This window comes from Dendrobium catenatum, unplaced genomic scaffold (genome assembly GCF_001605985.2).
Source record: "Dendrobium catenatum unplaced genomic scaffold, ASM160598v2 fragScaff_scaffold_1639, whole genome shotgun sequence".
Taxonomy (NCBI): Eukaryota; Viridiplantae; Streptophyta; class Magnoliopsida; order Asparagales; family Orchidaceae; genus Dendrobium; species Dendrobium catenatum.
The window spans coordinates 526820-587767 of NW_021320101.1; the positions used below are offsets into that span (position 1 = coordinate 526820).

General features: G+C 33.2%; 2 protein-coding genes and 1 pseudogene across 2 annotated transcripts; 2 read left to right on the forward strand and 1 right to left on the reverse strand.

The window, feature by feature from the left end:
* The first annotated feature begins 6665 nt into the window (after positions 1 to 6665).
* LOC110110579 (GATA transcription factor 7-like) lies at positions 6666 to 8065 on the forward strand. The gene is made up of 2 exons (XM_020842127.2): positions 6666 to 7182; positions 7272 to 8065. Exons 1-2 carry the CDS (start codon positions 6985 to 6987, stop codon positions 7887 to 7889), a joined length of 816 nt encoding a protein of 271 aa, XP_020697786.1. The 5' UTR covers positions 6666 to 6984; the 3' UTR covers positions 7890 to 8065.
* A 4684-nt stretch (positions 8066 to 12749) lies between these two features.
* On the reverse strand, positions 12750 to 28527 carry LOC110110657 (annotated as a pseudogene).
* A 13269-nt stretch (positions 28528 to 41796) lies between these two features.
* Positions 41797 to 43071, forward strand: LOC110110639 (B-box zinc finger protein 20). The gene is made up of 3 exons (XM_020842219.2): positions 41797 to 42098; positions 42211 to 42588; positions 42686 to 43071. The coding sequence occupies exons 1-3, from the start codon at positions 41913 to 41915 to the stop codon at positions 42917 to 42919; spliced, it is 798 nt and encodes a 265-aa protein (XP_020697878.1). The 5' UTR covers positions 41797 to 41912; the 3' UTR covers positions 42920 to 43071.
* The last annotated feature ends 17877 nt before the right edge of the window (positions 43072 to 60948 follow it).

Here is a 60948-nt window from a genome sequence, read left to right on the forward strand (position 1 = left end):
ATGTTGTCTCTTATGACTCTTTCACCTCCTTTTTTATCTGCGTGTGTGCTTGATCTTCATACAAAACTAGGATGCAAAACTCTATATCTCTCTATCACCATGAATATTCTTGCACGCAACATTAATCTTTAAGTTTAAGAGCCATTTGATAGCATTACTTATTTTTTTATTTTTTTATTATATATTTTAGTTTATTTTGTTTATATTTTAATGTGAAATAAAATATTTTAATATTTTAAATTAGTGTTATTTTTATTTTTATACAACAATGCATAAAGCATTAATGGTTAGCAACACAGGTGGTTGAGGAGCAAGGTGATTTTAATTTAAAATTTTGAAAATATTTGAAAATATATAAAAATTATTTTAAATACTTTATAAAAACTAATTTGTTTTTTTTTTCAAAAATAAAAGAAAAAATGACAAAAAAACTCTCAAATATCCCCTTTGTTATTCAATTAGATTTGCACTTGGATTGGACCCCACCAATTGTCATCATAATTAAATCATACGCTTATTCATTATTTTTATTTTAAATAGTCCTATCTACTCCAAAATTTGGCCTACAAATTTATTATATTCATCTTAATGAAATTCTAATGAATATAAAATCCATCATAATTAAAATCAAAATATCTTTCTCTTGATCTAGTGTGTAGTGGGCCCCACCACACAATGAACTCAATTATTTTTTTATTATAAAATATGAGTAATAAATCAATTTTATTTAAACTCATGATTTTAAAAATATGATTATCCTCTTTAATAATTGAGCCATAAATTTTTTCACACATATGAAATCAATTGTTATCATAAAAAGAGGTAAAACCCCAAACCCTAATAATTCAATGTGTTCAATTCAAATGTAGAAATACAATTATCATAAAATAATGTTATAATATTTAAAATAGAGTCATAAAAAATATTGAAATCTTTAGCATAATAAGCCATAAATCATTTATCAATAATTAAAAGAATGAATATTTTTCTCATTTGAATCATAAGAGTTGCCTCCACCTGGAAGCCATCATGTGGTCGTGGGCCTGCCCTGCTTGAAAGTGACTCGACGGTCAAGATAGACATCTACTCGGAAAACCAACACAACCAAAATAAGCCGAACCGGGTCGGCTTTCTTTCCACTACTACCCTCACCAAACAAAACCTGATGCGTCCACTAAGGACTAACTACTAAGCTGTAACTCGTGGGGATATTATGGTAATTTGATCAAGTCGAGCGAGTTAGTCGGCTCCCGCATGGAGAAACTATTTCGTGCAGACACTGGACTGTCCGAAGACGAATGAAAGAGTACCACATCATTCAATATACATCTGTACACAATACCAGTACACAACATGACGCATTCTCATTCGTCTCCAGATGCCGTCCGGAATCCGCACAGATTAATTAATCCGCCGCATGAACAGTCTTTGGCAAGTAATTTTAGAAAAAAAAAATCACTAAACAAATAAATAAATTTTAGGAGATTGTGCAAAAATTAATGACGCATTGTGCCAAAAATTAAAGTTTGAGGGATTTGGTGAACAACTGTTGAACTTTATTTTAGGTCAGAGTGAGATAATTTCGGTTAGAATTAGGCGTTGTCCCAATTAAATGTTGAAAGATTATGGATTTGTTCGGGTTGAATATGCCAAATAATGATAATTTAGGCTTTATTTAGGGCATCTTTTGCTCTGCTTCTTAAAATAGATTTTTAGTACAAAAAATTTTAATTGTGTATTAGGAATCTTATATAAAAAGCAGAAAGAAATTCTTCCCAAACGAACCCTTAATCTAATTTGAAAAAAAAACTAACAAGTCTTTCTCTTTATGATCAGTCGACTTTTTTTTATATGGAGTCGGCTATATGAATTCTTTTTCTCCAGTGTGTTTTCTTAAGAGTCAAACTCTCATTTAAATCTAATAAAAATCATTTTTAATACTATCTAATCATTTTTTAGGCCTAATATTTATTATCAGAATTTGGATATAATACATCTACTCTCCTAATAAGATCATCGGAAGGCTCATGCTTTAATTGACCAAACAATAACCCCTCTAATCTTATTTGGCATTGGAATTACTCTAACCTACTAATCTAATTTGATCTGACAATTATAAATCATCAACTAATAAAATCTATAAACTATTAGATTTTATTATTTTAATGTTAAATAAAGATATTTTTCATACAATCAAATTATTATTACACAATTATATGAATAACGTATTTATTATTATTATGAGAAAATATAGTTTTGTTTTGTAATTGTTGCGTCCTGGAATATTCGCGGCAGTAGAGAAATATAAAGTTTAGCGTCTTAGCATTATACGAAGATCCAGCACACAAGCAAAGGAGAGAGATGGTGTATCATTCATAAGAGGCACCAGAGCTTTTACGTGGAAATCCCTGAAAGGGGGGAAAGCCACGGGGCATGGCCCAGTTTGAATGAATCGACTAATATTTGCAGTCGATTATAAATGAGGCCCTTCTTAGGGAGAAGGCATTGGCTTGATGTTACAAATGTACGTCATATAGAGCGCATTACATGGTGGGAGTTACAATAATCAACATAGATATGTTTGTTTGGTTGGAAAGGTCATAGTCAACACGAGACAGGGGTTCAAAAAGATCATAGTTGGCAGGAGACCGGGGTCAGAAAGATCGTAGTCTGGTGATGGAGGTCAGAAGGATCATAATCGGCAGGAAACAGGGGTCCGAAAGAACGTAGTAGGCAGGAGACCGGAGTCAGAAAGACTGTTGTCTGGTGATGGAGGTCGGAATGACCATAGTCGGCATGTGACATGAGTCCAAAAGACCGTAGTAGAAGGGAGGTACTCCGGGAGAACTCTTGGCGTCAAGTGGTGGCCTGGTAGAAGTCCGAGTCTCAGGTTGTGGTCCGGTAGAATTCTGGGCCTCAAATGGTGGTCTGGTAGAAGTTCGGGACTCAGGTGGTGGTCTGGTAGAACTCCGTGCATCAAGTGGTATCCTGGTGGAGCTTGGGGCCTCAAGTGGTGGTCCGACGGAAGTCCAGGCCTCGCGTGGTGGCTTGGTGGAGCACAAGGCTTCAAGTGGTGGTTCGATGGAAGTCTGAACCTCAAGTGGTGGTCCGGCAGAAGTCTGGATCTCAGTTAGTGGTATGGTATAAGTTTGGACCTCAAGTGGTGGCCTGGTGGAGCATAGAGCTTCAAGTGGTGGTATGGCAAAAGTCCGGACCTCAAGCAGTGGTACGACAGAAGTCCGAACCTCAGGTGGTTGCCTGGTGGAGCACATAGCTTCAAGTGGTGGTCTGGCCGAAGTCCGGACCTCAAGTGTTGGTCCGGTAGAAGTTTGGACCTCAGGTAGTAATCCGACATAAGTTCGGGCCGCAGGTGGTGGCCTGGTGGAGCATAGAGCCTCAAGTGGAGGTCTGGCGGAGCAACGACGTCAGGTGGTGGTCCGGCGGAGGTGAGGGTTTCAAGTGGTGGTTAGACGGAGCAACGACATCAAGTGGTGGTCTGACAGAGGTGAGGGATTCAAGCGGTGGTCCGGCAGAGGTGAGAGCCTCAAGTGGTGGTCCGACAGAGCAACAACGTCAGGCGGTGGTCCGGCGAAGGTGAGGGCCTCAAGTGGTGGTCTGGCAGAGCAACGACGTCAAGCGGTGGTCCGGCGGAGGTGAGGGCCTCAAGTGGTGGTCCAGCATAGCAACTACGTCAGGCGGTGGTCCGAAGAATGTGAGGGCTTCAAGTGGTGGTGCGGCGTAGCAACGACGTTAGGTGGTGGTCCGGCGGAAGTCCGGCTATGGTCAAGGAGGAGCGAGGAGGCAATAGTGATCTCCGATCTCTCTCTTGCTCTCTTTCTTGGAGCATCTCTTTCAAGAGAAAGGAGGGGTCTATTTTTAGATTTCTGGAGTGACATGGCCTGTAAATAGGAGATAAATCAAGGGTAAATAGGGAGTGGTTGGATGGATGGCCGATATTGAATCCCTTGATCATGGACCCTTCGTCAGACATTTGAAGGTCTTAATGATGTCGGAATTCAGCGATCTTGGGCTCGTTGGATTTGTCTGGTCGAGCCGCTTGATTCGATTATAAGCACATCATGTTTAGAAACCGTTTGGTAACCCAAATTGTGGTTCGAACCTTCCAACAACGCTTCAGGTCCTTGATTTAGACTCATTAGGACTCAGATTGAGTCAAATTTGGTGTCGTTGGGTTCGTATTTTTTAGGCGTTCAGTTCGATTATAAGTTTGTGGAAATCGAAGTTCGGATGGTCTCAATTTTAATTTTGTAAGTTTCCAATTTGATTTTGCATCGAGATTCATGCTCGATCATGATATTTTTTTGATGACGTATCAGTAATATATTTTTTTCATCACTCTATTAAGGGAAAGACTATAACTTTTGTAATTTATTTTCCCCCTCCCTCTCTATATTTATATAAAGTTAGGGCTGAAAACGAACCAAGTCGAGCCGAGTATGTGAGTGTTCATGTTTGAGTTCATTTATTATTAGCTTGTTGAAGTTTGGTTTATGTTTGATTCGAGCTTTATTGTTTATGTTCATGTTTATTTAATTTAAATTAATGAGTGTTCATGTTTTGTTCATGTTCGATTCATTTAGTGCTTATTGAGCTTTAAACAAACAAACCTTAATAAGATATAAACGAGCTATGTAATATCAGTTTTTGCTCCAGGTTCGTCCGGACGAAGTAGGATCGTCCGGGACGATCGGTACAGGTTGTGCAGAGAAAATCATGTTTGGCTGTATGGATTTATCAAGCCTCATAACAAATAATTACATCGAGCATGTTCGTAAACATATTTAGCGAATTTTTTTAGTTAGCATCTATTATAATATTTTAATTACTCTAAATTTTATTATTTAATGATAATTATATCATTATGTTATAATATTTATATTATGTATATTTATCAATTTTATAATCAAATATTAATTGAGTTTTATCGAGCTTATTCAAGAGGCTTGAATCGAACAAAAATCGAGCTTAATGCCGAGCTTGTTCACGAGCTTTAAATGATGTTGTCCATGAACATAAATGAGCCGAACACATTAGTGTTCAAGCTTGTTTATTTAATGATCGAGTATTTAAAATATTGGTCATGTTTGTTTGTTTAGTTAATTAAACGATAACAAACAAGCTTTAATCGAATCGAGCAACGAGTAGCTCGTCAAACGTTTGGTTCGCTTGCAGCTCTATATAAAGTGAGTTATTACCTCATGATTCGATATACATATTAAATTTTTTGCTCTTCATTATGCAAAAAAAAGCTATAAATTTTTATTTTATGTAATAATATACTTTTCATAGATAAAGTAATCCTATTTATATATTTAACACATAAAATTTCTTATTTATTAAATTATGATTCTTATAACTTCCATCCCATATTCTAAATCACCAAACCCTTGAAGAGAAAAAAGATGTGAGTAGAGATGTCAAAATCGGTCAATGGTTCTGGTTCTACGGTTTTGGTTATACTTGAAATTGATTAGACCCGAATCTAGTTAACCTGAATCCAACTCATTTAATAAAAGGGGTTAAAAATGCAGACCCGAACCCTACCTACTAGCAACTCAAATAATCAGAACCTGACCCAATAATTCATTTTGATTTAATTTTTTAATTAAATTGTATCAATAGATTTTAGATTAATGAATAAAAACTAAGGCAATTGTACGAAAAAAAATAAATAAATAAACAAGTCATTTTGGTTCAAAATCAGGTTGGCGAGTCAACCCGAGCTCAACTTGTTTAATAAATGGGTTGGAATTATGAATCCGAATCTGACCAGTTTATTAAACAGGTGAATGCAAACCCCAATTTTTGGTTCAAGTTGCCGTATGAAGTTATTTTTTTAAAATCCTTAAATGTGCGGAAATCATGATAGAGTTTTTATTGGGTGACATGCATCAATGGATTTAATGGCGTGTAAAAGATCCTCGATGATCAAAAAGAGGCGCGAGATTCACGATGGAATCTCTCTGGGGTTGAGCATCGATGGAACCTATGTTCGAAGGAGAAAAGAAGTTCATTGTAACCATTATGATATGAAGTTTCCATAGAGAGTGAGAAATGTTATATTTTAAATGTTATTTAATAATTGAGTATCTTGTGAGTAAATAATAAAATTTTAATTGACCCTGGTTCCCATCCCGCACTGCACCACATCGCACCGCATCTATGTCTTGCTTTTATCCCCGTGTCTAGCCCTCTCACCCTTTTCGCATTCGCGGGTCGGGTCCGATCAACTTGAAAACCAATTGGGTCGAGTCCGTGTCTAAATTTCTAACCCATTTGCCTAATCGGGTCCAAATCGAGTTGGAACAATTGGAGGTGGATCAAATTTGGGTTTGATCCGAACCCGACCCAAAATCGATCCATCTTTACACTCCTAAGTATCATAAATAAATATTTATATATAATTTAGAAATACATTAAAACATAATTTAAGTGGGCATAAAAAAGTTTTAAAAGTTAAATAAACATCTACACGTGTATGATTCAATCTTTAATGAGAATGAACTAACACATTAACATCATTCTATTGCATTATTCAACAATGATAAAATAGGCGTTGGCCATATCTCATTCGTCATGAGGCCTAAGAGATTTTTGTGTAATATATATATTTTTTCATTTTTTGAATACCAAGTAAATGAAGTAGGAGAAGTGGTGGGAAAAAAAGGACAGAAAACGGAGCATTTGCTGCTTCCACGTCCTCTAACAGCCACTCAATGCTCCGCATAAGGTTGTCTCTCATTTTGCCCCTTTCCTCCTCCTAATTCATCGTCTCGTTTCTCTTTAGTCTCTTCTTCCGCCCTCTCCTCCTCATCCTTATCGCTTCCGGCCGGTCTACTTACTCCTCCACTTAATCCACTCTCCTCTCAGCCGTAACGTTTTTGGGGAAAAAAAGAATGTTAAAATACCGTCTTTAGGTTGAGGGACGCTTGAAGAAGGTTGAGGGTCGCTTAGGAACGGGAAATGAATGGTCTTAATGAAACAATTTCCTCGGTGGAAGAGGCGCCGGTTGTGGAGGAGTTTCAAGTCGATGACCTGCTCGACCTCAGGGGACTACCAGAACCGGAGAAGAACGAAGAGGAAGACGACGGGGACGCCAAAGGAGTTGCCTTTGTTTCTTTCGAGAAAGAGAGTCCTCCGCTCTCGGGAATTAGCCTCCCGGTAAACGCAGCTCAGTTTTACAGAGTAAAAAAAGGTCCGGTTTTTATCCACAGGTCTGTGCGATTTTAAAAAAGGTTAAATTTTTGCAGGAGGAGACCGACGCCGCAGACCTCGAGTGGCTTTCCCGTTTCGTTCACGACTGCCACTCGGAGTACCAGCCGGCGTTTGCTTCTCTGAAGGAGGAAACGGCCTGCTTTCCGACGAAGCTACCTTCTCCGGTGGACGTCTGGAGACTAAAAAAAGAGGCCCTTGTCCCGATCAAAGCCAAGCGAAGCAAGCGCCACCGTCGCACCGGCGCGTTTTGGTTTATTTTCAGCACCTTCTCTGTTTCTTCCAACACCTCCTCGCCATCTTCTTCGTCTTCCTGCTGCTCCTCCTACAAATCTCAAGAGTCCTATCAGAAGAAGCGGGGCCGTAAGCCTAATAACTCCGCGGCCAGCGGCGTTTCCGGCGATAGGCAGTGCACGCACTGTGGTGTTCAGAAGACCCCGCAGTGGCGGGCCGGGCCGCACGGTCCGAAAACTCTGTGTAATGCTTGCGGGGTCCGGTTTAAATCGGGTCGGCTGTTGCCGGAGTACCGGCCGGCGTGTAGCCCGACGTTCGTCGATAACATACACTCGAACAAGCACCGGAAAGTGATGGAGATGCGCCGGAAGAATGAGGGGCAGCTCTTCTCCGCCGCTGCCCAGCCGGTTCAGTCATGCTGACTCGGTGGTCCACACATTCAGTTTTTGCATTTAAGCTTTGGAGGATTGGATTTGTAAATATATTAAATTTCTGTGGTATGTTTGTAAACCTCATTCAGATTTGTAGAAGAGGATTGTAATTTTTGGTAGTCTTGGGGCCAGTTGAATATTTAATTGTCATATCATATTAAAAAAAATCTTCTCTGGAATTTAGTCCTTATATATATATATATATATATTTAAAATTTGAATTAAAATATTGAAAAGGAATTTTAAATTTAACGGTTTATTTAAAATATATATTTTATAGTTGCGTGTGAGAGAGGAAGAGAGGGAATTATAACTTTATAGATATATGCAAAATAATTTATCTCATTTTTTAAAGAAGAATCATAAATTTTGATACATAACGCCCATTGTTTTGAAACCATTGCATATAAGCTGTCTTTTAAAATTATTGTATTGCTATTAAAAATTTTTATGCAATTATTGTCTTGCACTATTAGTATTTGAGTTCTTTTTAATATATATTTAAATTCTAATAGGAATATCATACTTTTGAGAAACATATTATTAGGTGTGATTGAAAGGAGAAATTATTTCGAGCGGACATTAGATGATCCAAAAACTAATCAAAATGCGCCAAGTTACTCGGCACACAGCGGTACCGAGCTAAAAAGTGACGTGGTGCATTCTGGTTGGTCTCAAGACGTCGTCCGATGTCCGCACAAAATGATTTTTTGATTGAATGACGATTAAAATTGAATCAAATTTAATTTATGTAAGATCAAACTCAAAATCTTAAGTATCCTAATAATTGTACTCTCATATGAGAATATTTCATAACAATTTTTATTCTCTCAAATGAAGACGTACAAATATTATGCAACATAGGCTTCGTTTGAGACATCTTTTTTACAGTCTCTTAAAATTTTTCTTTTGGTGAATTGTAAAGTACCTTTTATAAAAAATAGTGATAAAAACCAACATATAATACAACAAAATTACATATGCAAAGTAAATAATAGCCATAATCATAGTGATGTGGAGCCTACCCAATTAATCTCTTCTATTAAATATTAGTATTAATTGATGCTCGCCATATCAACATAGATCTAACCCATTGAAGCCTTATGATGCTACTTGTTTACCTAGTAGTGGTTGGTGCTTCTCTGTTGCTTCTCCTACTCTGTTAGTCCTTGGAAGGTGAACCTTCTTTGAGCATTTTCTTGCGTGTGTTTGTATCTATATCCTATATTGATCTTCGTTTTACTGCTTCTATGACAAATATTTTATAATTTGTTTCATAAATGATACAGTAACATGCAACAACACTGTGTGTTTATTAGAAAGTAGTAAGAAAGTCGTCTCAAACGGAGCTTAAATCTAATAAAGAAAAGTTATTTCTAATACTTTTTAAGTCCGCCTCTATCTTTCTTAACATAAGTCAAATCTAATAAATCTACTCTCTCCAAATCGGGTCATCGGAAGGCCAGCATTTAATGTGATTAAACCATCTAAGGCGACTCTCTCTAATCTTACCTGACACTGGTGCTACTCAAACCTTTTCACATTCTATCTCTAAGTGTAGAGCCACTCATCCACTTGAACATCCTGATCTCTACAACACTTAGCCTAATTTTATACTTGTTGCGTCCTGGAATATTCGCGGCGGTAGAGAAATATATGGTTTAACGTCTTAGCGTTGTACGAAGATCCAGCACACAATCAGATAAGTGAGAGGGTGTAGCGTTCGCCTGATCAAGCTAATTTTGTGATGACGTATCAATACTTCTTTTTTAATGGTCAACATTTTGCATCATAAAATATTGCAAATCTCACCACCATCTTATACAGTGAAAAAATAATAATAATTTCAGATATCTCAAAAATCATTTATAAGAAAAAATAAGAAGGCATTCAGAGAAAGTTAAATATCATTAATATTTTTTTATCTTGTCATTACAATCTTACCAAATGATGGGTGAAATTGACATTTTATTTTTGTTTGAAGGTGAAGAATAGAGGATTGAGTACACTGGGCTCTCTTCCAGTTGCCTCCAACATTCTTCTACGTAAATTTTCTTGTGACATTTGCTCTCAATCACTGCAATTTTTCCTCATTTCTTTTTCACTCCACTTTCTCAAAGGATGCAATTCACTAAAAATTTATGGATAATGGTGTAATTAACTAATTTATTTTATTTATGTTTTATAAGTTAATATTTCTATATTGTAGAAAATAATTATTTATAATCATTTTATTGTTATCTTATTAAAATAAAATCTTTAAATTTATTTGAAATGTCTCTTTAAGCTCAACAGGAAATTGCTTGTACCTTTGTTTGTAAGAAAATCAAACATTAAAAGAATGCAAAGCGGTAAGAATTTATTACAGTATCTTCTTTGAATGATTCTGTTTGGTCTGAAAGAGAGGAAAAAAAAAAAAAACCTTAAAAAATTATTATCTCATGTCTTTTAATAAAATTGTGTAGAAAATTGTCAATGGAAAATATTTTTTATTTTATTTTTTAAGTACATTTATTCATTTATTAATTATATTGTGATTGAGTCACAGCTCATCTTAGTCTATTGATTTGGAGCTTTCGTTATCAACCAAAGTCTTGAGTTCTAGTCCTGCGTATGTGATGTGTATGAGTTTATCTTAATTAGCCTAAATATCCCAAAAAAAAAAACCAAAAAGATCACAATTGAGAAGCAACTTTTGAGGTCATGATTGAGACAAGGCCAGATCTCGACAAGTTATAGATGCTAGTGCAATAAGATTGGCAAGACGGCAAGTTTTGTGCGATGAGGTTTAAATCACAGGTTTAAAATTGAGGTTGAAGATTTTGTGTCCAAAGTTCTAAAACTATCCCAAATAAAACCGAAGTAGTGGATGAAAAGTTTGTGCAATGTTTATACACAAGAACTTTTACATTGACGAGGTCATTGGCATCATCGTTAGACTTATGCCAACTATTTCAAAACTACTATAAAAATACTCATTCTTTATTATTGAGTCCCAAATGAAGCCTAAGTCATACTAGCTCGTCCTCTAACTTTGATTGTACATGCTCTAATCACTTAAGTTTCATTACTTAGGAGGGAGGGATGGAGAAAGAGAGAGAGGATTACCCACTTGCTGACCAACTGCTGCTAAACAGTTCGAAAGCAGTCACTTGACAAATTTCCAAGCTGCTTTAGAAGGATTACTTGCACAGGGCAGCTTCGATGCAAGAACCAAGAGGATAATACGTTTCCTTCAACTGTAATCAAGAAAGCCATAACAAACAAGAACTTCACAAGAATGGATCAATTCTCTGCCAAAAAACAAATAATCAATACTTTACTAAAAAAGGCTTGATAATTCGAATACCAGCAAATTAAAAAGCATGAACATCCATGAAAAATGAGTAAAGCAGGCCTACCAATCTTGTTCACAGAACAACCTGGTCATGAGATTCTATACACACCCGAAAATTTACTTAAGGTCTGCTTGGGACGGCCGCATAGCTGCAACTTTTTATAAAGTTAGCTATGAAGTTATTTTGAAAAAAGAACTTAACTATTCTTGTTATAACAAACAACTTTTTACCACATAAATTTTTAAAAACCGGTGAGAATAATAATCAAGCATAATTGTGAATGTTATTTGAAAAACAAAGCTAAAAAAAACTGTCCCAAATAGATTTAGGGGTGTAAAAAAATGACCCGACTCAAAAAATCTAGATTTAGGTTGACCATTTAAAAAACAAATCAAGTTTGGGTCCAAAATTCCGACCTGATTATTAAATGGACCGGATTTGGATTGACCCACAAACTTGATTTTGATCCGTTTACATTATTTTTTTTCTTAAAATTTTTTATTTGTTGATATAATTGTCATATTTTTTATTAACTAATCTAAAATCTATTTTTAAAAATTTATAATTTTATTTTAAAATCAAAACGGGTTATCAAACTAAATTCAGGTCATTCGGGTTGTTAGCGGGTCGGGTTCGAGTATGTATTTTTTACTTGTTTATTAAATAGATCAGTTTCAAGTTGACTGGATTCAAGTCAAGTAAATTTTGGGACGGACCCAAAATTTATCCATTGATCCATTTTGACACCCCTAAATAAATCCTTAGCCTCCACTTTCTTTTAATATTTTAGAGCATGGGCTAATCGGGCTTTGCAGTTATGCAATAAAACCCTAAATTAGCCAAACCGAAGCTGCTCAACACTCCCAAAATAAAAAACAAAGAGAAGCAATATAAGGAAAGGGGAATTTATATATCAATTTTCATGTCCTATCCTCTCCAAATTGCGGTATTTATAAACATACAACATACTAGGCTTATTACTCTCACCAATTAACCTAATTTCACTATGCTACTTACAATTGGGTTCAGGTTAGAAGTACTGAAGCAATGTTCATGGACGAGGCGCATGTGTGTGCATACCTTCGTGTGTGTGTTCGCTCAAATTCACCTTGTTTACACCTCTAAGCACACAAATGATAGATTCATGCATAATAGATCATCACGAAATTCTACAGCTTAAAGCTTCCATTGTGGAATGAGAAAAATTAAAGAGAAAAAAGACGTGAACAAAACAAACAGCCATGGCCGGTTAAGGTTTCGTTTGGTTATTATGTACCATTCCTAAAAGATAGTTTTGAAACTTTTATTTGAAAGAACTGAATTGTCTAACAAAGAAGTTAATATAGAAAGCTTTTGAAAACAGTACAAAAATACAATTCTTTAAAAATTATTTTTGCAAAAGTGACACATACAAACAAAAGCAAAAAAAAAAAAAAAAAAAGCCGTTTTGAAACTTAAAAAGACAAAATTAAGCCGTCTCAAGTTTTCCTGGATCAGTAGGGTGGATGGTAAAACGAATCTCACACAAGCTACAGAACAAGGTTTCATTTCCAACACCAAAAGATACACAACTTCTAAAAAGCTTCAGCAATTTTACTAGCCTTAACATTATCCCTTCTTTCAATATAGCCATAGGGAAACCAAGCCGCTTTTCCTCTGCCCATCCATTTCCGGAAACCTGTAGGATCCCAATATCCCATTGTCACTTCAACAACAGTCCAAAATGCTGAATCATAAAACATTTTAAATGACTTGAAGTGCTGCCAGGAGAAAACCCTAAAATACCCACCGTTGCTTAGCTTGGTTGGTGGGCGAATATTGTTGGAAACCTCCCACAACCCATGCTCGATTTTCCTCGAGCTGCAACACCTCTTAAGTGGATCCCAATCAACTATGGGCCAGAAGATTTTTGGGGTGAGTGCCTCTTCTAGGTCAGCCGAGGATTAGTCATGCCGCCAAGCGCCCTTTCGGAGGTGGCAACGGGTGGATACCTCGTTCCAAAAAATAAAAAAACCCCTAAAATAAGTATAGTGTTTAACATTGCATGCGCAATTATGCAAACCACGTCTCTTGGTAGAAGAATTTAACACGTAACATTTTGCATTAGCATGCTAAATAGACAGCAGGCCATTTCTCAAAAGAAAAAAAAAAGGGCCTTTCTGATGTATTTATTACCATCAAATGTCATAAAAGCAGAATGGTTCCCTGCAGTAGAGAAGCACGGCTTGGACCATTTAAGGGTTAAAAATGGATAGTTTCCTTTTAGCTATTAGGGGTTTACCAATCGATTACGTAATGTTAATATCAACTGTTTGATTTGATGATATTGTTAAATAACAATTTCTTTAAGCATACTCCAGTTCTTTTCATCAAATCTGTTGACATCTTGATATTGGGTTATTAGATGGCCAAATAAATGACAAAATTGAAGGACATAATCACCATTTAGTTTTTTTATGAAACATTGCATTATTTAAGATAACATTCAATCAAATACGTCACTGCACTTAAAAGATAACACTATTATCTCTGTAATAATATTATCAGATGACACTCCTATCAGTATAACATTAAATCAAACAACCCTTTCAAATATATTTCTTGATTAGCTCTAACGAAAACATCCAAAACTCCATTAAGTCACCCTTCCACATGAACATGTTTAAAAAATTCCTTGCTATATGAGAACAGGTCCTTGCTGTAAAATATTACGCCAATAAATGAGTTCAGCTTTGGCAGGATCTAATTAGATCATGAATGTAATCCATCAAAAATCTGAGTTACTTATTGACCACAACTGACCAATCTAATTAGATCATGAATGTAATCCATCAAAAATCATGAATGTAATCCATCAAAAATCTGGACTGGATTCAAATTGAGGTCGTCTGAACCAATTAAAACCAATCTAAATACTGTATCTACACATACAAAATAAATATGACCCATTATATCTATATTATAAAATCTAACTAAATACAACCTACAAAATCTCTCATCCTCCTTTACAATTACCTAGCCACAACTGACCAATCCCAAACCTCCAACAGGAGGAATCCATCCACCATAACGTCCTCTCAGGCTCTCACCCCCCAATCCTTTAAAATATTAGACAACCAATGAATCTATCATAGTTTCCATCTTCGCCTCCCTTCCAATCCACCAAACCCATCGCCAAAAATCATCCATTATGGCTTTGGTCATCTGTCACCTACCACCTTACTATCATTCATCCCGAAAATAATTACAATGGTACCATTCAAACCATGCATTTTCAGATAATTCCCATTGATTTCATAGTCAGCGCCATTAACTTAATCCTTTCCATTATCATCTCAAAAAAATTGTTGATGAGTGTAACATGACGGTCCAAACCATTTGAGATTGCACCTTTCCTTTGGGTTGGAACTCAGTTCTTGAATGAGGAACCATTTTACACTGTTTTTCCACAAAGCCTAGTCGGGATTTACTCATTCCAAATATTTTCTAAGCAAAACTAGCTCGATCCCACACCAATCCCAGAACGACACATTTACAGGCATATCAGAATCAGTGTTTATAAATTGAAAGTTGTAAGTTTTGACTAGAACACTATATTTAATCGACTGGTAAAAATTCCTAGCTTAAAGGCTTAAAAAAAGAATAATAATATAACTTCAACAGAGGGAGAATTCAAGATTCCATTTTGAGGGAAAACTTTGCAGATAAATCAGGATTAAAATGGCACATAAATGACCCTCCATGAGGATATAATACCTTCCGTACTACAACATAGTCACCCACTGACAAGCTGAGTTCAACATCTGTTTCAGCCATATGTGATGTACTATGTTAGACCCGCGAGACACCATATACGCTCTCCACTACCTCCTATACCATTTTCGTTAGCTGCTACACTAGTTTGTTTTAATTCTGCAATTTCTTTTATAGTATTAACCACTTAGTAGAAAGGATGTTATTACATATAGCAAACGACTGGAAAACAGTAAACAGTTTTTCATCTTTATCAATATACAAAATCTGGAGCATATTAGCTCGGTATTTCCCTGTTCCATTGCTTGCGATTTCTTCCTCCAGGCCTCTCACAGATCGATTACAACATCAATATGTGAATCCATAATTTGTACTTTGAAAAAAATTAACAAATAAAATGCTTAAGAAATTATCTTGCGGGACAAATTTGTACAAGAGAATTGCAGAGTCGAAAGTCTAAATAGAATTACTTCTGCTATAAAGTATTCCAAGGAATCAGTGGATCCATTTGGAAAACTTGAGTTAAATAAGTCATTAGCTTGTCGAGTCGGAACTGGAGATGCTTCAATTCGTTGGTTCTCTAATACTATCTGTTATAGTGACAATGATACAATGAGTCTATAGAAAAGCTAGTCCCAAGAAATTGCAGATTGTGAGTCTCTGAAAGAATTCTGCTTAGCGGGATCAGAATGTAAAGTGTACGATCACACTATCACAAAGGGAAAAATGGTTGTAGGCCTTTACACTATACACAAGCAGGCCAATGAGAGGGCATATGAGATTATACATACGATTAACCATGGAGGATAGAGACTTTCGCCTACACACCTCGATGGTTAATAATATGTATAACCCAAGAGTCACGAGATTTCCTCCATTCAATACATTAGCTTGAATGGGGTTTATTTGACGTGGGGATCGGTTTCCCACGGGCGCAAGCCCCTGTAGTTAATTACATCTTAGACATCGGCCTAAGAAAACTCTTGATTAAAGATGCTATATTATCCTCTCAGATGAGTTTGGGCATAGGGCTGGATGGCGTCGGACGTTCTCCAAGCGAGAGAGAGGTTTCGGCTTTTCTTGCTTGTGCGAACAGAGAAGAGACGTAGAGGGGGTGCTCAGGTGCTTGGCATGTGTTGAGTTTTCCAACTTCCTCTTTGTATCACTGCGGGCTTTTGTGTCGGGTGATCGTTGAGTTACCTTTTCCTCCTCTCCCCACCATTGCAAACGTGTGCGTAGGGTGGTGGTTGGGTTCTCTTTTGACTATTGCCTTTGCTTCTTCGGTTCGATTGGATAGGTGTTTGGATCCTTTCTCCATTTGTGTCCCACCATCTTTGTATGGTTGTATGATTATGGAATGATTGTTGCATTGCATGATTATTTGGTTGTTTTATGATAATTAGATGTTTGTTAAGTCTCTTGACTTGTTGTTTGGTTGCATCTCTTTAGAGTTAGGGAGGTCAACGTCAGCACGTGTAGTTCACTTGTTATTCGCCGCACCTATTGGGGTTCCGTTTGTTGACCCCGATTTTAGCATGCTTTCCCTCGAGCGCTCTTGATCGACTTAATGGAGCCTCGTCGAGCCCACTTTGGGTTTGAATCAACTTGATTTGAGTCAAATTAGACTTGTCGAAATTTAATTAAGCTCGATCGAGCCTTTGACCTTCGTCGAGCCTAATTTGAGTCAAACAAATGTCGATTTGGATTCAATTTCATCAAATTAATGTGGTCGAGCCGAATTGAACCTGAATCAACTTGAATTGAATCAAATGGAGTTTGATCTAGACTTGAATGTGATCTAAATCAGCCCTATTAATGTTAAGATATGTCCCATTAGCTTTCTAATGAGTTTAAATCAGTTTCTAAATTAAGATATTTGATCTAACGACTAGAATCGAGCATGCAGTTGACCTGAGCGCTTCGCTGGATATCCGCGATCTTCAACGACGTAGCAGTGAACATGCCTTATTCGAGCATTTTGAAAGCTGAAGCGAGACGATGTGAATAAGCGGGCTTCCTCTTTCGGCAGGGGCATTCATTTTACTCCAACGAAGGCTCCCAGGCGAGGAGAATTCTATTCGGACCTCTCGACTCTAGCTTTGGGATTTGGCACTCTCCAGACTTTTGAACTCCCTCTCCCGCCCTCTCTCTCGTTTTCTCTGGGTTCGCCAGGCACCCGAGCACCCCCCTCTCTCCATCTCCTCTGTTCGAACAAGCAAGAGGAGCTGAAGCCTCTCTCTTTCACGTGGAGAACGTTCGACGCCATCCAGCCCTAGCCGACGACCCCTTCTCATTTGGCAACGAAATTTCTTCTTCTTCTTTTTCACTTTCTCCTTCTTACTTCTCTTCTTTTTCTTCTTCTTCTTTCCTTCACCTCCATTCCCTTTTTTTTTCTTCATGGTATAAGAAGCTATATCATTAATGTTTGTTTCTTCAAGTGGTTGATTCATGTGTAAATGAATACGATATCCTTTGAAGGTATGATGTTCCCTTGCTTGGAATGTGGAGGTTGGCTCATGATATTTGCATAATCTTCATTTTGGATGTCTTGTTCCTTATTATTATTATTATTTGTTTTATATATGATTAGATAATTGTGGCGGAATGTGTATGTGCTCTATAGCAAGATTTGTATTGTTGGAATCATATGATTTATGTACGAAATGTGTAGAAACTTATATTTCTCTGTCATATATATATATATATATATATATTAAAGAAGTATATATATGAAGAAAAAATAAAAATGATGAGAGGAAATAGCTATTCAAATACATATATGCATACCTACGCATATATATTTGGCATTGGGATTTTACATAGATGAGACTAAAAAATTGATCTCCTTAAAGCATTTAATCAAACACTTTACATGCATCTTTTTTTTAAGTAAAGAATGATCATGGATTCCCATAGTTTTCACAACCTATGCATAAAACTTTGAATCTCATAACATGAATCATAGACAAATATAAATATCATATAACAATTATGTCTTCCTAAACAATCTATATCAACACATAAAGTTTACACATGAATCGTCTACTTTGTTTACACATGAATCAACCACTTGAAAAAACAAACATTATTGATATAGCTTTTTATACCATGAAGAAAAAAAAAGGGAATGGAGGTGAAGGAAAGAAGAAGAAGAAAAAGAAGAGAAGTAAGATGGAGAAAGTGAAAAAGAAGAAGAAGAAATTACATTGCCAAAGGAGAAGGGGTCGTCGGCTAGGGCTGGATGGCGTCGGACGTTCTCCACACGAGAGAGAGGCTTCGACTTCTCTTGCTTGTGCGAACAGAGAAGAGACGGAGAGAGGGGGGTGCCTGGCAAACCCAGAGAAAACGAGAGAGAGGGCGAGAGAGGGAGTTCGCAAGTCTGGAGCATGCCAAATCCCCAAGCTGGAGTCGAGAGGTCCGACTAGAATTCTCCTCGCCTGGGAGCCTTCGCTAGAGTAAAATGAATGGCCCTGTCGAACGAGGAAGCCCGCCTATTTGCATCGTCTCGCTTCAACTTTCAAAATGCCCGAATAAGGCATGTTGACTGATCCAGATCTCTGCTACGCCACTGAAGATCGCGGATATCCCGCGAAGGCTCAGGTCAACTGCATGCTCGATTCTAGTTGTTAGATCAAATATCTTGATTTAGAAACTGATTTAAACTCATTTGAAAGCTAATGAGATAGATCCTAACATTAATAGGGCTAATTTGGATCACATTCAAGCCTAGAACAAACTCTATTTGATTCGATTCAAGTCAATTTGGGTTCAATCCGGCTCGACCACATTAATTTGATGAAATTGAATCCAAATCGACATTGGTTCGACTCAAATTGGGCTCGACGAAGGTCAAAGGCTCGATCGAGCTTAATTAAATTTCGACAAGTCTAATTTGACTCAAATCAGATTGATTCGAACCCAAATTGGGCTCGACGAGGCTCCATTAAGTCGATCAAGAGCGCTCGAGAGAAAGCAAGCTAAAATCAGGGTCAACACAGATATATGCATTTTCTAAAAAAATCAATTCAATAAGGCAATGGGCTCATAATTTAACCAAAAATGCAGTTATTTTAGCAAATTCAAATTCAATTTACTAAGCAATGGGATCCTAACATTATCAAAGAAAAAAAAATTACCAAATTACCTCTCAATTCAATTGGTCAAGAATTTGCAAAACTCCTTGGTGGAATGTTCTCTCTGATTCAATCTTTATTATGAAGGTGAATAACAATGGTAAATTTTATCTTCCTTTTTTCCAGATCATACCATTGCGATAAGCCGCTGCAAAGACAATCTTTGTTGTTGCGCTTCAACAGCAGCTTCCTTGCCAAGGATTGACATGTATGATTTCAACTCTTGAAGCTTGAATTCAACGGCTTCAAGCTTTAAGCTACTATCAACATTGCCAGGGGCTTCCCTAACTTTCTGCTGCCGTCTAGAGTCTTCAATAGTCTGAGAATATTCAAACATATTTGACAACTCAAAATTCATGACATTGGATTACACCATAACTGGGCGTGCAAAAATAAGATGACCCGTATAACACCAATATTCCATGAAGGGCACATCAAATACACCATAGGAAAATTCCACATTTCCAAACAAAGCAGAATTTATCACACCAGGCAAGGATTGTCAGCCACTTTAACTCTTATTTAATAATAACAATATATCTACAAAAAAATTGGATATTAATACAACCATATCAGCATATACAAATACATCCATCTACACTTGATAACTAGTACAACAACATTTTTTAGAAAAAATTTATATAGGCACAAATGAGATCACAAACGATATAAACCAGAGTCCAACCTAGATATCAGTTACTGGCATCCAACAAATCTATGCTAACATTAGTGCCTTTCAAATTCAAGAGGGACCCAAAAAAATTTAATCATGTAGACCAAGCAAGTAATAACTAATTGATACATCATCAAAAAATTATCTTGATCGGGCACGAATCTCAATGTAAAATTGAGTTGGAAACTTCTAAAATTAATTCAGAGACCATCTCAATTCCAATTTCAGCAAACTTATAGTCAAACTGAGCGTCTCGGAAATACGAACCCAACGACACCAAGTTCGACCCAATCCGAGCCCAAATGAGTCCAAATCATAGACCCGAAGCGCTGTTGGAAGGTTCAAACCCCAATTTGAGTTACCAAAAGAACTCCAATTTTGACGAGCTTATACTCGAATCGAACGGCTCGACACCGCCGGAGTTTCATTGCACCACCGCCTTAAGGCGTTCAGACCCGACGTCCTGTTGAAGACTCGACGTCCTGCTTAAGGCCCGACGTTCAGACCCGACCTCCTGTTGAAGACCCGACGTTCTGCTCAATGCCCGACGTCCTGCTGAAGGCCCGACGTTCTGCTCAAGGCCATATTATCAACACCCGAACTTCCAAGTGACACCGGGTCTAACACCTGACTCCAATCGAGCAGTTACTAGTTGTAATCTGATCGCCCTTTGAGGTGATTCAGTCCTTTGTAACCGACTAAAATTCTAGTGGAATTATTTTTCAACTGGGCTAGGCCCCGTGGTTTTTTCCCTTTCTAAGGGTTTTCCACGTAAAAAATCTTGCTTTCTCTGTGTGTGAGCTAGTTATCCGTACAACGTTAAGACGCAGAATTAAATCTCTATCGCCGCGTATTTTCTAGCCCGCAACACTAATAATACCTGAGCTTCAGCTTCTTGACGCATTTTATCATAGCGTTGGGCAAGATGTCGAGTATTCTCTAATGTAGCCCATTATCAATTGCCCTTAAAGGCTCAGACACCTGAATAACATTATATTAACAACACATGAATCAAAGTCATACAAAAAATATTACCAGCGAAGAACAAAGAAACGGAAAGAGGAAAAAAAGAAAGTGGCACTTCTCTAACAAACTCAATATTCCTTCCACGAAAACATTCACATTATAGAAATCAGCAGGCTCTGCAACCTGAAGAGTAGTACTCTATGTAATATCATATACAATATTTCTAGAGAAATTTTACCAAGGACGAGAAAGAAAGAAAAAGGGAAAAAAAAAAAAGATGAAGAAAATAATCATATGAATATTTGTGAGAAGTTATACAAAATAAGCTCCAACAAGAATAACAAAGACCACTTGTCAAAAGATATTTGGGAGCTTTAGCTTAAATACCATAAAACATGCACCTACTATAGAAGTTTCAAATAATGCATACAACAACTGAAGTGCTTCATATATGCATCAATGTAGTTTAACTATAGCCTCATTGATGCTAGACACTTAAGGATTAGAGTTTCTTAAAACAATAAAAATAATATAATGCCTATAGATCATGCAAAGGAATTTAAGAGTCACATATCTAAATCACTAAATGCAAAAAAAATTAGTTTCATTAGGTGCAAACTAAAAAAATATGAAAATTAAAATTCAAGCTACAATAAATTGATCGAATTAATCGAAGAAAATCAACAAGCAAATTTATTTTAATGACAACAATTAGAATCTCAATTGTATCATATTTGAACAGAATAAAAAACATTAACAAGCCAATCAAGATAAATGGAAGAAATCAATTCAAGAAATCATTCAAGAAATTCAAATCTCACGTCAATACAACCAGCATTAGGTAAACGTACTTTTACTGTACTTGAAGAAATCATACATCTAACTTGCACACTCAAGATTGATAAGTGGAAAAAAAAAATTATTTAATCAAAACTTGCTCTCAATAATATGGCTCAAATTCTCTATATATAAACTTTTAACTGTTTTGCTATTAGCTAGGATTGGCATAAGATCAGCCAATTTAATTCCTACTAAACGATAAGTTCAATTTTTTATCTTTTCAAAAACTATGGTAATGGGAATTAAATTATCTGCATAAGCTATTCTTTTCATGAACAAAAGCCCGGAAATATATAGCAAGTTAACTATCTCTGAATAATAGTAAAATACCCAACAACCAGCCCGTTGAAGCAGCAATAACACCAGCATGTAACGAAAAAGCTACACTAATACCGATTGGGTGGTGCAATAGTACCCGTAGGAGAAGGAAACCAACAATAAACAGAACCAGAAACACAACTCACCTTGATTTGTTGGTTGGGAGCTTAAGCTACCAATTAAGAGGTCTTGGGTTTGAGTCTTGCGTATGCGATATATGTGTGAGTCTGCCTTAATTGACCTAAATGTCCCAAAAAAAATAAATAAATAAAAACAAATGAATAGCATACACATAAAAGCACTGGACCCAAAAAAAAAAAAAAAACTAAGCTGCAACAAGAACTCAACATACCCGATCTTCTCAAATGCAGTCATACAATATCTATAGCATAACACATGAATTGAAATATAAGTTGTGAACTTTGAACATGAGATTATGCTTGAACCAAACTAATAGATCCTATATTAAACTATATAAACTAGCTTATTGTTAGGAAAAAATCACTACATATTCCAAGCTATAAGATAGAATAAACCAACTAATGAAGTCAAATATATCATTGCTTGGTATAATATTTCCAATGAGAATAAACCAAAAAATTTCCATTTTATTCTTCATTAACAAATTCCCTAAAATATTGACATAACTTAGCTCTCCTATAAGATACATTTTTTCAAATTTTCTACTATTATACTAAGAACCAAAAACAAAATTACTCAATCTAATCATTTATCATAAGAATAATATCAATCGATAATTCATCAAGAGTTGCAACTTTAAAAAAAAAATCAAGAGTTGCAACTTCAGACTGTTCAATTTTGTTTTCAAACACCAATATTAATTCTATTCAAGAATAATATTAATTTTGTTTTCAGGTTTATGAACATCATCTATTATAGGTGATGCACACTCATATTCAACATCTACTACGTCCTCCAAAGAATATTCATGAACACTAATCTCTTCAATGAGATCAAATTCAACCATATATGATTCCAAGTCAATAATCTCCCAAACGAAAGATTATAATATGCTCTAACATTTAAATATCTAGATAAAACTTCTATAATATTTTTAATGAATTGTAGCTTAGTTCATTTTGAAACTCTCGTATAAGACTTTCAATGAAACAAATAGTGTTAACAAAAAGGACCTAGAGACAAATCATATAGGGCTATAAGACTTGGAAAACTCACATATTATTTTATTTATAGCTCTTAACTTGATTATGCAACTAATCAATATATTACTCTTATGTTTATGTCTCATGCTAAGCATGTTAATTTTATTTCAATTGTAACTCAAAAAAATAACCGAGCACATCCTAGAAATTTTGTTTTAGCAACTTCAACTTTTTTAGAATCAAGCAAATAATAACACTCAAAGAAGACCTCTAAATTATTGATTCACTCTAAAGAATTCCCCAAGGCGCTATACCTCCTATTAAATGTAGGAATGCAATTTTGAACCTCATGTTAGTTACATTGTATTTGTCTGAAATAACAAATACCTTATTCCATTTAAATTGTAACATTTATTTATTTGATCAAACCAATTTAAATATTCTATTTTTAGTTGACATGAAATTGCAACTATAAGCTCTGATATTAATTTAATATAGTATGTCTTAGGGTCAAGATTCCTCAGGCAACAAGGTCATGGCATATATGTAATATATAATTCGGGAAGTAATTCACATGCACTAATTAAAGCAATAACTCATCTTATTTTAATATGAACTAAGAATATAAGAAATTCATGCCAAAAAATAAATTACTGAACACAAAAATAAAAAAAAAACATAGGAACAAAATGATAGCATAATAAAATAATTCAAATTGAATTTACACAATAGAAAATTTGGATTTTATAATATTTGATTAAAACCAAGAACACATGTTATAAGAAAAGAGGCTAACGAAACATTCACAAAATTAAGAAATGTCCAAGCCTTACATCGATAGAAGGAGATATTCCTCTTGAAAGTTATTAGTTAATCTTGCATCACACTCCAAGAATTAAAAAACCAACAAGCAATAAATATTGTGTAAGGAAATAATGCATTAATTGTAATCATTTGGTTAGTATCCTAATTTATAAATATTCTCTTTAATTATTTGATATGCATTTAGTTGACTTAGCTTGAATTATGGTAGGATTATTATAACCTGCCTTAATCGAATCATTTAACATTTTATATATTCCAATGACTCAATGGAAAAAGTGATGAGCTAATATTCAAATGCCTTGCTCAATGCACCAATGCCTAGCTCTCAAGGGGTCCTACCCACCTACCTTGCGAGATCCTGTTAAGCAACAACATATTCGACTGGATATAAGCACTATGCAGGAATAATGTACAGATTGGACTAAACGCTTGAAAGAACAAGTTAAAGAAAATGATATGGAAATTAAGGTTTACCATCGAACATAATGCCCCAAGGATGGCACCAATTTCAAGGGATTCTTGGAGTTATGTTTAGCATTATTTAAACCACCTATTTCATTTTAAGCAGCCCAATGTATTAATAAATAGTTCTTTTCTATATTTGTATTTAGTTTTAGACTAATTGGTTCGATAAATGAACCAACCAATTCAGTTTATCTAGAAAAAGTCTATAAATAGTTCTAAATTCCACTATAATTATTTTTTATCGAATGAAATTTCAGTTTTCTTCTTGCCCTCTCTTGTCTTGTTGGAGTTTACACCTACTCAAAAAGTGTTCTTCTGTTCTTGAGCCATCAAGAGCACATCAAATTAGTGGTTTTGTTGATATTTGAGTTCAGGATATGGCAACCAATAGACCTAGATGCGTTCTCAATGTGGTAGACATCAAAAGACTTATATAAACCCTAAGGATTCCCTTAATGTAGTAGAAGAGACAAAAGAGTTCAGAATGATGTGAAATGATAGAAAGATATAGTGGATGGGACTTATAGCTTGATAATGTGAATTCAAGTAAGCTTAGTCATCTTCTCAATGTGGTAGAGAAGATATCAAAAGTGAGAATTACAACTTGATCATGTGTGCTCAAGAAGGCCCAACAAGCTTATCAATAAGGTGGAGAAAACAACAACCTGGACTTACATCCTGTCCGAGTCAGAAATGCAATCAATTCACCTAGTCACATGTGAAAGAGAAGATGGACACATTTTAATCTGACTAAATGAAGAAAATGCCTATGTGCGTGCTGAGCCTATGGCAAGGCTGTATATCATGGGATGTAAATCCCAGACTATAAGTAGAGTTACAAAGAGGGCCTAACATGCTGGGATTTAGCAAAGGCTAGAGGCTAATAAGATATGCGTCTAAGTCACAAGTCTATGTCCAGTGTGATGAGCTCATTATGGTCAGTCACCGCCACCACTAGAATCACATACTAGGTGAATTCTATGTTTCAAGTGGGACCCAACCTAGGGGCTAGAGTGTGAAAGCCTAGAATTCTACTCATATCTATAGATATTAACCCACGTAGTGTGAAGATATCAAAGAGTCATCAATGTAAGATAGTGAAAGCAATGGAAATCATGCATCAAAGAGTATGGTCCACAATTATTATGTTTCTATTAATCGCTATCATAGGGTCTTTCTATAAAAGAAATGGCATCATCAAATTTGAGTTATGATAAGAAAGTATGTAAATGCAAATCAAAGAGATCTCAACTTCATCCATAACTAAGTAAACATGTGATAATAGAGAAAATGACCAAAATAGTCCCTCAACTCTTTGTGAGGGACTAAAATGGTCCCCAACTCTTTTGAAGGACCAATTTGGTCCATCAACTCCTTAAAAATAGACATTTTTTGTCCTAAAATCAAATTTTAGGGTTAACGATATTCAATTATGGGGTATTTTCGTCATTTTTTAATTAAATTATTTATTAAATATAATTTTCATTTAATAGTTTAATTTATTAAATATTTATTTAATAAAAAAATAGTAATAATTCTAGTTTATGATGATCCTAAATTAAAATTAGCTTTGTTGCATTTTGTGAGGAAGGATTCGGTACTCTGTATTTAAGAGTTATTGCAGATTGGTCTTGGAAACTTGTATAAACTTTGTATTGTTTTTTTTTTCCTTTTAGGGATACTAAATAAATCTCCAAAGTAGAAAATAACTCTTAAATACCTCAGTTAAGTATCTGTTCACCATAATAGCTTGCTTAAGAAAAACAAGTAAAGGAATACAAAAATGAAACTGCAATTCCATCACAAGTGCCAATTTTCTTGTTATTGCTTCCTTCTGCGGCTTGGCTTATGTGGCAGACTGATTCAATCTCTCAGACATGGCGACTTGAATTCAATTTTGTAACAAGTACCTGGAGTATGATACTTCCTGCACTCCTTGCTTTCTTCTGTATATGAGTCAATCAAAACTTCAATAGTGCTAGTAAATAAACAAATTCAATGAATGTGAATATTCCAACAACATCTTGATCTTAAATAAGCTTCATCATAAATGGAAAATGCACTGGCATATATGTTATATCCGAAGTACGAAGCAGCGGTGGAGTAATGAGCCTAGATTGCCACAGGGCCAGCCATATATGAATTGGTTGGCACGAGGATCAAATCTAAAAGCTCCAAAATGATCGTCCAGCTGAACATAGCGCCCAACAACCAAAATAACATTGGGTACCCGAAAGGACAACCCAAGAGAAAGAGAGATATGCAGTTGGCTACACACATCGTTGTCCAAGCACAAATCGAAGCCACGAGAAGAGCAGATCAGCACAGAAAATCCCAGGAAGATCAGCCGAAAATAAGAGGGGAATTTATCTTGGAGATTGACATAGTTCTTCCATTTCCAGCTAAATAACATTTTTAATGGTAGCTTGAATGAAGGCAGGGCGTCTATTGTTTCTTTCCCTCCAGATATAATAAATGGCACAGCAAAGGGAAAGAAAACATATATTCTTCTCATTGGCATTAAACAGTGGCATGCTATCCAAAAATTCAAAAACTTGATGAAGGTTCGGCCTAAGCAGGAAAGAGTCCAAACACGGCAAGAGAGCAGTAATCACCATATAAGAATAATCACATTCCAAAAATAGGTGCCTATGATTTTCAGAAACCTCTAGACATAAAGAGCGAGAAGGTTGAATGAGATGGGGAGACCCAGATATTTGAGAGTGGATTCTAATTGAGAAATGCCAAGAATAACAAAGAAATCAATGGCACTAGGAGAATTATTAGATAAAATGGTGGAGCATTTGTTTGGGTTAACATGAAGGCCTGAGGCTGCCGAGAAGAGGTCAAGGGAATGTTTCGAGATAGCAGGACTGTAATTGGAGGCATAATAAAAAACTAGTATGTCATCCGCATATAGGAGGTGGTTAATACACACCCTATTGAAATTTAAACCTTTGAACATAACATAAGAAGAAGGTGAGTGTAGGCTATAAGAGAGACCATTCATAATAATATTGAACATAAGAGGAGAGAGGGGGCAACCATGCTGGAGATCATAAGAGGATTTTAAAAAACCCTCAAGAGATCCATTCAAGCAAACTGAGAAGTAAACATCTGAGATACATCTTTTCACCCATTTGATAAACTTCTCTGGAAAGCCTTTTTTGCTTCATCCTATTAATGTTGAACTTAGCACATAACAAGTTTATTGAGGATTTGAATTCCTTAATTACCTCATATGCAAGTAAGATGTGATCAGTATAACATTTATTGTGAATGAAACCATCTTGGCTGCATGAATGATGGTAGACAATATCATCTTAAGTATGTTAGTAAGTAACTTAGCCATAATGTTATAAAAAAGATTATATAAGGAAATCAGCCTGAAATCAGCAATAATGGAGGCATGTGAACATTTGGGAATAAGAGTAATGGCTGTAGATTTTACCTCTTTAGGAAGATGACTTGTGGAAAAGAAATTTTTAACTATATTGTAAACCTACAATCCTATAATATACCAAGACAGTTTATAGAACTCGTAGGTGAACCCGTCAGAACTTGGGGCCGAGGAGGATTGGCCAACAAAAACCACATCTTTAATCTCTTCATTAGTGAAAGGGGCAACTAATGAAATTTCAAGGTGCTAGGGAACCAATTCCCCAACTGGGACGTTATAGGAATAAGCATTTAGAGGTTTTTGGGAAGTTAAACAAACTTTCAAAATGTATAGCCGCAACAATACCAGGCTGAGAGGACAAATGGCAAAGAGATGTAGAGATTGGCCGTAAAATAAATTAGTGATTCAATGTAGGGGCTGTTTGATTGGCTTGGCCGTAAAATAAAGCAATGGAAAATAAATTAGTGTAAAATAAATATAATGTAAACTATATATTTTGAAATATTTTAGTTGTTGTAAAGTAAAAGCAAGAAAATTATTTTTTTTCTATTTTATTGGGTGCATACAAAGTAAAGTAAAATCAACCCATTGACCCCAACAGAAGACACATCTTGAGGCTCCGATTCCTGCATGAGGTGGTCAGGCTATCTTGTAGCTTTAAGTTCTCACACGAAGTGGCTAAATCAACCAAAAGTGGAAAGGCATACCTCAAAGCAATTTAGCACGAATTTGCTCATCCCACTTACCGCAATCGAGCAATCAAGCATGACCTCTTGTTTGATCCCAAATTCCATCTTTGACTGCTCCGACACCACAGGAGAATGATCTGTATAGGTTACCAGTGCTCCCCCCTATGTTGTTGTCCAACCCAACACCACCTTTGTACCGTTCGACTCCCGCACACATGAGAGAACCTGCCTTAGCTTGTACTATCCGGCTTCTGCACACGCGAGTGAACCTAACTACGTTGGCTCCATGCACAAATGGCTCCCTTTCCTCACTCGCTCGTGTCACACGAGCGAACCCGCCTCTGGCTGCTCCACACGTAACTGCTCATGTCCCGTCTCCGCCCGTCTCATGCGAACGAGACACTAAGCCACACATCCTGCAGCTCTTCCCACACGTGAATCTGTGTCGGTCGACCTCCGTTCATCGATATTCTTGTATTCCTGTAGCTAATAGGTCTTGGATTCGAAACTTAAATATGTGATTTGACATTATTAAGAAAACTCTCTATCATAAAACATCATTGTGGAGGGGTTATAAAATTATACAACTACTTATCTCATGACTTGATAAGTTGGCACCTATTTGGATTTAACTGTATTATTATTGAATACTTTCTGGATATGATGATATCAATTTTCTTCTTTAGGTCTTTTTTTTGTTACACTTTGTTGAGAGGGCTTTTTATGTTGCTGGACTATTGGGTGTCTGCTTTTAAGTTCTTGGTTGCTCTCATCATTCTGGCCCATTCTGTTGTTTGAAGGTTTTGAGGATGATGATAATAAATCACTACTTTCTCGCCTCTTCTTGGATATTCCGGATGGAAACCAGAGGATGATTGGTCTGTTATACTGAATATCTATAATTTGTTGTGAATTATTCACATTTGTGTACATGAATTTGTTTCAAGTATGGCTAAATTTTTGTTGTTGCTCAATTTCTATCATTCCTTCATATTATTGAGTTGTAATTTTGGTTTTTGGTAGCTTTGCTATAATTATTTTTTATAGTGAATGAAATTAGGGTTCACACCTAATGTATGATAAGATTAAATCGATATGATTGAGTGATAAAGATCAATCGACTAACTAATTAATTAAAGTTTATGATGGAAGAATGAAACAAAATTAATTGAGATATGATATGTTATAGATTGATTATTAATATATATAACATGTATATATATTGATACATATATTTCTTTATATGATTTACATCATATTGTTCTCTTTTACCTTGCATTGATATAAGTTCTAAGATTTTGATTATTTATTGAGCTTTTATACTCATTACGTGATTTTACACTATTTCATGTAAATGTAAGATCCTATGATATCAGACTCCGGACAACATACATATAAAGAATTTATGCTTATTGAGGCTTATGAATTTTTCTTGTATCTCTAACATCTTTATATGAATATAAAAAATGTACCTTTGAAGGCTTATGCCCTCTCAAGGTTTCAGATTTATACCCTTTGAAATTTATGTCTTCTAACATTTTAAATTGAGTGGAAAAGCCTAAACTTTCTAAAACATATACCTGCTGAGATAGTTGAAGAAGCAAATAAATTTGTGCCTTCTAAAACTGTCTTTTGAGATTTTTTGGACAACCTAGGCCTTTTGAGGCTTTTGTCTTATGGGATTTAAAAAAAAAATACCTTTTAATGTTTATGCCTTTTGAGATTTTTTAGAGATCCATTATATTCTGAGGCTTGTACATTTGGAGATTTTTGGAGAGTCTATATTTTTTGAGACATATGCCTTATAAGATTTTATACATAATTCGTATCCTCTAAAGCTTATGATTTTTGAGTTTTTTTTTTAATATACATTTTATAAGGCTTATGTCTTCTATGATTTTAAAAAAAATATGTATCTTTTGTGACTAATAACTTATAAAAGTGGAGACCATATTAACCAAGTACTCTCATGAAATATTTCTAATGAGATCCTCTCCATTAATAACTTTCTATCGAGAATTTTTTATAATGTACCCTCTTAGAGGTTTAGATTGGAGATCATATTTGTCACTTAGGTCATGGGATCTTTTTTAGTTGAAAAGATAAGATATAATATAAGTTATAAAATAAATACTTCTTTAATATCTTACTTGTGATACATGATAATTTAAATAGAAACTTATTTAAAAAATGTAGAACTATAGTTACCTCCTTGTACATATAGAAATTTGATGAGGAGCTCATTTTCTTGGGCTCCTTCAATGATTTGATCTTCTTATTAAATTCTTTGGAGGTAGTATGAGTAAACTAATAACTAATCTCCTATTATTCTCTGATACCCTTAAACTATATGAAATTTAGACATTGTTTGAGACAGCTTTCTTACAGCTTCTTGAAGCAGTTTTTTAGTTCAAAAATTAAAATTTTTGAACTAAAAAGCTGCTTCAAAAAGCAATAAGAAAACCGTCCCAAACGAAGCCTTAATCTTTAAGTGGGTATAGATGCAATAGTTAGAAAACTAGTTAATCGAGCTTCACTATATATTATAATATAATTTTAAACGAAATATATACAATAAATTAGATTAGAAGAGTTGATTATAAAGGTGGTTCCCTCAAGTTGATTGGAAGAGTGAGTGTGATAAAAATATTTGTAGTGCCCTCCAAAAGTATGAATGATATGAAGATACAGTTGGAGCTTTATGAAGGTTAGTCTAAGATTCATGAAAGCATTTAGTAATATAATATGCACTGAATTACCTGTATTAACAAAATTCTTTGCAATTTTGATAATAAATATCTCAACTACATCTTGGATGACTAAGGAATCTTAATGTGAATATTATAGTTCTTTGAAGTTAGAATTATCAAAAGTAAATTAAATTTTCTTTGGCATAACTTTCAATGTATGTAGATTAGTAGGTTGTGGTGATTTTCCTATAATAGTATCAATAAGTTTAATAAATTTATTATCGTGATTCTTTTGATTCACTTTATTTTGAGATAGATGATCCACATGTTATTCTTTTAAATAGTGACCCAAGTGTTCTTGGTGAATCAAATGTTTCATCCCCTCCTTCAACTAAAAATATTTTTCTATCGAATGCTCTATTTAATGATGAAAGCTACGATCTTGATGCTAGTTTCTGCTATTTGAGTTTTTTAGTTGTTTTGATCACTTAAGTGTTTAAAATTTTGAATATTTATTAGAATATTATTCCTAAATGTACTTAATGAGGTGTAATTTGATGCCTCTTAATTTGGTGACTAGGACACCTCATATCTCTTAATTGTTCCAATAGATTTCATTAAAGAGGTCAATTGATTAGTTATTATAAATGTTTATGTTTATTTGTGGATTATTTAAATTACTTTTAATGGATACTAATGACCTCATTATAAGTTATTTGTGCTTATACTCTATTGGCAATATTAGAATAGAATTGAACTATCTCTTGTATTAGCTAGCAAAGAGTAAACAAATTTAGGGTAGAGACATTTAAGAAAACACCTTGCAGTACCTTAGGATTTATTCTGAGAATTTGATATCCCTTCAGTTTTCCTCCAAAGAGAATCACTTTGGCAAATCCTAGGAAAAAGATGAGGAATTCTAGGTAATCCTTTGATTTGTTATGTACGTTCGATAAAATACTGATGAGATTATTGAGGTTATGGACACTTATTAAAAACAACGTGGAACCAAATACATTTTTTACTCTTAAGAGTGGTAGATAAGATTTCGTAAAGGAACAAATTAGATATATATATGAATTTGCATGATAATCATATGGTGCTCGACATTCTCTTAGGAATTAGAAATCTCATTGTAAGGATGAGTTGCAAATAACTTTAATCCATTCAAGATGGAAAGCTAGAAAATTTTCTCTATTTAAAGTAAAAAAACTCTTGAAAATAAAGATGACAAGTTAGTTGATTTCTATATCTTAAAAGAAAGTCTTCTTAAACAACAATTAAATTTGTCTCTTATGCCATCATGAGGTGTGCTGAACTAGGATTACATGAAGGGTGATTTGAACTAGCAATATCATAAAGATCTTTAGGTTTGGTTGTGTGGAGGAGAAACTTCAGCATGATAATGAGAAGGCCTCATAGTACTAACTTATTGATTATGAAAGTGGTAGACTCTCTCAAGTTATGATGGAATCATTCATTAAGTTGATTCTTATAAAACACTAAAGATTTTAAGTTTATTATTTCTCTGTCTTGTGAAGATGATCTTCTGAAGTCATGCAAGTGTGACCTCTATTGACTGGATTATATTGCCCTTGAGTGAGAGGATTGGCTCCCAACTTGATAAATGTTAGAGCTGAAAGCTCTATTACTATGGCCATTATGAATTCTTTCATTTTATGAGTATTTATAGATTGCTAGGATTGTTTCCAATAAATGATAACAAATTATTACACACTAGGAAATTCACAGTGATGGAGATAGAGACTTTTATGTCCTTATTTTACATAAAAATCGGGTACACATATACATAAAATTACACAAAAGAAATTAAAACTTTTATATGAAAAACATAAAAACAAACATCATGGGGCATATCCTAAGTGAAATGATCAACTATATTTGATTGAGATTACATAGCTCTCCTCTTTCTACTAAATTAGAGAATTTGGGATAAAGTAATGAACATAAGCTTTGTTCGTTGTAATTGCAGTAGATATTGTGGAGAAGTATTTGAGGTATGATGTTCCTAGTCGATCGGTGATGGTGATTGAACGAGGATAGTCCAACTAGCAAATGTAGTCCGATGATAATATTCAGATGATGGCGGTAGGACAATGGTGGTTGAAAGCCGATGAATTGGTGAGTACAATATTCAAGAGATGAAAACAAGGGGCATCGACCAGACGACAATGGTTGGCGGCAAATATTATCAGCATTAAACGTTAAAAAGACCTCTAGTGTTTTTCAACCTTCAAACATTCTCAAATTTCAAGTCAAAGTCCCCTCAATATAGAAAATGCGCTCTATAACTCTATTTATAGTCTTTATGAGTGATATTTTTAATTAATTTATTCAAAATTAAATCATAAACGTGTTAATTAAAATGGTTAGAAGGAGACAGCAATTCTCAATTGCATGTGGCCTATGTAAATTAGTTTCGAAGCATGAGGCGTTATCGTACTAACCCACCTTTATTAGCACATTTATTCGACCTCCGTTAAAGTCTACCACATGCCTTTCATGTTTTCGGTTGAATAAACGAAGGATAAATAATTGCAATTTTTGACCGAAAAATAAGTATTAGCCTTCAGGCAGTGGAGAAGAGTTTAGAGGCGAATAAAATTGTCATAGATTAATGGCCACCTTTTGATTATTTGATGTGCATTTGTTTATTTAATTTAGACTTTTTTTAAAGAAGCAAAAGGACAAATTTGACCTTTTAGAAAACTCTCATAAGAAATCAATAGCCGCAACTCGCAAGGTGATGGAGATGACTATTTCAATTCAACGGCCTGATTCAAGCTATGGCAGTTTTTTTTTTTTTTTTTACTTATTTTGAGAGGAAAGGAGTATTTGATTAATCAAATAAATTTTATATTATTTTTATCTTAAAATAAATTTAGATTTTTTTGAATCAATTCCCATGGGACGACCCAGATTTATCCTCTTGATTATGAACTATTCATTTAATATTTAAGTTCTTTATTTAAGTCTGATTTAAGCGATCTTGCCCACGCTGGATTCATCACCTGAGATATTCAATTTGATTATAAACATATAAGATTCAAAGAGTATTTTGTCACCTAGTTAATATGTTGAATTATTTAATTATAATTTAAGGGCTTTAAATCAAGACTTCGTTTGGGACGGCTTTCTTACTGCTTCTTAAAGTAGCATTTTAGTACAAAATTTTAAAAAAAATCGTCTCAAACGAAGCTTTAGACTCATTTGTAGTTAGATCGAATCACTTTTAATGTCAATAGATTTATCTCATCATGATGTTATCTATAAATTTGCTGAAACCAAATTTTGAATGATTTCAAATGTAATTTTAAATAATTTTTCAAATGAATATAATGGCAATAGTTTATTTTTTAGAAATGTGCCAAATATAATTATTAATGGATCATATATATGCACCTTATATATAGATAATGTTGAACCACACCCTTAATATGGAACTTTTATTTGGTCAGGACACCTGACGTAGCTCTACATCCGGGCACCAATAACACGTCGCCACGTGCTCTTACTCTTTACCGTGCTGCCCGACGATGCGACCCGGACTGGAACCCAGTATTGCTATGTTCGTGTATTGCTCGGTATTGCTCGGTATTGTTAGGTATTACTTAGTAATAACGATAAATACCACTCTTTCAAGACCAATACCGAGCAATACCTAGCAAACCCCGGGTATTGCTCGGTATTGCTAGGTATTGGTCTTGACAGAAAGATATTTCTCGTTATTGCCGAGCAATACCGAGCAATACCTAGCAATACCCCCGGTCTGCACAAATCAGTCAATATATAGCAATACTGGGTCCAGGTCTGGGTCGGGTCGTCGGGCCACGCGGTAAAGAGTAAGAACATGTGGCGACATGTTATTGACGTTCGGATGTAGAGCTACGTTAGGTGTCCTGACCTAATAATTGTTCCTTAATATGACATTTAAAATAAATTTGATCTTCTTCAATATTAGTTTATGTAAATATACAGAATTACTATGTAACATTATAGTGAGTTTAGAAACAAATATCCAATTTTATTTTATTTTATTGCTCTTACAAAAAAGATGCAATTTCACGAAACTTTTAAAAATGTTCTCATTCAAATTTCATAAAAAAACAGCAGAAGTATAAATATTAAATCCTATAAAAATTTTGAATCGGTCATACGAAAATCGTATATTGTAAAAGGACCTGCATGCACAATTCTATTTTATACAAAGTGATGTGCGCGTGCATGGTAATCAATCCTGGAGAAAATTTACAAGTAGCATGAGAATCACGTGCCATTTTAAATAAAAATTTAATTATAATATTATGATTAAATTTTATTTTAAATGATTTTTCAAAAATTATGATTTATTTTGAGAATATGATACTAAAACTGCATGCCAAAAATTTTAAGGTATAATTTAAGGCTTCATTTTGGACAGCTTTTTATGCTTTTCAAAACAACTTTTTTTTCTACTGAGATCGATTTATATCACTTATGGATGGTCCGTGCGTTGTTGTTTTAGTTGATGATGGGGGCCTCCACCCCTAAGTCCCTGTTCGATCAATATTTTGCTCTATTTGTTTGTTTTGGATTTCTTCTGTTTGATTTGGATATCTACTGTTTGTGTCCCAGGTGTTGGGCTGTTAACTCCGTACTCCTGTCTTTTTTATTAATAAAATTTCCTGTTAAAAAAAAAACTTTTTTCTACAATTTTTTTTAGATTAGAATTTTTATACGAAACAATTATTTTATAAAGTAATAAAAAGTTGTCCCAATTGAAGCCTAATGCTTCATTGAGACGACTTTTTAATGTTTCTTAAAGCAGCTTATTAGTACACAAACTTTATTTTTTGTACTAAAAACTATTTTAAGAAGCAGCAAAAAAATTTTCCCAAACGAAACCTAAGTGTCTATTTTGGGATAGTTGAAACTTTTTATAAAAGTTGTTATAAAGTTGTTGAAAAACAATTTTTGAACACATATATTTATAGAAAGTTTGAAGAAGCACACAACAACAACAACAATAACAACAACAATAATATCAAGTCCTTATTCCACTATATGAGATCGACTAATGAATCTTTTTTCTTGATTGAGTCATGTTAAGAATCAAATTCTCATTTAGATCTAATAAAAAAATCATTTCTAATAGTTTCAAGCCAAATCTTCTTAGATTTACTTCTATCTTTCAGAAAGCAGAAAGAATCAGCAAATAAATAAAAATTGTGATTAAGATTTGAAAATTAAAATAATAAGAAAGTTGTTCCAAACATCACCTTGGAGCAATTTTCTTTTTTTAATGCATTAATCTAATATATTTATTTTAAATATAAATTCCTGAATTCAGCAATAATTTTAATTAATAAAAAAAAAGAAATAAAGGAATTATCCAAAGAAAACAGAATCCCGGGCTTTGGGCCGAGTTATTTGGAGACTAATATATCGATAACATGGCAGGTATAAGATTAGCTGTCTCTCTTTATTTCCTCCTATTAATTTATATAATTTATTAATACATGCATTTCATAAAAGTTTTAATCATAATTTAATTTTAAATGATGAATAAAAATAAGGTTAATATAATTTAATACAAAAAAAAAAAAACTTTCATGTCAAAAATATAAATTAAATCTTTCAGTCAAACAAATATTTAAAAATTTCTATTTTTTTATTGTCAAACTATTAATATTATTTTTATTTTTATTATAACTTATTAGGTATTTCTCATCTCATATTCCCGTCAAAGAAATGTGGTAAGGCGACAAAAGAGACCTTTTTCACCGTCCATTGCTTTTCTAAAGGAAATATTAATATTGCGTGCAGAATTAGTGTTATTTAATATTTTTACTTCTTTCTTATAATTCACAAACATAAAATAATAACTAATAAAGTTTTGATTTCATGTAAAGCTAAGTAGGTATGAGGAGGAGGATTAGGTGGGGATTTATTTAATGATCTTCTGATATCATCGTTGTTAAACAAAAATAAATAAATAAATAAAAAATCCAGCTGGATATGGATATGTGTGTGAATGGCATAAATGCTTAGGCCCCCACAGATATTTAAGAGCACGTTTGTATCAGCATTTTATTATTTTATTTTTTAATTAATATTTTTTTTTTAATGATTGTTTTCCCATTTGATACCTAGGAAGAACTTATGTCAATGATGATTGATATATCATCAAAAAATTATATTGATAGGGCACTAATCTTGAGGCAAAATCAAATTGAAAACTTTCAAAATTAAAATTGGGATCATTTGAATTCCGATTTTAACAAACTTATAGTTGAAATAATCATCTCGAAAATATGAAGCCAATGATACCAAATTAGACTCAATCTGAGCCCAAATGAATCCAAATCAAAGACCTGAAACATATTTTGAAGTTTCAAACCATAAGTTGGGTTACCAAACAGTTTCCAAACCTAACATGATTATATTCAAATCGAGCGGCTCGATGAGAGAATCCAATGAGCCAAATATCGCTAAATTCTGATTTCGTTAAGACATTCAAATGTGCGATAAACAGTCCACAATCAAGTGAATCAACATCACCCGTCTATTCAAACCACTACCAATTTACCATTGATCTTTCTCATATTTATTGGTCATGTAACTCTCAAAAATCTATAAATAAATCCCTCATTTCTCATGGAAAGGAGACCCCAAGCAAAGAAGCAAGAAGAGAGATATGAGATCGCTCTTGCCACCTAGCTCCTCTTCGACCACCGCCCGGACTTCCGTCGGTCCATCAAATGACGTCGGACTTCCACCAGACCACCTAGTGACGCCTGGACTTCCGCCAAACCACCAACTAATGCCGCTTTTAAAGTATATTTAATATTCACCATAATTTTTCCTCACTCCTTTTATTATACCAACCATCACATTGTTAATAGAGGATATAGCTCATGTTGAAGTGTGTCGTAATGAAAATTATAAAATTTTGACTTCACTATAATTTCATTCAACCTAAACAATATTTTTTGTAACCCAAATAGCTAAATTATTTTTCTCCCAATAACTTCACAACTAATATTATAAAATACTACAATCATCATGAACAAATCCTAAATTTAAATGAGCTCAAAATACTTCCCCTAAACTCAAAATTTATCTCGAATTTACTTGAATATATTTTAATTTGATTAAAATTTAAATACTTTTTATCTCTCATATTTATTCATTATTAAATTATGAGCCACTTGGTTAAAAGATGTAAGAAGCATTGGGCAATTATATATCGATATCTCCACTGATAGAAACATCTAGCCATGCTACTTTGAAACCTGTCAATAGCCCATCCCCTATTGTCTGGAAAATAATGCAATATTCCACTTACTCCTCTTATTTTCATTTTTACATTAATCAAATGCTACATTCCCAATACTTTGTAATCGAAAAAATACAAAATTAAATATAGTTAATATCATAATATATTTAAATTTTATTAAATTTAGTTTTTCAATTAATATAATATAAATTATTTGTATATACTATATAACATCAGTCTCAAAAATAAAATTAATTATTTTGCTGCCAAGCCATAACGTTGGAACTTTTATTTGGTCGTGAGCTTACGTAGCTACGTCCGGTCGCCACTAAGATTGCATGCACAAAATGAGAAATACCGAGCAATACCAATATAACGAGAAATATCATTAGGTGAAGACGAAATACCGAATTATTACGAGCAATACCGAGTTATACCCAAAAAATATACGAGTTTTTTCTCGGTAATTTTTTGTATAACTCGGTATTGGCTCGGTATTGGTCTCCCAGAGCGGTATTCCTCCATATTATCAACAATACCTATCAATACGATCAAATACTAAGCAAAAATTGAGTAACAAGCCTCTGACCGGGACGTAGATCTACGTCCGGTCAGAGGACGTAATAATTGTTCATACGTTGAAGTTTTTTTCTTCAGCTTCAATTTATGAATCTTTTTTTTTTTCCTTTACATGATGAGGAATTCAATAAGTTAATATTAGAACAAAAATGTTTTATAATTTTTTATTTAATTTTAATTTATAATTTTTTTTTATATATCTTTGAGCTCCTTCGGAAAAAGTCTAATTTTAATGTAGATAATCACTATGAATTTTTGATGAAATGTATATAAAATAGAATATAAAAAATAGAATATAATATTTATATTTAAAATAGTATTAAGACTTCGTATAAATTTAAAATTATTTTTATCTAAATTTGTTTTCCATTTTTAATTATGTTTAATCCAATTTAAATCTATATATAAAAAAAAACACCTGATTTTGGGGTAGATAGTCTCCTTATAAAATTTTGACGAGTCATATATGATAGAACCTAATATATATATTAATTTAAATTAAGTTTTAAAAATATAAAAAATATGTAAATTTTACATTACTTCTTTATTAAATTTTATATTATATTACATGCTACTAATCAAAATAAAAAAAGAAATGGTTTGGATCAAAATTCAACAACATTTTGAAGGATTTTGAAAAACAATTTTTAAAATTTAAATTAAAATTAAATCAAACTCAATAAAAATTAATGCAATATAAACTTATTTAATTATTTAATTTTTTTCACATAAAAATAAATGTATTTTAAAATTCATCTACAACAACATATTTCACATGATATTTTTTATATTTGATTGATTGCATAATAAATTCATAAAATATTAATCTCCAAATCAAATTTTATTGGATTTGGAGTCAAAGGGGAAGGGGGAGGTGGATCCAAAGTTGGAGGGTGAGGGGAAGGCATGCATCACTATAGTGGATTTAAAACAGGAGAAAGATTGGATAGAGCTAAATAAACAAAGTTGAAGCAATCTAGAGCTGAATGGGGGATGAAAACACTACATGAAAAAATGGTTTCGGCACACTTAAAACTAATTTTAGCGGTGGTTTTCATCCCAACAAAAATTGACCGCTGAAGTTGATGTCCGCTAAAAGATTAATTTTTCGTAGCAGTTTTGCAACCGTTGGGAAAAAGTATCGAAGCATTTAAATTAGCGATGGTTTAAATAGCCAGAAAAGTTACTGACTGTGGCGAAAAGTCATTTTTTTGTAGTGGAAGTAGAATGTTGGAGTCGGCTGATAAGTCAAAGATTTGACTGAGTTGAAGGTTGAATACACAACTCATCTCGGTCTATTAGTTAGGAGCTTTGAATATCAAACAAGAGCTATTTGGTTTGAAGCTTGCATATGTGATGTGTGTGTTTTTACCTTAATTGACCCAAATGTCAAAAAAAAAGTTAATGATTGAAAGAGAGACATGTATGATGTATAAAGGAGATTTTAGAGACAGATCAGCAATTATTCATTGACCAAAAAAGAGAGAGAACACGAAGGAAAAAAATCAAGAGTTACATAAGATTGATTTTTGAATTTATTGAATTTAAAATTCATCAAAAATAAAATTCAAATTTATTTGAAAATTTATATAAAAAATATTTATATTTTTTATATTTCATATCAATCACTTAAACCTTAAAATTCTTTAATTTTTTTCTAATGTACTCCTCAAATGCTCAAACACCCAAAATCAAGCAACCTCTATAATGCAATGGATAAGCGATGGAGATGGGTGGGCCCACCTCCTATACAATCGTGCATAAAAGAAAAATCAGCCGCTTCCATCCATTGTATAGCATTTAGTTTAAATCTTGTTCGTACGATCGATTAATATAATTAATTTAATTAAGAGCTGTCCAATCACATCGAATTGATTTTGATAGGGAAAGGCGGTGGTAAAATAGATAAAAAGTCCAATATTTGGGAAAAAACTAAAAAGGTCACTTTTTAGCTTAATCAGGGCTTCACCAATTTGACAAAACCGGTCGCCGTCATCCGCCCTTTTCGCCGTCACAGCTTTCATACACACGCCCTCCGCACATCTCCAGGTGCGAAAAGATCTCGCGCACCGGCGGTCTGATATTGTTGAATTTCAGCCGTTGGATCTGCCTTGTCATCTGAATAGAAAGTTCTTTAATTACTTCATAATCCAAAATTTTTTAATTATTTAGGGGAATTTATCTTCTCATTAGATGCACTAAAAATTATAGCTGATGAAATATATAATTAAATCCTTCCTAAGCAAAACATGTATAATAACTAATAAGAAAAAAAAAGTGTTTATGAGATTTGTTTATATTTATAATTATTTGAAAAAAATAAATATCGATCGATTAAAGGATAAATACAAGATAAAAATAATTATTTATTCAAATATTTTTCATATTTTTATTTCATTGTAATTCTATTCTCTCCCTTTCTTTGATTCCAGCTCAAAATATGAACAAGATATTATATATATATATATATATATCAGTATTTCATGAGAAAATCTCATTGATCACCAACTCTTATGATAATTAATAGTTAACCTATTTTAAAGATTTATAGCTTTCAAGTGTCATACTGGAAAAAAAAAACTTTTATATTGGTCGTTCAATGCTCATTGTTGATCACCAATAAACAAATTATTTTATAACAGATAAAAATAATTACCAACCTTCAATTACTCCATCTATTTTTACTCCAACTGCCCAACAAAAAAAAAAAAAAAAACTAAGTACCAAAGGCTTGGTAAGTTATAGGGTAAACTCATCACCAAAAGCCGTGGTACAATCTGTAAATTCCACCAATATCCTGTCCCTTTAGAAGCTGTTGATCTAACTTATCATCGCTTCCCATCTTCTTCCAGCTCGCCTTACCATTCTACTTAACCAGATAGAGATAGGAGGGAAAGATAAAGCGCAGAGCAGACACACAGAAGTAGAGGAAAAGAAGCCAGATGAAGATACAGTGCGACGTGTGCGGTGTCGAGCAGGCCTCCGTCCTCTGCTGCGCCGACGAGGCCGCTCTTTGCTCCGCCTGCGATGGCCGCATCCACTCCGCAAACAAGCTCGCCGGAAAACACAGCCGTTTCTCCCTCATCCTCCCCTCACATCGTCCCCTTCCTCTATGTGACATCTGCAAGGTTACTGATCTTTTAATCCCCTGTTTACTCTAAACAACAATAAAAAGTTTAAAACGTAAAATTGGAGTTCGGAGACAATTAAAATGCGATTTTTTTGGTTTATATGCTGCAGAAAAAGAAGGGGTTTGTTTTCTGCCAGGAGGACAGGGCAATACTGTGCAGAGACTGTGACGTGCCCATCCACACGGCCAACGTCCCCGCCGGCCGCCATAGTCGCTTCCTACTCAGCGGAATCCGGCTCTCTTCCTCTCCGATCCCTTCTTCCGAAGACGAAGTTGATTCGAACAGCAAAAGCAGAGTTGCAGAGGAAAAATCGGCCTGTAGAACGGCAGCTACCAAGTTAAAAAACGGCGGCTGCGGCGGCGGCGGTGGCAGTGGGAGTAGCATAACAGATTATTTGATGAAGATGTTGCCGGGGTGGCGCGTGGATGATTTCTTATTCGATGAACCAGCCGCCGACGAGAACGTCACCGAAGCCGGACTCTGGAAGGCAAGATTTTTCTGTCATCTTCGTTCGTTCTCTGATGCTTAATTATGAGAGAAATTTAGGATTTTAATAATCGAGTGTGGTTTGTACGTGGTTGCAGGTGCATGGAGTTCAGCCAGCGGTTAATGTGCCTTGGTTCACTTCTGCTAGTGTGAACTCCACCACCGATGTGGTAGCGCCTCCGGAGATGCAGTGGCGTCCGGTGATGAGTTCTGAAGAGGGTAGTCGCTCTCGTTGGAGCGAAGATGCCGAGGCCTCCATGGTGCCGGAATTGAGCCAATTTCACTACAATTACAGAAATAACAAGAGACCCAGGAGTTCACTGTGGCTCTAAATGGCTCTCAATCGGATCTAGCCATCCTTTTTTTTTCAAGCGAGGGCAGTGGAGTTTGTCGAATTTTTTTTTTTTTATGGTCGTAAGCTGTAACTCAGAACCATGAAGAGTTTTGGATGATCTATGAAACATTTTGAACAATTTCTTCCTTTTATTGTTTTGATTTTTTAGTGATTTATCCTATTTAAATCTTTTTATAGTATTTTAAAAAATTGATAAGTGCTATGCCATGTAAATAATAAGTAAAGAACATTGTTTTTTTTTTGAAATATTTAAAAAAAAAACCTTCCACCAATAAAATAATAGTTCTTAATTGAGTAAAGGATTATTTTGGAAGAATCAAAATAATCTCCTTATATAAAAATAAATACATTTGTTCTCTTGACTCTTTTAAAAAAAAGATCGAATTAGTATTATCATGAGATCATTTAAGTTTTTATTTTAAAGCAAAGAGACTAAAATAAAATTTTTATATGATTGAGAATCAGTTTAGTCATTTGTGAGAATTCAGAGGATCATTTTGATCAATTTTTTTCTTAATTCGATATTCTCCTGCCATTACAAAGTTGTTCATCAAAGTCGAGCTGACATCTATAATTTAAATGAGTAATACTACACTCATTAAAATAAAATGTATGTATGCAAAAAGTCATTTGTACTACTTTTATTAGTAGATCAATCAAGTTTAAGAAAGTACTATCCATATTTATTTAGGACAAAATGTTCTTACTTCAAATTTAGGGGCGGAATCAACATCTCTTTTGAGGGTGGGCAAAACAGAGTTGTGAATGTATAATCTTTTATATATAATATAAAAATGAATTTCTTTCTTAGGATTCAGGCAATTGCATTTATTGAAGGCGAGCAAAATAGTTAAAATGTTTATTCTTCTAAGAAAAAAAAATATTTTCCTGAGCTCCTCTTGGTTTCAGCCCTGACTTCAATCTTTTTATTTTTTAAATACTTCTATGACATAATTTTTTAAATAGTATAATATTTCTCCAATTGAAATAAAGGATATATATTTGTAACTTTGTTTGGAAACACAATTGAATAGTGTTGAAGATTACTACCTGTTTAAAAATAGACAAATTTTGTTTATAGCGAGAAATAAGAGATGAGGCATACAATTCATCTTGATCTATTGGTAGAAGATTTTAATTACTAATTAAGAATTATTGAATTCGAAGTTTATATATGTGTAAATTTATTTTAATTGATTAAATATTTATTTACTTATTTTAAAAGTAGCTCAAACAATTGGCAAATTATTGTGTACGTCCGGTGTCTGGATTCGTCCGGACATCAATAAAAACGTGCCACGTCACTCAAAAATATCGGGGCCCAGTGCATTCGGGTGAGGTGACGTGTCCGAATTGGATGCCCGCATGTCGGTGCTTACCTTGAGGTAACATGTTAGTCTTTTCATGGTGCTTACCTTAAGGGAACAGCTAGAGAGCACATTGGCCCAAACATTTATAATTTACCAAAAAGCTTTCCTTACCCCTTAAGAGAGCTTATTATTCCAAAAAGTGTAGTGCTAAATTATTTTTTATGGAACTATGTATATGTGGCATATGCTATAGTGGTAAGGGCAGTCCATTTTTCAATGTAGAGAATCTTTTATGATGATTATTAGATGTTAATTATTTCAAAGGAAGATTGGCAGATCATAGCTTTATTGTTTCTTTCTTTTATTATTATTATTTTTTGAAGTGCAGCTATTTCTGTTAAGGATAATGTTTGAAAAAAAAAAAGCTTATAATAATCTGATCAAATTTTTATTAATGAATAATAGTTATTGTATTTTGTTTTAAAATTAATGTAATATATATTTTTTAGTATTATATTTAGTTGGTATATCTAATGAAAAAATTATTACGTGTGGTGTCCGGAGGTTAATTTGGATGTGTTACCTCACACAATGTACAGTGAATTGGATGACGTGATACGTCTAGATTGACCTCCGAATGCGTTAGGAAACAATGTAGAATAATCTCTCATATCTAATGGGATAAAGTGTTAAGAAGAGCTGCAGGTGGAGGAGATGCATGTTTCCTCCACTCTAGTCATATAAAACATAAAGTTTGTTGTAGTGCCAAAAATATATTAAATATTATGCTAGCTACTATCTGTCACGAATTCCTTCAAGGTCAATTCATGGCTTTCGCACTAAAATAAAAGGCTCATGGGAGTCATTAAGGGTAAATGGGAGAGGATTTCTTCATTTCATAATAATTATGGCTTGATTTTTTTATTTATTTTTTAAGCAATTTTTTAGTACACTTTTTTTTTTTTGAACTTGTTGCGTCTTGGAATATTCATGGTGGTAGAGAGAAATATAAAATTTAGCATCTTAGTTGTATACGAAGATCCAGCACGCAATCAGATAGAAGAGAAGGCGTATCATTCATAAGAGATACCAAGATTTTTATATGGAAAACCCTGGAAAAGTGAAAAGCCACTGGGCCACGCCTAGTTGAAATGATTTCACTAGTGTTTGATTAAATTACAAGTGTCTGATTCTTCTTTGAAATTGAGGATGATTAAATTAAACTGATCAATAGTCTGATTGAAATATGAAGGTCGAGCGGAAGTCTAGCTAGAGTCAGTCCATGAATGGGTAGAAACCCGGTGTTAATTGATGGTCGGGCGGAAGTCCGGTGTTGGACAGTGACCGGGCGGAAGTCCGACCACATTCGGTGGCCGGGCAGAAGTCTGGCGGTGGTCAAGGAGGAGTGATCTGGTGACAAGAGAGCTCTCTTCATTCTTTTCGTGCTTGGCTCCCTTTGGGTCCTCTCTTCCCCCTTTTCCATAAGGAATGAGGAGTATTTTTATAGTTTTCTGAAAGTGACATGATCAGTAAATAAGGAGAAGATCATGGGCATGTTGCGAATGGTTTGAATGGACGGTCGATATCGATTTCTTTGATCATGGATTGTTTATTGAGTATTTGAGTGCCTTAGTGATATCAAAATTTGGCGATCTTCATTTCATTGGATTCGTCTCGTTGAGCCGCTCGATTTGATTATAAGCATGTCACGTTTAGAAATCATTTGGTAATCCAAATTATGGTTTGAATGTTCCAAAGACACTTTGAATCTTTGATTTGGTCCTATTTGGGTTCGGATTGAGTTGAATTTGGTGTCGTTGGGTTCATATTTTTGCTAACATCAGAGTCCAGATGGTCATGGATTTAATTTTTGAACTTTCCAATTTGATTTTGCCTCGAGATTTGTGCTCGATCAAGATAATTTTTGTAGGACATATCAGAACTAAAAAATTTTGTACTAAAAAGTTACGTTATAATGCAGTAAGAAAGTCATCTCAAATAAAACCGAAAAAAAACTATCTCAAAGTTCATATTTGCTCTCACCTAACTATTTAGGAAATAATTCATCAACAACCAGAGGGTAGATAAATAAAATTAGGACAAAAAAATGAGCTGAAGTAAATATATATTGAAGTTCTGTAAAACAATTTGTAAGTTTATTAAGTTTTGTATAAATAAGTTTATTAAGCTGTTATAAAGAAATAAATAATGAAATATAAAAATTATAAAATCAACCTCGAATAATTCTGATAATGCATAAAAACATGTCTTCTTTCTTTGAGAAAAAAGAGAGCTAGAGCTCAATTATATTTTCCTATAATAATGAGAAAACACATCAATTATAAGCTTTACACCACTAAAATTTTATTTAGGATAAATTTATTAATGTTTCTTAAAGCAGCTTTGAACAGCCCCAAACAATAATTTCCTGAAAAAAACAAAAAAGTCTAGCAAGAGGATATCATCAGTAAAAATTTTCATGAGAATGCAAATAATAATAATAATAATAATTGACATAGAATACCCAATTATAAACTGCACCAACACAGATATTTCTTCTGATTCAAAGCCTTTTTCTATCTTTTATGTGTCAGTTTGAGTTGCAATCAATCATGCTGCAAGTCATTCAAAGTTTTGTCTGTTGTTGGTTAATTTTGTAAAAAGTGATTGTAAAAGGATTGAATGTGTAAAAAAACCTAATGACAATCCATTTACAGTCATCACATGATGATTTTAGCCATTTTTTATTCATAATGATGACAGTCTTTTCATGATCTATATGTGTCAGATTAGTGTTTTCTTTTCTAATAATCTATGAGAGCTCATAACTCAATTGTATTAAGCAGTAATATCATCTCTAATCGAACTGCATATTATTATACGCATTCTGCAAATTAATACATTTTAAACTCCCAATCTCATTTCAAAAATCGGTAGGTGAACAGTATGACGGCAATATTGATGTCGGACTGTTCACCTACGTAAAAAAAAAAAGCAATTACCTTCGCACTCTGGCTAGCTTTGCAGGAAGTGTGCGAAACAGGTGAGAGATGGTTACCTTCTCAAAAAAGCACGCGAAAAAAGAAAAATGGAATTCCATTGGAGAAAAACTACCGCATTTTGAAATTTTATGATATTTTAGAGTGAAAAAAATGGGGTTTTTGACTGGAGATGCCTTATAAGGAGCTGTAAACAATTACAACTGAGTGAGTAAATCAAACCAAAGGATTGAGAAAAACAAAATTACAACACAGTCGATTAAAGACAAGAAATCAACACTAAAGCTGCTATAACTGTAATAAAGAACCGAGAGTCATAAATATGATAATACTGCATGGCTCAAAAAAGAATATGAAATTGATAGCTCATGAATTGAAGAAGAAAATTATATTTAAAACTTATAAATTTAAATACTATATTTTATAATTTATGACTCATTATTTCAAAAAGCTCCCTACTTGCGCTGGGTTGGAACCCACCAATTTAATATCTTTGAATGGGCAGCATCTTCTCTAGTGCAGCTGTTTTACTTACCTGTTGAGTAGAGTATCCAAGATATATGTATATATTTAGTTGCTTAATATTTTACTGTTGTACATTTCATGAGAATTATTGTCATAAATAGAGATTTATTTCTGTCAAAGAGGTGTCAAAACTGGTCCACGGGTCAGGTTCGGGTCAAATTCGGATTGACTGATCAGACCACGAACACGAAACGGGCACAGTCACAGCGATTCCTCCTTGGCTAAAACCGGCAGTAGATCTGGTGGCTTCCCTACTGCAGGAGGCGGTAGCGACGTTACTGGAGGTAGAAGATCAGGGGCGACGTCTTGAGGAATGAGATGGTTGGGATGGTTGGAGCTGAAGGAGGCAGAACTGGCTGATCAGATGGCGACTTGGCTGGCGGAACCGGTCCATTTGTTTTGAGAGGTAAAGCTTGCTGCCTTGCCGCTTGCGCGAGTTGTGAGATCGAGAGTTGGAGGGAGAGCCGAAGAGGTGAGGGTCGTGATCATGAGGCTTGTCGCTTGCATGAATCATAGGGTTCTCTAAACAGGTCAACCTAGGTCATTTTGGAATTTACAGGTCAACCCGAACATGAACCCGACTCGTATGTCAAATAGGTTGACCCGAACTCAAAATTTTTCATATCAGGTTTTGAGTCGTGTCAAATATTGACACCCCTACTGCCAAATGTACTTATTCTAAAGTAATTTCGATTTTTTACATCTAATTTTTTTTTTTCATAATGATTTGCTTTTTTTTTTTTGAATTTAAGGCAAAGTGATGGAAATAAAATAAATTTTTAATAATTATAAACTGATTATGAATTTGAAACAAATATTGACTTACATGCGATACGCATGAGTCTTTGTGGTCTTTTCAATAATCAAATCGTCAATAGGTATTCATTTAACATATAATAAAAATTTAGCTCATTCATTACTCAAACATATAACTCTTTGAATACAATTGTATCTTAGATGTAAGATCGAAAAACCACCAACAAGCAAATCCATGACTCTGTTAGACCAGTCTAGCCGGTCCATGCGGCCCAGGCATGAGCGAGGCGGAAGCAAGTCTCCGCCTCCTACTTTAGCCATACACACCGCCGAAGCAAACAAAGCATTTTAGGAAGGTTTTCTGAGGGATTTGGGAGGGAAATTTGAATGTAGGGATTGTTTAGGGATTTCCTTTTGAATTTGTATGCATTAAATACTTTGTTTTCTTAGGGTTATGGCATCCTGAATTTGGCTGAAATTTGAGATCTCTTAGATTTAGGTTTTCTTTGGGCTCTAGCGACGCCTAGAGATTTGGGAGAGATCGATCCTCCTCTCGAATTGATGATCAATTGTATCTTATTTGTTTTCTTCCGTTAGTTGATTTCTTGCAATAAACTCTATTATTTTCCTTGGATTTCATTGGATTTTGGAAGAATTTATTACTGTTTTATGAAGATTGATAGGAAATACTTGAGATATACAAGTGTTTCCTATCATACTCATTTGACATATAATAAAAAATTAGCATTTGATTCTAATATGAAATTAAAGAAGTTGGATCATTGATTTGGCAAATGTGAAGGCCTGAAAATATCATGAATAAGATATCACCTATGTGAGAGGGTGTTTGGAAGCTTCCATTGAAAAATTATTATCTTATTTAACCATCCTACACTGGAAAAAATCATGGATGGTTGTTTATCTTTAGCAAAAGAGTGACATTTAAAGTGCATGCCCCAATGTTAAATATGTTTGAAATATTCTTGAATATGTGTTGTGGAGGTACTTTTTTTTTTGTGGTAGTGATGTAAAATACTAATGTTCATATTTATCATGTGGCATTTACAATTGTAAACTTAGAAAATAAAAGTCATAGCTATATTTCATGATTAGATAAGGGAATCAATTGATAACAACAACAACAACATCAAACACTGTTATTGACAGGTCCCAAGTCCTGGATGAGAAAAATGAAGGGTTACATTAGGTAGTCGACAACTAGCGTACAACTTGTCGAATAATCATGATATAAAATCAATTGGTGCAACAACAAAAAAATGGTGTCTAACATTGATAAAAACAACAATATCAGTGATATTTTATCATACAAATTTTTTTATAAACACATCATAAAACTCGCACTCATCATAAGATAATGAATGTCACGAAAACATTCAAAATTGATAATTGTTATAAGGTGGATTCCAAGGTTTACAAAAAAAGTTAATTTCTTTAAGCATGTTGAGAAAATACACATAAAAAACTAACAATAGCATCTTAAGAATAAAAATTTCTTTGATTAATGGGCCATAATTTGTTTCCTAGAAACTAATTCAAGTTTATGACAATTTATACTTCAAAGAACTTCAACAATATCATAAAAAGTGCATGCTTATATTATATACATATATATACATATAAAATGTTTTTTGTTATGAATCTCTGATGCAAACATGCATTGATTGTAACTCGGCATAGGGGTATCAAAATTTTATCTAAATTTTATTCGAAGATATCGTCAATAAGACTCGACTGGTGTTCAACATTTTTTGGAATATAATTTCAATCTTATTCGAACTTTATTTGATACTTATCACATATATTTTTTTCAAATAAATGCCGATCACAACTAACTTAAAATACTCTGCAGCAAAAAATAAAAATATTTTGATCTAAATGAACTTTTATATATTTTTTCTCAATAAATAAAACAATAGATATATTTTTCTAACTTCGAATATTATCGGACATATAAGCTTAAAATTTTTACTCTTAATCATAGATGGTACTTAGTAGTTATTAGAATATTTAACAATTATATATGTAATCACTTACTTTTGCACATTAGTAATAAATATTATGTGAATCATCTAATCAGACTCTTTACAAATGAAAGAATTAAGATTGTGTAATATAATATATCATATTTTTCAAGAATAGTACTAAAAATTAACTGCAGCCTAAATCTTCTAATCCACACTGTTTAACATGTATTAGCTTTGAAGGCACAATGGACAAATATCATAAGTTGATCAGAAACTCCCGCATGATAAAACACTAGAAAAGTAAAAATATTATGCAAGAGATCATTAACACAAAGTTTGATTAAAAAATTTTACAAGTCTTATTTGATTTTGGCCTTAAAATATGACAAACTTGAAAATTGTATGAAATATTCATTGTCCAAAACATTCAAAATAAATTTTAAAATTGCTGACAAGATCTTAGATAGAATCGCTTTTACATTTAGACGATAAAACTAATGACGTTAGAGCTGAGCCGCTTAATCATATTAACTTCATGATAGTTAAATTCCATTTAGTTGTTAGTATGACAATATAGATATAGTGTTCTTTATGATGGCTTGTAGCCTTTTATATTGCGTCATTTGGCTATAAATACATAACCAACACTTATAATAGGTAGATTAATAAAATTTGAGTTGTGTGTTGTGTCATTCTTGTATCTTGAGATTGTTCTCAAGAGGTGGATTCTTTTTTCCCAAGGAGTTCTTCGATTTGGTCCGGTGTCATTTATATTTAGGCTTCATTTGAGTCAACTTTCTTGATGCTTCTTAAATAAATTTTTTAGTACAAAAATTTAAATTTTTGTGCTAGAAAACTACTTTAAGAAGCAATAAGAAAGTCGTGGCTTCATTTCGGACGGCTTTTTTGCTGCTTCTCAAATCAGCTTCTTAGTATAAAAACTTAAATTTTTATACTAGAAAGTTGCTTTAAGAAACAGTAAAAAAATCGTACCAAACAAAGTCTTAATCAATGTTTTGGCAAATCTTTGAATTTATAAATTTATTATCTAATTATTTTTATGTTAATTTGAATAAATTTCAAATACATAAGTTAGCATAAATTAATGTTAGTTGCCATTACCCCCAATGCTTATTTTCTCTATTGCTGTCATCATTAGCTGTCCTTCTAGCTATGATGCACCGACAGTTCTCCTCAAAGAGGCGTGCAGTGTCCGACACCGTGTCCGACACGACACTCGTCCGACGCGTGTCGAACACGCCAAAAACGTGTCTGATTAAAAAAATATTAATAAACAAATTGGACACGCGTATCTTAAATATTTTATAATTTTTTTAAAATATAATTTCTTATATTTTGCCAAATTTAAACTAAATTTCTTATTTCATATCCAGAACACCAAATCAGCGTCTGCATTTAATACCTATTCATCAAATATTCTCATTTTGATTTCTTTTTGACAGTGAAGGTATTTTCATCTCCTCTCTTTTTACACAATTACAAATCTTTCTCTTGTTGAACCAGAGTTGAAAGTAGTGATCTTCAATGATGATGATATTGAAGGCCAAAAAGAAAACTCTAAAGCTAATCCTAGTAGTTGAAGCTTGAATGTTTGATGTTGTAGTAAGTGATTATTTGCTTATATTTTTGTGGTTGTACTAGATATTTTGTACTAAATATTTTATATTATAAGCTAGACAAATTATCATATCATTCATTTATTATTGTTTGTCATTTTTAATATGATATTACATTAATATATATACACTATATAAAAAAAATATATTGATGTGTCCGCGCCGTACCCGTATCCTATATTTTCAAAAAAAAAAAAGCCATGTCCCGTGTCCGCGTCGTGTCCGTGTCGCCGTGTCGTGTCCGTGCATCATAGCCTTCTAGTCACCACTTGTCGTTGATCACCACCATCTACCACATTCGGCCACTACCGATTAACTATTATTTTAAATCCATTATTATTTTACTCTATTTTTTACTTAAAAAAATATCATATTTATAACATATTCAATCAAATAATTCAAATATTTTTTCACCATGTTCAATTTATTTTATAGTACATTCCTTTTTTTCAGTAGAACAACCAGCCCTTAAAGAGAATAATAAATCATTTGAGCAATTCAATGGAATACTGTGAATATATATGTGTGTGTGAGATAGAATAATAATAACCTTCAATTTTTAACTATAGATGATTATACTTAATCCCATTTTCTCATCCCATTCCACCTATGGATGCGCTTTTAAGCCAACAAAAGTAAAAAATAAAACATCTTCGGTCATAAGCCTATCAAGTCAACAATAAAGAATTATAAGGTGAAGCTTCTGGAATGTTTCAGAGTTTACACAAGATTATCATTTTTCATAACTCATAAGCGATTAAAAGAAATCCTGTTAAGTGTTAACAGAAAGAGCATTGGATTGGTGGACTTGGGCCAATCAAGTCGCCAAGATTGATAGTTTTACACTATTTTGTTTTTCAGATCTCAATCACAATCTCAATCACAATTTCTATTTGACAACTGCTTTCAAAAACTTGTTGTACTAAAAAGTTGCTTTCTATAATAATTTTAAAAAATTAATTTCTCTACATCAGCTTTACAAAGTAGTAAGAAATAGCTTATGATTCATAATTAAATAAAAATAACAAACACATAAATATTTAAAGAAACAAAAAACATAACAAACTACATACTCTAAACCCATCATTGCATTTCAATCTTTAAATATAAACAAGGTATATTACTTCAGAAGGCATAAAAAAAGAGCTCACGACTTATTTTCAAGAAATAAGGTAAAAAATGTAAGAGAAAAAAATAAAAACAAGATTAATTTGATATATCAATGAACGAGTATGGACTACAAAGCTATCAAATTACAGTATCACATTTCCATTTAATACCATAGGAGCCTAAAAAAAAGAGAGCCTAAAAACGTTATAAACTAATATTGTAATAAACCAAGAATTTCTCATCAGTAGACAAAGCTATAATTACAAAAAATCTTTTAAAGCAACGTTGCAACCAAATCAGATGGCAAGGAAACAAGATTGAAAATTCTCTAGTCTGTGTTGTTTTGCAAAATGAGGGAAATATAAACTATATACACATGTAGGACAGACTTATAATGAACAGTATCTCTAGACAACTTTTTTTATACATTTGTCAAACCATATAGCTATGATGAAAAAAATACATGGCTAATCTCCAAACAAATCTAATGGCTATAAAATCCTTTGTGATAAAGAATTTGATCAGATGCGCGAACAAAGTTTTTTTTTTCCCCCCAAAAAAAGAAAAAAGATCAGAACCTCTGTACCATAGTTCATCACAAATCAAAATAATGATTTGTTTACAGAATATATTAAAAGTTCTCATGTATAACAAAATAGAATGAAAGGACATTTATTTGTTGAGACCTTAAAATAATCAATAGGATTAAATTTTCTACAGAATTAAATAAAGGTACTTTCTTAATACAATTTTAGATGATCAATAACCTTCATACTTTAACCAATAGAAACTATCCATTCATGAAAAATATGCAAGCCAGAGAGTATTAGGATCCTTCCAGAATGGGATGAGAAGATACAACAGTACCAGGGTCTTCAAAATTTGTGCAAACTGCAAGGGAAAATCACATGTAGCCTACAGCTGAATCAAAATGGATATATGCATCAGAAAGTCAATAAGCACTTGAAGAAAAATTGACTCAGGAAGACTTAGGCTTCGTTTGGGACGGCTTTCTTTATGCTTCTTGAAGCAGCTTTCTAGCATACAAATTAAAATTTTCGAACTAAAAAGTTATTTTAAGAAGCAGAAAGAAAACCGTCCCAAACAAAGCCTTAGTCTGCATGAGACCTCGTGGCTGTGATAAGGCTTAAATATGGAATATTTTCGGTTCATTTGAATTTTTATCAGCAAATATTAGACATAGGAGATAATACATCTGAATACATCAGAATATTAGCCATCTGAGAAGAAAAATTAGGTTGGGGAAGAGGGGAATAAAGTGCGCTTCTATCAGCAAGTATGTCCTCGCTACAATCTACAAGCTTTCTAGCAGTAGACCCTGAAAAAAGCTAAAAAAAGTGGGCAATTAAGGACAAAGGGCCATTTATCCATCACGATATGATACAGAAGCTACTTTTAGATCAATTTAATAAATTGTTTAGTGAAAAAAGTTAATACTTTCCAACTTCCTAAAGTGAGGAACCAAATGAGGGCAGAAGCCATGATGAAAAAAAATATTCTGTGGTACAAAAACCAAAGTGACATCTACAGTATACCACTCACACTTACGAAATTGATTTGAACCAAAGGAGTGGAGAAACCATGATGGGAAAAAGCATATTATATTACGAAAAGGGACATTTACAACAAGGGCTTGATTGGCTGCAGGAAAGAGAAAGTATTAGCCGTGAGTAGGTGGACCACTTCTTGATTGAAAGGGAAAGTGGAAGTGACTTCTTCCCACAACTCACATGTAGGATTCGTAGCAAATTAACTTTACCTAATATGCTTTAAATTCACTTTAATACGTAATTAAATTAGAATTCTAATCATCGTAGAAATTAAGTGTTACAAAGATGAGGATGCTCAGGCAGATGAGAGACTTTACACTTAGAAATAAAATGCAAAACAAGTACATACGTGAAAGGTTGGAGCAGCAACAACGGCAAATAAGATTAGGGAGTTACCTTAGATGGCTTGGTCACATAAAATGTCGACGTTCCGATGACCCGTTTAGAAGAGTAGATATATTAGATCCAACCAATGTTAAGAAAGGTAGAGGTATATATAAAAAGACTTGGTTAGAAAGTATTATGAATGATCTTTTTTTTTAAGATTAAAATAAAAATTTGACTCTTAATTGGATGCAAATAGAGAAAAATGATTCATGTAATTGACCCCATATAATGATATAAAGGTTTGATGATGATGTTGTTGTTGTATCATCTTAGGAAATTATAATACACAAAAACATGCATATATACAAACATAAAAAGATCAAGTAATATGAAATACACTTTAAGCAATATGCATTGCCATGTTAAATAAAGTATTATTTACTAGTTTATATTAAAAACATATATTATACATTAAAATAATATACAATATAAAAAAATGTAGATATTACTATCATACATACCATATATAATGTATAAATATAATGCATTATTGAGAGAGGGAGAAGGAAAGTTTTTGGGTACACGTAATAATAATAAAACAAAATTATTATAATGTATAAATATGAAGTCCTATAATTAAAGTATAAATAATGATGCTTATGAAAATAAAAAGATTATAAGTTTATTATTTATTTATTTATTATACATGTATATGTGTGTTTATACATGTAAGCGTGATGCGTGTTTACATCCATATTGTACAATTACCCACTTCCACTTCATTCACAATCATAACAATAGAAAATAAGCAATCAAACTGAATAAAATGGGTTGCATCTCTTCCTTACCAAAAACACCTACCCCATCTTCCATTTTCAAAAGTGGGACGTGCCACTTCCTGTCACTTATGAGTGATGCAAATCAACATTTTGAGTTTGATTTTATACTTAAGTGATGTTATTTAAGTAGTCATCTGATTTTCAGTATTTTCTATTTTAGTTTATTTATGCAAGTAAGCCTATGATAATGACCTTGATATTATATTACTAAACGCTTCCACTTTATCCACTCCACCATCAAATAAGCTTCCACTTTATCCACTCCACCATCAAATAATAGAAAATAGTAAGTGTTACCTGCCTAATATGCAACCAAACAACCTTCTAAAAAGTAGCTTCCCCAATTTTCATTTTCAAAAGTGGGAAGCGCAACTTCCTGATCTACGGGAGATGAATCAGCAATTTGAGTTTGATTTTATTCATAGTTTATGTTACTTAAGTAGTTCTTTGATTTTCAATATTTCTTATTTTAGCTTATTTGTGTATGTATGCCTATAATTATGATCTTTATACAAAACTAATTCTGTTCTCTAAATTCTTGGTCTAGTTTGGATGGACTCATTGTAGGTTTGTTCTTGGTTATCTTTTTTAATACTACTAATGGTTCATTTGCCATAGCGAAATTGATTGTCTATTTATTGATGTTTTAGAACTTCATTATGTCAATAATTTGAAATATATCATTGATGTTTTAGAACTTCAACTAGAGGATCTAAGTGTGGATGTCTTGAGGGGTGAAGTAGATCAAGCGAGCACATCCACTAGTACCACATCATACACCTACTAGTACTACAGCATAACAAGCAAACAAATGTATCTCATAATTTTTTATGTGCTATTACATTTAAACTATATGCAATTAACAACACACTAATCATTCTTATTGAACATGAAAGAGAAAAGTGGATAAGATTGAAGATGATGAAGATTTGACATTCATAGATACAATTGGAGATGAAGATGTCTCCACTGAAGACCCATTTAGTGATGAGACATGATTAATTTTAGATGTTCTTTCTTATTTGTACTTTGAGAGTTCTGATAGACTTCAATTAGTAGTTTTGTACCTTGAATTATGTCATGAGATGTATATATTGCATTTATTTTAATGTTTTCCACTAAGTTCACTTCACATTTAGATGTTTTTATTGTATCATAGACTCTTATTGTTATTTATCCGCTAGAATACTTAAATTCGCATTTACGCAATTCTTCGTCTGTGAGGCTTACGCCTCACACCGCCTTGAGGCTTACGCCTCGCCTCACGGACAAAAAACGATTCAATGCTTATTTACGCAATTTTAAACCTTGATTTGATTACCTATAAGAGTGTATAAAGTAAATTTCAGATTATTTATTTTCATGAATAAAAATATATCGTTTAGATTGCAAAAATTATAAAATCATTCCAAGTGAAAGTTTATATATCCAACATCTCTTATTATCTTTTAACTTTAAAATGAAGGGATGAAGTATAAAAAATAAATAAAATATTATCTTAAAATTATATGACAACATTAAAAAAGTGCAAACAAAAATACTTTTAGAGTGAGATTCAAAATCTCAATATTTTAATTGTTCATGAGGAAGCTCATATTATGTGGGAAGAAATAGTTAGCAATATTAAAAATGTTAAAAAGTATGTGTCTGGAGTATAAAAAGAAAAGTTATTAATAATAAAAATAGCTGGTGATGGAACCAAAATATACAAAAAAAAAACAAAAATAAAAAACTATCACAAAAATTAGTTTAAATGTAAACTCAAAAAATTGAAAAAGATATAGGCATATAGTAGGGCTTATAGGGATTCTAGGAAATCAATATGTGATACAAAGAATTTAACTTTTAATGATTTATATAATAGATTAAATATTAAGAAGGGTGAAAGATGTATGTATAAATTAATCAAGCAAGGAGAGAAGAAGGCTCTAGTTCTAGTGAAGTGCATTCCGAATGAATATTAAAAGTGTTTTTTATTAGAAGATGATATTAAACATAGGTGGATAAGATATTTTAATAAGTTTTTAATGAAGATTGTGAGAATAAAATTGCCTTAAGTGATCTTAGCTCCCTAAGTAAAATTATTTTTTTTATCATCGTATTAGTAAAAATAAAATTAAAAAGGCTTTAAATAAAATGATGCGTGAAAAGGTCGTTGGACCTGATAATATTTTAATAGAGGTGTGGAAATGCTTAAGAGATGAAGGAATTTCTTAGTTTATTAAAATTTTTAATATTATTTTGAAAACTAAAATGATGTCAGATAAGTGGATAAAAAGTGTTGATTCTTATTTTTCGAAAAAATAAAAGCTCAATCTGACTATTTTTAAATGTCCAATTTAGTTCCAAACTTCTATAATGACTCAATTTAGTCCTTTGACTATTATCAATTGATCCTAAGTCCAAAAGTAACAGTTAAAATTAATCTGAACAATTAAATGTGAGAGCATTTTAAGTATTATGGTGTATGTGATATTATACTTTTTTTTTATAATTTTTGTTATTTATCATATTAAAATAAATAAAAAAATAAAAATATAAATTAACCAACTAAATAATAAAAGTGAATAATTAATAAATAAGTTTAACTTCCATTATAATTTATTTATTTATTTTAACATGATAAATGCGAAAATATATAAAAATAATAATATAATCTCACATATATTCTAACACCCAAAATATCCTCACATTTAACTGTCGGGGTTAACTTTAACTATTACTTTTGGTCTTGAGATCAAATTGAGACATTTTTTAATAGTCGGGGGACTAAATTGAGCATTTACTAAAAGTTAGGGGACTATTTTAGACTTTTACTCTTTTGAAAAATAAAGATGATGCACGAGAGTGTGTGAATTATAGAACAATTAAGTTAATGTGTCATACATTAATATAATGAGAGAGAGAAATTGAGCATCGTTTGTGTATCACTTAATGTAGACCTACCCAACATGAATCCAAATTGATTTTGAGAGGTTTGATGTAGATCCTTCTTATTTTCTTTATACTTCTCCATCAAACCTCTCAATAAATGTATAGCCTTTACAATAGACCTACCCAACATAAATCCAAACTAATTTTGATGATAATACTAAAGAGGGAGTTGAAGGAAATCTTAAATTATGGAGGTCAACCTTAATATATTAATAAAGGTGATGCATGAGAATTAGATGGATCTCCATCAAATCTCTCAATAAATGTATAACTTTTATAGTAGACCTACCCAGCATGAATCTAAAATGATTTTACTAATAAGACTAGAGAGGGAGTTGAAGTAAATATTGAATTATGGAGGTCAACCTTTTTAAAAATAAAGGTGATGTACAAGAGTGTGAATTATAGATGAATTAAATTAATGTGTCATACATTAATATTATGGGAGAGAGTAACTGAGCATAGGTTGTGTATCACTTAATGTAGACCTACCTAGCATGAATCCAAACTGATTTTGAGGGGTTTGATGTAGATCCTTCTTCTCTTTATACTTCTCCATCAAACCTCTCAAAAAATGTATAGCTTTTATAGTAAACCACCCAACATGAATCCAAACTGATTTTGTTGATAAAACTAGAGAGGGGGTTGAAGGAAACCTTGAATTATGGAGGTCAACCTTAAAGTCTAAAGGTTTTTATTTGAGTAGCTCTAAAACCGAATACATATAATGTAATTTTAGTAGTAATAGATCTAGTAGGGAGATTTTGATTTTGGACAATCAAGTTCTTAAAAAGAGTACACATTATAGATATCTAGGATCTATTATTCAAAGTGATTGTGAAATAGATGGGGATATTATTAGTAGAATTCAACTTGGATGGTTGAAGTGGAGGAAAGCATCGAGTCTGTTATGTGATATAAAAGTATCCTTCAAACTTAAAGAAAAAATTCTATTAGATGGTGATAAGACCTGCAACGCTTTATGACACATAATGTTAGCCATTAAAAGAGAAGCATAACATGCATTAAGCTAAGCGTTGAAAAGATGAGAATCCTCAAGTGGATGAGTTTCTTTATTCTTAGAGACAAAATGCAAAATGAGTATATACTTGAAAAAGTTGAAGCAGCTCCAATAACATATAAGATTAGAGATGGTTGCTTTAGATGGTTTGGTCACATAAAATGTCAACTTTCCATGATCTAATTAGGAGAGTAAATGCATTAGATCTGACCTATGTTAAGAAAGGTAGAGGTAGGCCTAAAAAGACTTAGTTAGAAAGTATTAGATATGACCTTTTTTTATTATATTTAAATGAAAATTTAAATCATAATAGTACACAAATGGAGAAAAAAATATTTATCTAGCCAACCTAATGTATGTGGATACAAGCTTGATGTCGTTGTGTAACACAATTATCAATTGTGCAAAGTCTATTTTTTAACTTCCATCAAAAGAAAAAAATATGTGTTTTGATTAATAGTAATGTAAACTCCAAATTTCACTATTTGGAATATTTTGTACATATCATCCTAGTTCTACATCTCAAAACCTTAGATTATAAGACGTCCTGCATCAACAGACACAAACACTTTAATTCTACCAATCAAGCTCCAAGAAGCACTTGACTTCCCTCAATTTCCAGTTCAGTCTGCCACATAAAAGCAACCATAATTACAACAAAATATCATTTAATGATGGAAATTGCTCTATCAAAATAAAAAATCTTGTACTAATGCATCCTCATTGACCATGCATATACTTTGAAGTCATTTCACTATTATCCTTATAGTAAAATAAATAAAGCTCAATTTTGAAGATGTAAAAAAAATCCGAGGCAATATAGCATTGGAGCATTAATAAGAGGTTTAGAAGGAGAATTTCTTAATGTAATCTCAAAAAGGCTTAATTAATTGATGAATCCACCAATTACATTTAACTTCAAGGACATATATTCCTAAACATATACCTCACTAAATTGGGGCAAAACTGACACCGAGACAATAGCTGCTAGT

What these genes read in the sequence shown, in the direction of transcription:
- LOC110110579 (XM_020842127.2), top strand. Translation starts at nt 6,985, where the DNA reads ATGAATGGTCTTAATGAAACAATTTCCTCGGTGGAAGAGGCGCCGGTT. An exon ending in TCTCGGGAATTAGCCTCCCG is followed by an intron (nt 7,183 to 7,271) that starts GTAAACGCAGCT and finishes AAATTTTTGCAG; the next exon opens with GAGGAGACCGACGCCGCAGA.
- LOC110110639 (XM_020842219.2), top strand. Translation starts at nt 41,913, where the DNA reads ATGAAGATACAGTGCGACGTGTGCGGTGTCGAGCAGGCCTCCGTCCTC. An exon ending in CTCTATGTGACATCTGCAAG is followed by an intron (nt 42,099 to 42,210) that starts GTTACTGATCTT and finishes TATATGCTGCAG; the next exon opens with AAAAAGAAGGGGTTTGTTTT. An exon ending in CCGAAGCCGGACTCTGGAAG is followed by an intron (nt 42,589 to 42,685) that starts GCAAGATTTTTC and finishes ACGTGGTTGCAG; the next exon opens with GTGCATGGAGTTCAGCCAGC.